We start from the raw sequence: 72,089 nt of genomic DNA on the forward strand, positions 1-72,089 counted from the left end.
TACCTTAATAGGTTCGCACCTCACCTTTCAGAAATCAATGCACCACTGCGTCAGTTGCTCAAACAAACAAGTGAATTCATACGGGACACACAGCACAACATCACTTTTCAGAACATGAAATAATCACACAGGAACCAGGACCCGTGCTGGATTACTTTGACCCCGGTAAAGACCTGAACCTAAAAGTTGATTCATCAAAGAGTGGACTTGGTGCAGTGGTGTTGCAGAAGGGTAAGCCAGTAGCATATGGCTCAAAATCCCTAATAAGCCACTGAAAAAAACTTTGCACAAATAGAGAAAAAACTCTATCTGGATTGATGCAAACTTTTTCACCAGTACATCTACGGTAGACACACCACTGTGGGATCAGACCACAAACCTTTAGAATCCATAAGGAGGAAACCGCTGGCAACTGCACTACCCAGGCTACAGAGAATCATCCTCCAGTTACAGAAATATGACATCACCATCATACATTGGCCCAGGAAAGATATACCAGTAGCAGACACACTGTCAGGAAAGCCCATCGCTTACAATGACAACAGCCTATGGACATCCAGGTTCACATGGTCTTACACAACTTGCCAGTTAGCGATCATAACATGTCTGAGATCCAAGAAGCAACGTAGGCTGATGCCCAAATCAATGCACTAAAGAAAGCCATGAATGAAGGGTGGCCCTCTAGATGGAAAGAATGCCCACCTATCTTTGAAAACAGTTAGCCAAGATTCACACCGGACACATGGGCATGGAGAAATGCAAGCACAGAGCTCGGGACATCCTCTTTTGGCTTGGCATGTGCAAGGAAATTTAACAACTCATTGGGAAATGTCCAATCTACGACAGATGTCAAACACCAGAGAGACAATGACATCACACCAGATACCAACTAGACCATGGCAAACTGTGGCAACTGACTTGTTATTTAGAAATAATGAAGACTACAGTCTGATAGTTGATCCTGATCAAATGGCAGTGTAACCGCAACGAAACTGATCCAGATCGATGCATTTGATGATAAGGGAGCCTACCCAGAGGCATACCGCTAGGGGGCCTCGGCAACACAACTCCAGACAGGAGCCACAGAGGCCCCTTGGGGCCACACCTGGGTCGCCCAGGCTGCAGCTGTGGGCTGTAGTGCGGGCACAAGCCGGGAGAGGAGCACCTCTCACAGGCGAGATCTCTTACAACAGACCTTTTTTTTTTTACTGCCGTTGCTAGCGCTCCTGCTGTGGAGGAAAAAGCCCTGTGGACAAAAAAACAACACGGCAAGCAGTCGAATAATATATGGCACTATATTAACACGTATATTATTTTTAAATGCTCTATTTGTGAACCGAAACTAAAACCGAAAGCGTAGCCGGAGCTCCAGTGTGTGGACATACAGGATCGAAATTAGGGAAACGGTGGTGAATAACACTAATAGTGAAGCCAGCCAGCTGAAATACGCAGTTTTTAAGGTCTAAAGCAACACACAGACACAGAATGCTCACGTTCTCCGGTCCAGCAAAATGGCAAATTAGGACGAACCTGCACAGATGTCATGTTTTATAGAACATGAAGTGGGAAGGGACCTGTTTTGAGTGACGTGCATAGGGTCCAATGGCACCTTTGATAGAGTGACGTTTTCGATCGGGTTCCCACACAAGTGCGCAGAAACCCCTCCCCCTTGGGCAGTACTTCTGACTTGAAAGATAACTAAATTATTTTTTATAATAACTGTGAGATTATTATGTTTTAGAAAAATATATCTTATTATAAAAAGCCAATGTTTTAATGAGACATGTTTTATTCTCCTTTAATGTTTTGCTTTATTTTCCTTATCCTGGATATGAGGATTTCTATGTTCAATGCCTGTTCAATTGCAAAGTATCATATGACTCTAAAGGCATATTTAATTCTGAAAATCTCTGTAAATTAGAAATAGGCTAGATTTTACCACATATATTTTATTTCACATTATAAAGTCAGCCATTTATAGTATGTTCTTAGGCTGGTATAGTCTCTGTTACTGCAATAGAAAAGAATAATGTTAGCAATCTGGCAGCTTAAATCCATCTAATATTTTTTTTAATAACAAAGCACTTAAAAGAGCCCCCATTGAGTTTCTAAGGTATGAAGCTAGTCTTTTGTTTTAAGACCACAGTGAGACCAAATTGCACAATTTTCCAGCTTCTATTCATAGAAATGTCATGGCCTTAAAATTGTCCTCTTGTACCTATTTATCATTTGTTGCAATTTCACCATGAACTACAGTAGCGCCATGTGCATGCAATTTACAATCATGACATTTCTGCACCCCTGTTTACACCTGAATTTATTTTTATACTAGAGTGAGAATGTGCCCTTTCAAATGAAAATGACCTTATTAGTAATAACATATTGAAGGGTTTATTCATAGTATTAGCTGTTTGCCTCTGTACCTACTGTGGGAGAAGGTGTTTAATATGTCCTGTCAAAATTAGGCAGTGCATTCACACAATGTCACAATGTGCTTAAATCAGTGTATGCTAACATTTTGAAACATATATTTGATGGAGCTGTCACAAAGGGTATCTAGATCTATGTAACACACTTTTAGAAACAGGTTTGTGTGGCTGAAGTTCCCCATTACACAAGACACTTTAACTCACTGTAATGAAGAGCTATGAAATATTAATTCCTATATTATCACTGCCTAACAGCAAGAGAACACCCAATAATCAAAATTTTCCTTGCATAAATAATGGGAAAATAAATTATTTAAAAAAAAAGCGTCATCACATGCATTTCCATCTTTTAATCCAGAAAGACTGATTATCTTTTGACCGGTTCTTGCTCTATATTGTGCTAAAGGTGTGAATGTTGACTCCTTTATGAAAGGAGAGTGTTTAATGAGGTTGTTGGATCAAAAGACACTACTAGTAATATGAGTCTATTTTATGTAAGCTTATCATACCAATGAAGATGAGTCTGGTGCTTCTAACCTCCTAAAACTGCATTCCTCAAGGATATGTATTTGCCAGATGTGCTGTTTTCACAGTATTTTGTAGCTTGACTGAATTGTTATCATTTAAAACCATAATCATCTCACAACAGTTATTGTAGTACATCTCTCTGTTATAAGTTGTACAGGTTTAAAAAGGACTTGCAATAAGGGAATGTACTGAAGCAAAGGTTGAATTATTGAATGACTATTTTACTGACCCCACACAGTGTGATGACCATGATTAAAGCATGTAATAAAACAAAACCCCGTTGTGGTCTAAAGATTATGCTGGGGAAACAAAGTCTCAGAGGCCCACTCAATTTAAGGACTCAGATGTTACAAATTAATATCCATTTTCCTCATGAAGCCAGATCTTTGAAGAAGGAGAAAAAAATAATGACACATTAATCTAACCATTATATATAATGTAATATATACTGAGATTATTTTTTTTTACCTATTTCCAAACAGAAGACATTAGCATGTTTTTTTACCCCTTTTGTGTTGTACCATACAAGTATTCAAAATAATGTTTTCTTTCAGAGCATAAATTCTGTAATTTCAGTAAAATGTAATGAATTGCTATGTGCAAAATCCATGAAATACTAACAGTTTTCAGGGTCACATTTAGTTAAGAACAGGCAGTTGCGTGCATGGTCTGCTGTTTTATAAATTACATACCTGTTTATATACAGAAGAATAGACATTTTATTCATGGATGATTATTATTTTGTCTAAATGTTGCTTCTAGGTTCTGCAAGATTGTGAAAGCTGTAACATGGAGACAAAGAAATTTGTATTCAAACATATGCATAATTTAATTACATTTAACTCTTTATTGAAATAAAGATGTAGGATTTGACTGTCTGACACTTCAATTATAACCAAAATGAGTTTTCATGAGATTATTTATGTATTTATTTAACTTTGACAGTGCCATCAAATCCCTAGGTATGAAATTTACAAAACAAAATAAAATAAATATCCCAAAACTCTGCTTCTTTTAAGACACAAAATCAGAACATGGGTAAAAAAATACCATAAAGGCACCCAGACTTGGACTGCAGTAAGACCCTTGTTATCTATTAAGAGACCAAGGAATCTATATAGGAATATATATATATATATATATATATTGTTTTTGTAAGTGAAAGTTCTTGGACAGATTTAGAAGACTGGATTAGGTCAGAATAGAGAGTAAACATTCACTTCTGCAGGTACATGGCAAGCAAAGTTCGTTATCCCTATTATAGACGGTCCAATGAATTGGGGATTGTGAGACTACTATTAATCCTGAGACTCCAAAGCTGCTCAGTTGTTCAGCACATTGAAGTCTCCATAAAACATTTGTTTGTGATCTAAGCAGTGAACCAGCAGAGGTGTCCACATATAAAATGCTAAGGATTCCATTAAACGATTGTACTGCCTCACAATCATAATAATGTTAACAAATTGCATTATTTCTGATTCCCTGGAGTAGGGACCAAGCCTTCACTAATTTCATATGCAGAAGTGGTAACTGAGATATACTTTTTTTTAATTATTATCAAACTTTCAATATGTTAAGTGTTACTTTAGTCTGAAATCAAATTATAAATGAATACTTAGAATGAATAGAAAATGTAATTATCCAAATTATTAGTTTTTTATATTTTACCAACAGAAGTGATAATGCCCAAAACAGGAGTATATATATATATATATATATATTTTTTTTTTTTTCACACACAGCTCTGGAGAAAATTAAGAGACCACTCCAACTTCAGAAATCAATGTTAAGTGGTCTCTTAATTTTCTCCAGAGCTGTGTGTGTGTATATATATATAATATGTATACACACACACACACACCCCTCCTGTTTTGGGCATTATTGGGCACAAATTCTACTGCACTGTTGTATGAGAGAGTCTTCAGAACAAGTCTGAGCTATATAAAATAATTAATGTGAAAATATTTTATATATATGTTGCAGCAAAATACAATCAGTATGGTGTGTGCTGACTCCATACTTTCAGAAAAGCAGTCTAAACCAGTGGCTCTTGGTCCTGGTGCTGGGGATTCTTGTTTCTTCTCGTTTTAACTCCACTCAAAACTCCTAATTGAATTATATTCTTAACTTTTTGCTTTCAGTCCTTTGTTTAATTAATATTATACTGTAACTGTGTTGTAGCCAAGACACTAAACCAACAGAGTCTGCCCTCAACTAATAAAATGTTTCTTAAACCTGTCTAAATCTTAATTACAGGTTATTAGTTCATGATTCACAGGCACAGGTGCTAATGATACTGTACCAAACACGCAAACATTTTTAATTATTTATGGACTCAATCGGTTAAATTCCACATACCTGGTAATTTAAAAGACTGAACTAAATGAGAGGAGTTCCCAAGCCTTACTAAGAGCTGAAATTAGTTTTTATAAAGGTCTTAATAAAGAAAGTAGATAAATGAAAGGCTTTGATTAACGTAAGAGACCAAAAGCTCAGATGTAATGAAAACCATGGTTATCCATTATAAAAAAAAAAACACAGATGGGGTACAGTTATACTGAGAAGAGGAGGCTTCAATTTTTATATATATATATATATATATATATATATAGTGACGCAGTGAGAGATATCCCTGAACTGCCCTTCACCTCCCTGAACTCAAGGGGAGGAAAATGACTGGGGAGAACAGCTGACCGCTATTCGCTTTAGGCTCTAGGGTTAGGGTTTTGTTTTGGTTTTGATGTTCTTTTTTGATTGGAGCACCGTGCACTGTACGAAAATATATCATCACTTTGCAATATCCGCCTTACTGTTGTATCCTGAACCCCGCCTTTCAGAGTCCCAGCACTGGGTATAACCCCCCCCCCCCCATGGTGTCACTAATATATATATATAGATAGATGTTGATTGTTTTACTGTTTGTCTTTTTTGAATAACATCCAAAAAATTCAAATGATTCTATATGTACTATGAAACATCTTCTGTTACTCTCTGGTACAGCTGACATGGATTAATTCACCATGAAGAACAAACTCTTTGCAAACCTTAGACCACACTCCTTCTCACACTCTGTGAACAGCCCTCTCTTGAGAAACACCATCTTGATGGTGTGCTATGCACTGGTGCAAACCTAAGTTCACAAATGAAAATGGCATCTGGAACATGCATTGCATATTTCTACAAAAACAGCAACATGGAAATACAAAAAAATGTATTGCAGTGTTAAATGTACAGCTTTGGTGTTATCTGCTGGCAACTGTTGATAGATTCACATGTTCACATGAATCTATCAAAGGCTTAACATTTCACAATGGTGAGGACAGAACTCTACTGTCTACTCGACTGACAGCTTAAAGGAAATAAAAAATCTCATTCAAGGTCAGTAAATGTACTTAACTTTAGTAATACTGGACATATACATGTTGGCGACATTTCTAGAATGATTGTTTTTTGTTTTGTTTTTCAGTTGAAGCTTGTTGGATCTAGGCAATTTGATAGCATGTAGTACATGCCCTGCATACAGGTTCTGTGAACTGGACTACTTAGCATCATAAAAAATACAGAGGCAAGGCTATTATAATCAAGAAGTCTTTTCAGTGTCGGTATGGAAACAGGGGTCCACCACAAAAAACGTATAAAAGAAAGTAAAAAGCACTGAAGTAACTTCTGTCTGTTGAGTGCCCTAGCTCTTTGAGAGCAGGAAAAGACCATGAAAAAAGACTGGCAACAGCCCCTTTCCTAATGTAGACCCCACTCCCACGCGTAATATCCATGGTATTGTAGTGGGAGCCAGTAATGTCTCTGGCCTCTCTATGCTATTTCAGATAGTTCATGCTCTTCATCAGACCACAGAAGCCACAGATGTGACTGAGGTGACTTTGTTGTCATCGGCCCAAGGCTGGAGGTTCTGCAGGGCATACAGGGAGGAGTTGTGCAGACAGAGAGGGTCCTGCTGCAAGGGCTGACTCAGGGTCTTCTGGAAAGCCTCCTGCTGGAGCTGCAGCATCAGCCGATTTGCCTGCTGCCTTTCGGCTTCGCGCTCCTCTGCGGTCTGCCTCCTGGTATACAAAGAGACATGGAATGAATGTCCTGTACATCTAAGGCTCTTAAAAAAGGTCATACATAAAAATTTTCTTTTTTTTCTTTCTGGTATAAACAAAATATCCTAAGCTATATAAAATGTCCATATTACATATAAATATATCTGTTTGAATTGAAAGAAAATAACTAATCTAAAACACAATACTAACTGATATAATAGCACAGTAATATGTTTTTCAGTGGGCTGTAGGTCCACATTTGGAACATGGCAAAGGCATATATGGTTTTGCTCATACTCATATTATGACTTGTTATTACTATTTTCTTGTAGAAACGTTTACAGCTGGTCAGCACTAGTAGGAGCCTACACAGGGATCATATATAGATACTGGCATGGCAATTCCAGTCTTTTTAAAAACCTACCTGTTTGTTCACATGTTTTAGTACCCTATAAAATCTTTTCTTGGTAATAAATATTCAGGTTTCATATAAAACTTTTGATTTAATTATATTCATCATAAAAAGAGCTGAACCATTTTTACAGGACGATATATACTAATTACAATAATATACTACATCGATTGCTGGAACTCAATGCAAGCATGTCACCTAATTGTGTCAAGACCCAGACCACCTGGTAAGCCAGAAATTGGTTGTTGCATGCACACTAAATATGCCTTCACTGTTTGGAATCAAACACACCCTCACTTCTGACATTTCAAGCATATTGAAATATTAAGAAGCTTCAGTTTCAGAGCAAATATATATTGCATGCACTCAAATCTTTTTGTTTATTGCAGAAAAACTACTGTTGCACTAGTTGCCAAAAAACATTACACGGTGATAGAATTTGAATTGAGTTGTTTGCAAGAACATATAATATAATAAAAAATAATAATTTACTTGACATTATAAACATTTATTTGTTTTAAATATACTGTATTATGGATTTTTACTCATACGAAGTTACCTCTCTCTATGGCTTATTGGATAAGAATCACCAGTTTCCCATTGTGCATATGGCATCTCTAGCAACTATTTCAAATGTCCATTCAAATGTCAACTAGAACTGAAAATAAAACTGCTCAAAATCAATTAAACATGTTTCTTCTTGTGTTCAATCACACACAATCCTGTCTACATACAGAGTCAAGAGTTGAGAAATCATACCTTGCTTGAAATGTAGACCATTGACTATTACAATAGAAAGATCAAACTTAAGATATAGCCACTTATCAGTACATGACTTCATACATTAATACAAAATTAAGTTTTGCTGAATTGATTAGTAAATTAAATAAGATAGAGTATGAGATGAAGCTAAATTTAACTGTAATATGAAGGTTTAATTTTTCATTAATGAAAAAATATATAAGCAAACTGATAATGTATTGATGTTTAAATCTGAGAATAAAATAACGAAACAGTAGACTTTAAATAATTTGTCATTTTCCACAGTAATGAACTCTAAAATAAATATGTGTGTGTGTGGTGTGTGTGTGTGTGCGTGAGTGAGTGTGTGTGTGTGTGTGTGTGTGTGTGTGTGTGCGTGAGTGTGTGTGTGTGTGTGTGTGTGTGAAAATGAGCCATTTATCTATAAGAAAGTCAAATTGAAAATAAACAAACACAAATATTGAATGAAGCCTTACAACAGATAGCAAACATTTACTTCCTGGTTCCCTAAAGAAAATGTCTGGTATTTACAACAACAGCAACAATACTATAAAGGAAAAACAAGGGATAACTACACATTTTACATTCCCGGTTTTGTTTCGTCCTTTATATTAAAGATATATATTACACACTCGTTCACTGTCCCATTCTGCATCACCTGTTGTCAAACATTTCAAATAATGCTGGCTGGAAATCTGTTTTTGGAAGAAAAATCATCAGATCTTTCTGATTTATCTAGACCCATCTTTCATATATGCCATTCATCATCCATTAGCCACACGTTATAGCTAACTGCATTACTGTAATCCAATTTCTCAACATTCATTTGATCACAGCCTCATTAAACATACTGCCAGTACACACATACATCATTCAAATATAGCTTATATATATCTGTAATCAAAATTAAAAACAGAAAACATGTATATGTTGTTTTTCAATCTCATGTAAAATACAAATGCTAAATTATATTAATTAAAATGTTGCTTTACACAGTCAGTTGGAAATATTTGTTATGCATCTCAGTATTCAGCACTGTACATGTTTTTAATGATTTTATTATGCTTTCAATGTGTATTGAGATCTTTCATACGTGACACCTACTCTATTGCGGGAACACATCTGTGTCTATACCCTGTCCCTACTACACTCTCCATCTTATTCATATCTTTGTACATCACATCAGATTCCAGCTGCATTCTCACTAGAGAGATCACGTTACTCTAAGCAATTTTCTTTTGGGCAGTGTGAAATCAAACCCAGTAATATAACTTGGATTTAAATATGTACAAGAAACAACCCAGAAATAACTAATATGTTTTACTAAGCCAGAATATCATATATAGTTTAGTCATTAAGACTACTTTTGTTCTTTTTAAAGTATATATCCTGGACATAGACCCTAAAATTCAGCAGTGTAATATATTCTTTCCCTGGTGAACTATATGTTCCATAATTCAGAACACTAGGCAAATATTTGTTTGGAAAGAAATTCCCAGGCAGTCTTTTAATAGCCCGTGGATTTTTGCTTTGTCGAGTAAAATGGTTTCCTTAAAAAAAAAAGAGAAAACGAAAAAATGAGCATAGCTAAGCAAAAACGTAATATTGTTTTTATTATCAAGAGGGCCTAGGTGATTTCGCAGGGGTGATAATATAATCTCCTTTGTGCTGTGAGCAATGTTTGGGAATTCTCCGTACTTAACTGTTTTCCAGACATTTCCTTGTCCTGGGACTGCAAATATTTCAGAATAAAATCAGATTCTTTACTGAGTGTGTGTGGAATTGATAATTGATGTTATTCTAACTATAAAACAAAACAATAGAAACTTAGCCCACAATTAAGAATTTCTTAAATCAACTTTTATTAAGTGATTAGTAATGAACCCATCCAAATAAATAACGTGGATGATTACAAGAAACATATTGATTCTATATCATGGATACAGTTCACGGGGAAAGGTTCATTCATGGCTTGATGATATGGAATAAGATACATTCTAACTAATCATTGACAATCATGTCCTTGTATGTTTTAAGTATTAGTTTAACATAGACTACGCAATTTAACAAAAAGTAGGTGGAGTAGCAAACACTAACAGCATGAAAGGAAATTAAAATGGATATAGACTGTTGTCCGCACACACATGGAAAATTCAATTAAGTCTTAATAAATGTAAGGTATTGCAGGCAACATGAATGTACATTGTAAATATTAACATGAAGAGGCAACCAATTAATAAATGTAAAGTGTTTATATTGACTCTTCAATGTCCACTTCTAGACTGCTTAAGGCAGTGATAACGATAGCCAAAAAAAGCTGTAAAATGTGTTGAATTCAAATGAGGACAGGCAACCATGTAAAATACTTCTATGACTATAATACTGCATTCAGTTTTGTTTACTATACAAAAATGCTGCTGTATAAAGAGTTCAAACAAAAACAACCAGAATTATTTCCAGATTATTTGTCACACAAAGATAACAGAACTTCATCTCTTTAGCCTGGAACACAGAAGACTTTGAGAGGAAATGATTCCGGGATGCATAATCCTGAAAAGAATTGACAAAGTTAACCCAAACAGCTACTTAGAGCTCAAAAAGGAAATGTGGATAAGAGGACACGTGGAAAAGGATGACAGATGAATATGTAGCTTTCAATTTATGTATCCTATGTGTTATTACGGGCTATGTCTTTTTTTTCTTCAAAATATTGTGCTCTAGATGGAAAGTTTGAAGGCTTTATACACACACAAAGCCAACATGACATCAGAAGGAAACCTGAGTGAGTGCTGTTCTGGCTAATCTGAATGGGCTTTCACTAAATGACAGTCCAAAGCAGTAGGGATAGTATGCATTATACTGACAACTCTCAATAAAGACACACTTCATTATAGTTCTCACCACAGACAGACAATACTGTGAACAAGTTTCTACTCACCAGTGTTTTTATATCAAATTATAGGATTCTTATGTATATTTATTAAAAATAATTTAGCATTTTAATAAGATACGGTAGTATTTGTCAAGAAGAGAAACAGAGTTTTAGAATGACTACAATAGCCATAACAAAGTCCACATATGAACCCCACTGGAACTATTCAGGATTGTCAGAAAGCTGAGAAAATCAAGAGCTCTAGTGCAGACCAATTACTGAGTGTACAAAAAGTAGTCTTGTAAAATATGTCAAAATAAATAATCCAGACACACACAGATAGCGTGATCAAAAGAGTACAATCTTTGTGATGCACCAAAGATGGATATGCAGAATAGTGTGTGTTTGGGGGAACTGTAGTATTACATCAGCTGTTATTTTGTTTTGCATTAGTTATTTGTTTAATTTGACTAATTCATAATGTATCCTACTTTGTTTATGCCCGAAAAATGCTAAATGCAATACATGCTTATAGTACTGCACATGGATATATATCATAAATCCTAAAAATTTGGCTTAAGGCAGGTATGTTACAGTTACATGGAAACTGAAGTAGTAGTGTTACTTTTTTTTTTCACTCTGTACCCATCTGGCCTCTGAATCTGGGACTCCTTTATACTAAAAGTTTTGAAGACCTAGACTACTGGCTTCCAAATCAAAAAGATGGGCAGAATGGCTTCCAGTTATTTGTAATTTATGGTACTGTGGTATTTATGTTCTAATGAGACAAACTGATAACTTTATGTGTGTGTGGGTGTTAAATAATAATAATAATAATAATAATAATAATAATAATAATGTATTTCCTAATTATGATTGTCCGAAAATGTCACACATTAATAGAAAGCAAAATTCACAGAATTTAAAAGTTCTTGCTCTTATATAATTATGTATCTAACTGGACAGGTCACCCAGTTCTTTATTTGTAGAAAAACTTTCACATAGACCATAGAACCTTTGCAGACAACTTAAAATAAGTTCCTTGGAGTGTTTTACATATGACTAAGAAAGTGAAGGCAGGACTACAGCAACAAGAAGCATTTTTATCCCAGACATATAATAAATACTCCATGTTAAATTAAACCTACCGCCATTTAGTCCTCCTGTTCTGGAACCAGGTCTTGACTTGTGCATCAGTCATCTTCAGTGCTTTGGCCAGAGTGGCCCGTTCCGCAGATGCCAGGTACTTCTGCCGGTGGAAGCGCTTCTCGAGTTCACAGATCTGCACCCGGCTGAAAGATGTCCTGGGCTTTTTCCTCTTAGGGGGCGTCCGATTTTGATAGGGATGACCAATCCTCCGAGTCACTGAGAACGGTGATAGGGCAGCTGCCAGGGAGAGGAATGAATACAAAACCTTTATAGTTCAAATCTGACAGAGTAGCCCTTATCACGGAGGCTGTAAAGATGAAGACTTGATTTTCTTGATCTGGTACATAGACATAGGTGCCCCAAAATATAGAGAGAGTGCCAATTTGTCCCCCTCAATCATAGGCATCTGCCCCACTTTAGGAAAGGCGTGATCATTCATTGACATCGCTTACGAGGTGTACGGGTGTACCCAACCAACCCCCCCACCCCTGCACTGGACAACTCTATAGTACCCCCCCGCTCAACAGCTTGTCAGCACCCCACCTCCACTGTTAGACTCATCATGAATGTCCCCCCCTTCTGAAATCAAAGTTACACCACTGATCTATTATGATTTTGATTAAAAAAAGAAAAGAAAAAAAAAGTACACAATTATAATTATATGCTTGGATGAAACAGTAATTTTATTGAAATGAAACTAATTAAATTGATCAGGAATGAGTACACTGAAGTGGGAATAACTAGGTTTATGCAGATCTACTTGGCTTGGGTCTCAGCATTTAAAAGAGCTTGCATCACATCACAGTTGTGAAAAAAATATCCCTGTCACCTGAAAATTACATCAGAGAGAAAGCAGCCTTAAAGAAACATCCTTACACAACTGCAAGCTACATGTATTGATAGTGGCTGGGATGCTGGACAGTAGTTTACATATCTAGGGTTATTTCTCAAGCAGCTGTGAGACCGACTGCAGATTAAAGGCCAAACACCTGCTGTGATGATTGTGGAGGAATTAAAACCCTCACATTTAATAACTTGTGAGGATGTGAGCAAAGGAAATAAAAAATGGCAAACACCTGAACTGAACAGTTGTATTAACATGTGAAAACGTACAATTGTATAGATGTTATTATTAATTGAATTTATTTATTCATGAGAAGGTGTAGTTAATCTTCAAAACAAACATTTTTGTATTTGCTGTAACAATGTTATATAGCAAAATATATCTGATCTATCATACAAATTACATTTTCTCTTTAAAAATTTGAGTTAGTCTGCAAGTTACTAAACTGTTAATACTATAAGTTAATATGTTGTGTTAAGGGTATCTCTTACTGTATAATTTAGGCAAGAGGACCATGAAACAAAGCTGAGCAAAGCAAAACTGAGCTGACACTTTTCACACAACCTATTAACTTATAGTATTAATTTGGCATGGTAAGACTTACAATTTAAAGATAACTTGTATTTTTTATAATAAATATGTTTTTAACTTATAAACTTATAAATCATACCTGTAAGTGAAATAAATATTTATCTGTGTTAAATTTAACAATGAACCCCCTTTCTCACCATCTATAACTCTAATTGACCTATAGTAGCAAAACTGTGTTGTGTTTTCATGCTAGTTAAATGTAGCAAAACTATTAAAAACAAGTGTATATCCTGAGAAACATGCAAAACTAGCATTTAAGTGTCTCAAAACATCATTGGTAACTACAGAATTTCAAAAAACAGATAATTCTGTGAAGGAAATGACATTTACACAAGGTAAGGCTCTATGATTGTCTGGTTTCTCATATGTGATTTACATATATTTTTAACACAGCTATTATAATATTTTAAGAATTAAGTTAAAAAAAAAGATAAACAAAAATTGAAATCTAAAGCACAGTGCTAGACAGAAAAATATTTGAGAACATATGACATTCAATCATAGTAACATACAGAAATAATTACAATGTAAAAAATATGACCACCATCTTCACCAGCTTATAGTGTAATGTGAAATGCTCTTTGTTTATTTGGTTTGCCAACTCAGCCTTTATTCCAGAGAAGCCATCAGAATGTGCCCCCCTCCCCCTCTTTTGTTTTGTTTCGTACAAATATTCTTCCAGACTATCGTCTCTGGGAGGCAAGGCACTGGCCAACTCACCCAGGGAAACTTTAAACTCACCTGGGCAGCCACCCTTGAGAAATGGGAAGTCCAAAAGTGGACTGTCTCCAAAAGCAAGATCTGGGTAATAGTGTTTGGCTAAAGCTTCCACAGAACCCCAGGTGGATGCTCTGCAGATCTCCCCTTCTGGAACAGAGTGAAGGCTAGCCAGGGATGTAGCCACTGTTCTCGCAGAGTGGCCTCCGACTTGTCCTTCCACAGTCTGATCCGCTGAAGCATAAAAGAGTGAGATACAGTCAGCCACCCACCAGGAGCTCTGTGGTTTGGATCATGGCTCCAACAGACCCGACTGATTGCATGGCATGAGGTGGACTGATCTGTGAATGCTCAGTGTCATGCTAAAAATTGACTATAGGGTAGACCAAATAAAGAACTGTATCAGAAATTACAAACCTGCAATTTAATTTATCGCCGGACCCTACTTTCTTCAACGTATCAATAAAAAATACAATAGGGAATGAGTTTGTAATTTCCAGCTCGAGGGTTGGGCGAAGTTTTGGTTTGGTCTACACCTCTTTAATATGTATCATACAGCCTGTATGTAAACACAGCTGTGTTGCTTAAGAGAATATATATGAACAGGTGTAGCTGAAAGTATTCACACCCTTCATTTCAGTGATTCAATGTGCTTTATCAATACTGTTTATTATACCTACTTATTTATCAATGCTATCTTTTTAGATTTTTTGGAGCACAGCTGGGCCTGGAGAAATCTGTAAAGATTCTAGTTGACTGAATACATGGGTTGTATACACTTTGGACTGCCCCTCCACTGATTTCTACAGAGTAACAGTCAAACACGGACATACTCCATGTTTATCTTTACATGTATACTTTAATTGTGTGGATATTCACATGCTTGTTCAATGTTCTTTGTTGGGAATTTATAAAACCAATGAAACCAATAAAACTTGTATTGCATAGCAGTTGGATCCATTTTGGGCTTTAAGAGCTGCAGGCTCTTATATAAGCCACGTGCTTTATATTTGAAGCTTGTTACCTAATCTAAAGTAAATTGGCTGAGACAGATGCATGATTCATTGGCACAGTTAGTTCAAGAGCCTGCAGGAGTATTATCTGCTTCTTAGTAACATATGGAACACAATGTTGTACATTTTCAAAACTAAGTAATGCATCTGAAAAGATGAAAGATTAAGCTCTGGAAAAGCATTGCTTTATATGAGATGGATATTACTGATATTTATCACTTCTAAGAGCTACTACTCTTACATCTACCAATACAACAATAAATAATTGCTCTAATATAGAGAATACGTATCTCTCAGTTTCTTATTTTCTTTTTTCCTGACACTGCTTCCTTATATTTAGTAACACTGTTTCTCTTGATTCATTGTCATTGGAAGATCATCACGAATTGTCTGCAGTTACAATTACCTTGTATAACAATTATCATTGTGTTACAATTACCTTCATGTGAAAATTAGAATCCTAATAGGTTGTGCTGAATTCTGCTGATGATGATATGAAGCCACAAGGAGCAATGGGAGACAAGTGTATGATAAGAGGAACGATGTATTTGCTGTTTAAGTAGAGCACTAGGAGCTACAAGGCATGGAAGAACATCTGTGATTGTGCCCCTAAGGAACATCTGCATTGTAATGACAAATTGATGCTTTGTTAGTCTGAATGCAGTTCTATCACATTCAATGAAAGTAATACAAGTTTATCTCTGCTAAAGATGCTTTAGGGGTTGATACAAAATAAGAAACTCTTTTGGCACTTAAATCAACATTATTAAATGTATACTGTGACACCAGATGCTGTGCAATATTCTCCTGAGCCTAGAACTAAAAGTATTTGTTGACCCCAGCTTTTAAAGAATATAAGCATGAGACATGCCATTGACCAAAAGTTAAAACAAATTAAAGACAGTCCACATCCTGGTCACATGTCATTATTAACTTTTCTGATGTGTAAAATATGGAGATCAAGGAGTTCAAGAAATGAAAGAAGTCCTAAAACATTTTAGTAAAAGAAAGGGAAAATTCAACATTATTCCTGAACATCATTAAAATAGTGAAACCAAATCTCTGATAAGGGGAAGCAGCAGCATTTCCTAGCAGAAAAGTAAAACAGTGAAACATGAAACAAATGTTAACATATAAATATGTAAAAACAAACATCTGCTTATCAGACTAAAACAACTGATGAATCACCAGTACAATTTTAGAAACAAGCAGGATCTGCCATCCATTTGGATTTTCACCTTCTCACACGAATCTTCTATTTAAGGTTATATGGGTAAATATGGATAGAGTTTCAATGACAGCTTGGCCAAAACAGGCACGTTCATGTAACTTAAGTTATACACAGCAATATATAACTGAAATCAAAACTTTGATCCACCCACAAACTGCTTACGAAATTGTACCCTGTTGTGTTTTGATTTATAAAGAGTGGAAACAATAAATAAAACCATGACAGCAAATCTAGTAAAGGGAGTTTAGTGATAAAACATCACTAAACATTGGGATAAAACCCAATAAGCACAAGCATGATTACAGTTACTTCTTCTCAGAGAATTTAAATATATCTACTCATTTATATTTTGTCTATTTTATGAATTATTACAATTAAGATTTGTTCCTTTTTAATCCCATGTACCAAATATCAATATGTGATAAATATAATGTATCCTTGAAAACAAATGTGAGTGCACATACCTGTAGACAACAGGTGGAAAACAAGATTGAAATGGATCTTACCAAAAAGAAAAAGGAGTAACAAAAAATCACTTAAGTAAATTATTAACACAAAATAATAATAATGATATATTAAAATAAGTAAGTGGCCATAATGTTTTACAAATATAGAAAGAAATCTGAAGTAAAAATAATGAATTACAATTATGAAGATGATGATTATTTTATTAACAACAACAACAAACACAAAAACAACGATACTTTGAATCTTCTTTTGATTAAAGAATGCAATTTTAGGAATATTAATTTATGATGGACAAACAAGTTTGTTAGCTGCTGAGAAGTGCCTCTTATAACTTATATAAAAAATGAAGGGAACACTTAACATTGATTTCTGAACATGGAGTGTTCCCTTAATTTTATTGAACAGTGTACATTGAAAATAAACATAAACAAATAAATACTAGTGGGAAACCTGAATTATAATAAAATTCTTAGCTAATGAAAGAACATCAAAAGACAAAGCTGAACCCAACTTATCCTTACATAACATATTATTTCACCAAGAATCTGCTGTACTCTGAAATGTCTTTGATATCTGAGTACTCTTGCTCACAAGGGGAGGAAATGCACACTTAGAAATGAATCACTTATTAGTACGCCATTATCACACGCCCAAACGAGCATTAACACCACAGTATTGTGTTTAACAGGAAATAAAGCCCCTCTCTCCAAATCACTTTGGGACTTCACAAAGAGAATACTAAACGATCCTTATAAGTAATAAAATTTAGTATCAGCATATCAAAAAATAAATGCCGCCTCAGAGAAATTTCAGCCTATAACAAAATCATTTATACTTAATAACACTTTTCTGCGACAGGATTTTCTTCCCCCACTGCGAATATTACCTTTGGTGCAATCTAATAAATATATCTGTAAAAGATTCAAAAGGGGATATTGAATAATACCAGCAACATCTATTGCTATTTATTATACAGTCAGATGGATCCCAGCTTTATGAAACTGCCACTCTGTTATCAATCTGAAATGAATGTGGAAGGAAACTGCCAAAGAGCTCCATGAAAATGAAGTGATTTCGAACAATCTGAAGGGGTTCAAATTTTATAAAGCACATACTTCTGCATATTTATATGATTTAAGGTCATAGAAAGGTTGTATTTTGCAGGAATATGGACATATACATAAAATTCACAGCATTTAATTTAATATACATTGAATCATGCCATAGTGCAGTCTCATGGACAATGAGCTTCACACCAGGAGCAATCTCCATGACCCTCTCCAGACCCAAGAAAGGCAATGTGGTTTCAGTTAATGGACATACCAGAGCAAAGGCAATGTACAGCGACCCTGACTCAACAATTGTTATAAAGTTGCCCTATCTGCAAAGTTCAGATAGGCATAACATACACCTCAGTCAATCAATATCACAGATACTATATGATATTCTGTGTATCCAGTTTAACCTCAAATGCTCTATTTCCCACATCCTGAGAACAAATAGGAAAATCACCAAAATAATTGAGTTAATCTGTAGTCCTCCAGTTATTGATAGGCACATTGCATTCAGCCATATCATACCCCAACAATTAACATAACTTGATAAGATTCTCGACACATAGGCCTATATGCTCTCACCAGGAAACTTACATAGTGTCCTTTTTTGTGTCCTGCGTTTATGGGATCACTTTATATTAATCAAATTTTTGATGCAGTAAAAGAATATTTGTGTTTATCAAGATGCAGGCATTTTCATTTGAAGTACTTGCCTATCCAGACCTGACTCACCTTTGTGAATACTAAAGTAATGTGTCTCCTTAGATCACAGGACCACTGCTTTCTGAGATGATAAACCCCCAAGCTGTGTTAGTGGAGAAGACAAGCTTGTTTGTACATTACTCAACTCTGAAAACTGCTGAAGAGTCAATTAAAACAAAGTATACGATTTCAGCATTTTAATTCCTATTCAGATATGTCAGTGCTGTGGTTAAGAGGGCCAATTCTAGCTTTCTCTGTGTGCATGCTGTGACACTTGTGGTAAATGTCAGAAATGGAACTTAATATGAACCCCCCAAAAAATCATTTAAACAGTTTAGACCTTTTTTAGTGTTTATCAAAATGCTTTTCAGATTACTGTATATGTATCTATTTGTCTGTCTATCTATGTAGTCACCCATCAAGGCATCTTATACATCTGTCTGCTTTTTTCTTATAAATAGCGGAGACATACCTATTTCAGGAATTAACTAAAGATAGAACCTATTTTACAAATGCCCCTCAGTGACTATGAATATTGTTGATAAGCATATTTATATTTAAACATATTTTCAGTGTGTATCACTTGATACAGCAATCCCTACACTGAATAATTTATGAGAAAAACCCAGCATTGTGAATTTTTAATGACGAAAGATCTGTATTATTCTTCATTTCTGTAAATATATATGATATCAACGTTAACTCACATTTCGCAAACTAAATTAGATACGTTCTAGTTGTTGAAAAACAAAAAGGAATAAGTAATATCTCAGTCCCATACCAAATTAAAACTTTCACCTTACAATTCTAGTAGCCTACTTGATGGTGTTTTTTTGCTTGGCGGAGGATCTCTCGTTCTACCTAAAGAATACCTGCCATCAGAAATTGTCACTTTCAATTTGTGAATGATACACAACCTGTGTCACTGGCAACATGGACCAAAGGTTGTCATTAGGCCTATTAGACATGGAGAAAAGAGAAGACATTATAGTTTGAAACAAACAAACACACAAACTAAATATTGTATAAGAAACAATCTGATTGATAAGATCCACAAAAATTCAGAACAAAAAAGTTTATGTGATGTTGAAAATGTGTTTTACTGATGCTAAACATAGTATAAAGTGTATTTTTTAAGATAGACTATTAGGTATTCTGAATTAATTTTAGTCTGTGGTATCCACTGAAGAGACAGTAAGATTTAAAACAGCAGAAACAGTTAAATTAGTTTCAAGGTATTTTTGGGGGGTTAGTTGATTGTTTTCGAACTAACTTATACACAGCTAAATATGACTATGTACAGCTGTTATATAAGGCACTAGTGCTGAATAAAGTGGCCCTCTTGTGGCTAAAGCTTTTTCTTTTCTTCTTGTTTTTTTTTCTCATTCATTTCTTTGTTACCTGAAATTCTTTGTAATACTGCGATAACTCAAACTTTGTACAGTGAAGCCTGCATTAAAATGCTTTAAACTACCAAATTGTACAGATTCTCATAACTCATAAAAAGCATATGCTAACAGATTAGGCTAATTGCACTAGCCATTCAGAGTACATTCAAAGAGTATAGGTTTTGCCCTTTGGGGGGCACCACATAATCTTTGTGATATCAGTTCCAAAATATTTTCGCATGTGTATACATTTATATAGAACTGTTAAATGTGTCCCTTTGCCTGTAGATGGAAATATATACGCCAACTGGGGATTTTTATAAAATGTATAATCAGTTGCGCTTACATACAGTATGCGGTATAGATTGGAAGTTATAAGCATTAGACTACATACAGTAACTTTAATTACTTCCAAATTTCCATATGAAAGTATGAGCTTAGACCTCCCAGGGATCATGTCACAGATGACTCTAAGTGAGGTTCCTCACTGGGTAGCATTCAATTGGTTGAGCTTTGTCAGGGTTGGGTGGGCTTGAGCCAAGTGCCTTACCAGGTGCCTGTGGGCCTTCAGCATTATCAGAGGGACCTGCATTAATACGCTCAATAACAATCTTGTAGTGTGAAAATAAGCAAATGGCTTTGGCTGTCCAAGCTGCCTTCACCCCAGTGTTAATTTCGTCAACAAAAACTATGACTACAAATATTCGTCAGCGACCTATTTTGTGACTAAATGAAAATTAAATGCATGACTAATGGACATAAATTACAGTATTTTGCAAAGCGGACGGTTAGGGAGCTGTTTTATGGTCCAATCATAATCATGCATGCCTTGACTTGCGTTTGTTTAGTGCAACAATTCGCAGTTCTGCTCCACCAATGGGATCGGTGGGATTCTGCATATCTGCAGAGAACTGTGGAAATCTGCCCAACAGAACGCGACCTGATTGTACCCAAGCGTGTGTTTCGCTAAACATTGAACACGCTTGATGTGGTTTAATGTATTTAGCTTAACGTGAAATTGATACAGATTGTGTGAAGTTAAACGCCTGTTCTTTTGTACACTGCTCAAAAAAATTAAGGGAACACTTAAATACACATTGGATCTCGATGAACGAAATATATTAAAGATCAAAATCTTTACTGTACATTGTGTAATTTGTTGAGAACAAAATGACGTAACAACGGTCAGTGGAAACCAAAATCACCAACCGATTGAGGGCTGGATTCAAACTCACACCGAATATCAAAGTAAACAATTGAAATCACAGGCTGTTCCAAATTGCGTGAATTTCATCATAATGTGACTCAGTAGTGTGTATGGCCCCCACGTGCCTGTATGCACTCCCAACAATGTCTGGGCATGCTCCTGATGAGACGGCGGATGGTGTCCTGAGGGATCTCCTCCCAGACCTGGATCAGGGCATCAGTTGAGCTCCTGGACAGTCTGTGGTGCTACTTGGCAGCGTCGGATGCACCGATACATAACGTCCCAAAGGTTCTCAATTGGATTCAGGTCTGGGGAACATGAGGGCCAGTCAATGGCATCAATGCCTTTTTCATCCAGGAACAGCCTACACACTCTGGCCACATGAGGCCAGGCATTGTCCTGCACCAGGAGGAACCCAGGGCCCACTGCACCAGTGTAAGGTCTGACGATGGGTCTGAGGATTTCATCCCGGTACCTAACAGCGGTCTGGGTCCCGTTGGTTAGCACGTGGAGGTCTGTGCGACCATCCAAGGATATGCCTCCCCAGACTATCACTCACCCACCACCAAACTGGTCATGCTGGATGATGTTGCAGGCAGCATAACGTTCACCACGAAGTCTCCAGACTCTTTCACGTCTGTCACATGTGCTCAGTGTGAACCTGCTCTCATCTGTGAAGAGAACGGGGCGCCAATGGCGGACCTGCCAATTCTGGTGTTCTCTGGCAAATGCCAATCGCGCTGCATGCTGCAGGGCTGTGAGCACAGGTCCCACTAGAGGACGTCGGGCCCTCATGCCACCCTCATGGAGTCTGTTTCTGACAGTTTGGACATGCACACCAATAGCCCGTTGGAGGTCATTTTGTAGGGCTCTGGCAGTGCTCCTCCTGTTCCTCCTCGCACACAAAGGAACAGATACCGGTCCTTCTGCTGGGTTGATGCCCTTCTACGGCCCTGTCCAGCTCTCCTTGTGTAACGGCCTGTCTCTTGTTATCTCCTCCATGCTCTTGAGACTGTACTGGGAGACACAGCAATCCTTCTTGCGATGGCACATATAGATGTGCCATCCTGGAGGAGCTGGACTACCCGTGCAACCTGAATGGGCTGCAGGTACCACCTCATGCTACCAGTAGTGACAAGGACACTAGCAAAATGCAAAACTAGAGAAGAATCAGTCAGGAAGTATAAGGAGAGAGCAATTGTCTGTGGCCACCACCTGCAAAACCATTCCCTTTTTGGGCGTTGTCTTGCTGTTGCCTATCCAGTGCACCTGTTGTCACTTTCATTTGCACCAAAACACAATCGCTTAGGCTTCCTAATTGGACAGATTTGATATCCCTGAAGTTTAATTGACTTTGTGTTATACTGTGATGATTACGTGTTCCCTTAATTTTGTAATATCTGAATAGGAGCAGTGTATATAGGACTTGTAAGTGCGGGTCTTGTAATTAGTAAAGTTTGGATCCAAGTACAGTAAGCCAAGTTTAGCACTTACAGCATTAAGTGCAATTCACTCTTGGCTACAGTAGGGCTTAACAATATGCTTATGCTTTTAATTGCTTATGTTTTAATCACTTTAAACATGCAATATTTTGTATATCAGCGGGGGAAGTCTTTGAAAATGAAATGTTAATGCAAAAGCCATTTGAAATGTTAAAATTGTCAGCGAATGTGCATACTGGAATATAAAAATACAAATGTCATGATTATATTTGCATTTTGACCTAAATAACGCGTGCATAAATGGAAACGGAAAATGCAATTGTGGGATTACATTTGCATTTGAATAAAGTCCACTATATTCTTTCATACTGTTATTGTAACTCTAACTCTATTTCAAGAGTGACTTCAAACTTAAAGAAAAAAAAAAGGAATTACAGAAATTGGTGACCATGAAGTTTACAATAGCGGTTTGTAACTACATTTCATGTTTTGCATCCATCCACTAATTGATGTAAACATCTGGCATCAGACATAATGCATAATGGTGATAATGAAGTAAAAAAATACATGGACTAAAATGTGACTAAAACTAGACTATAATGACAGGAGTTTTCGTTGACTAGTATTAACTAAAACAAAAGATTAAATGACTAAAATGTGACTAAAACTGATTCGTATTTTAGTCAAAATAGTAAGACTAAAACTAAATGTTAAAAAAGCTGCCAAAATTAACACTGCTTCACCCCCCTCATGTTGAGCGCAGGAGTTGTGGTGGTGAAGCAAGCAATTCCAATTTCTCTAACTTGCATAAAGCCTGGGAAAAGGGGTATAGAGAGGGGGGGAAATGTGTCTGATTTCAAATTCAGAGTTGCTATTTTTCAACTTTTCAATATCAGGCAGAAATTGTCCTTGAGAATCTTATCATATAAGGTACATGTTACGGTTTGCAGACACGTAGCTTTGACCATCATGTTTCCCAAATCCCACCCCAGCCAATGTCAGAAAGACTGCCTGTCATGTTCTGCTGTGGTTTGCAGAAGGTTCAATGAAAAGTCCATTCCTGGATGGCACCACAATCCATACTACTTTGTTGCCTGAGAACTGAGGGCGAAATATGTAAGCATTCTAAAAGGCAGACGTGCATGACAACATCAGTGTTGATAACAGCTGATGACTGACATTGCCTGTGGTAAGGTGGGGTTTTGCAACTCTGTGCTATGAATGTAGGTTTCAACACAAAAAGAAAATACCACAAAGTGTTTTTCTTATTATTTTCCATTGTTGGTTTTGGGCATCTAAAAACACACAACGGGGTTTCCCCCAGAAATTTGCATAGGCATGGTGGTCGGTTTCAGACTTGTTGACATGGGGGTGGTGGGTGCTAGCGGATTGTCGACCTGGGGGGTGCCCTATAGCGTTTTAACAACGTATCCTAACAGTGAAGTCGTCTTGTAAATATATTGCTTTTCAACATGGCGATTTGTCGAGTGCAATCTGTAGTTTAATTATTATTATTATTTATGTTATAGACGTCTTGTCATCATAATTTTAGAGTTATGTTTGAAATGAAAATAAGCTATATTGACTGGGATATTTTACACACACACATGTCATAAATAGCTCAATTATAATAATTATGGTCATGATGATAAAAATGGTTTTGTAATGTTGAATGCTACTGGGGGGTGCCTGCGGATTGTCGATGTGGAGTGGGGGGGCTAGCGAATTGTCGACCAGGGGGTGACGGTGGGGGAAATCTCTTTCAAAAGAGTTGGCCTAAATATAGCTGTGGAAGACCCTGCACATTGAAGTTTGATTTTCGAACTGGAAGAGAACCCTGTTAAAAACCATCACCAGAATTTTTCCGTGCCTTGGAGGATGACTTCTGAAATACATCAGAATCCCATTGGCCCTTTTCAAGGTCTGTCAGCTCTTATGAAATGCCTATTCTTGGGATAGCATTCTGTAGACTTCTGTAGGCCCAGATTAAATCACAATTACAACACAAATACCAATCACAAACTATAAATCTGTAACATCACAGCAGGTTTCCACTGTGTAGAAACAAGAATTCTATCTTTAAGGTTTGTAATTTGCAGTTCGTGGGCAGGTCGATGTTTTCATTTCACCCAGGCCTTAGGCTGTCTCTGGCTTATCTCTAGTTTTTACATCTAGCAGTCAGGTGTTTATTGTGACACTGGAATAACTCATGATAAGCACATTGTATCTTGTGGTATGTCTTTTAACTCATGTCGTGTAAAATTTTTTTGAACAAAACTAAAGTCTCCTAATATGCAACCATTCCATGTACTAAAATAGATTATACAAATATAAAAATAATAATTATTATGATCGTAAAAACCCCAAAACTGAATATTGTTAAATTGCATTTTGCAATTAAAAAAATATAATAATCATAATATTCATTAATCCTAAATAAATGCCTATACTTATCAGAGAATTGAATAGACTTTATCCAATAATTTGCTAGACAGAACAATATTATTTTTATTTTACATAATTGTGTACTGATAAAAAAAAAAAAAAAATCAGTGGTTGTTATTCACAAACTTTGGCTAGGTAGCTGTAACAGGTGTGTGTTTACTTAAATATTCCCCTCTTGGTTTTACAGTCACTTCATTATTATCAGAATCACAATGCTAGTATTAGCTGCTTCAAGGTGCTCAGTTACCCATGATAGTATCTATTTGAGCCAAGCCATCTTTTAAAGGTCAAAGGGCTGGCACACTAATATTATTTTTGGCACAGAAATATACACAATCTGGGCAGGTTTGCTGAATCAGGTTTCTTGAATGCATCCAACTGCCTGAATTTGTGTTGATTGCTCCAACAGAGAAAAATGTAGGAATGAAGGAGTAACATCACGGGTGCACAGGTTTTAACCATTAATTATAATGGAAAAACAAACAAAAACTGCCCTTTGTTGCTATAAAAGTAATCAAATGAGTGGCAGTGAAAGGTTTAACTCAAGTGTAGTTTTCTGTAGGCCGAATCAGTGTTCAACAAACTCTGAAAAGCTATCATTGATAAATATGTCAACTTTAAGGAACACTATCTTTTAAACTTAAGAAAGCAGCAAATCATTCCAATACAATTGTTAAAACACTTGTATGTATGTTTATTTTTTCAGTCTAATGAATACTCTATTTTCTTTTCATTATTTTTTATATTATTATTATACAATTAATATTAATCTCATGTGTTACTACAGGTACCATCATGTGTTTCATCCCCACTGGTATGCAATCTTACACTGTAGCCAAGCCATGAACACCATGGTAGGAACCTAGTACATACTTGATCACAATCCCTGATTTAAATAGTTTAAAAATATTTAATTGTGTCGTCATATGTCAGGTTGTACACAAACACAGCTGAATAATGATTACACATGCATTGGTTCAGAAGTAACCTTTAAGTATTGCTCAACATGTTTGATGTTAGCCATATTTGAAACAGGTGCACAATTCCCTCTCTCTCCTTATACATAAGCTCGGCTGTACTAAGTCTACCACCAAAGCAATCTTCACAAATTGCAGCAGATGGTATATTAACCTCAGGCAGACCAGCACTGAAATAATAAAATAAATTACCTGACACTAGTTATTGCTAATCACTCCAAGATATTATGCTCATTTTAATCACGACTATGAGAAAGAGGTCCAATTGTATTCATGTATAATAAATGCAACAACTATTTGACTATCAGTGGAAATGAAATGGATAGCCTATGTATATTTGTATTGTGTGTGTGTGTGCGTGTTTGTGTAGTAGATACTTTTATATAAAAGCTAGGAAATGTGTTTCCAATACGCATTCATCTAAGGTTGTTCAGTTCCGCCCTAAAAAATATTCCAAGTACCCTATGCAATTCGAAATATCCACCATTCGCACAACAGAGAAAAACATAACACGTTTATTCTTGTTAGCAAGAGATAGCACGCATGCTACAATATATTATTCACTAATCAGAAACTTCAGTTTCTCTATAAAAACACAAACACACTTAATATTATCAACGAATGTATCCCTATAGCGTTTTAACAATCTATCCTAACAGTGAAGTCGTCTTGTAAATATATTGCTTTTCAACATGGCGCTTTGTCGAGTGTAATCTGTAGTTTAATTATTATTATTGTTATTATTTATGTTATAGATGTCTTGACATCATAACATTTTATCTATAAGCTATATTGACTGGAATATTTTACACTCACACACGTCATAAATAGCTCAATTATAATAATTATGGTCATGATGGTAAAAATGGTTTTGTAATGTTGAATGCTACATAATTAAAATAAAGGAGGAAAGTCGAATCTTGAAATGACCTAGAAGACCAAACACAACATGTTATCTATGCATCTGGGAATCGCATATTACCAATCCAATGTTTGATGGCGGGATTTTGGTTGATACGGGATTCTTCTTCCTAATACAAACCCATCATTAAACACAGTAATTAAGTTCTGATTTCGTCTGGACAATTGTAAGATAACACTGTAATAAATGGATCACATATTAAGGGGATAATAAGTATTATAAGACGGCGAAGGTTATTATTATAATCACTATGTATTTGCAAAGCCCCATTTTTTGCACTATTATTCAGTAATTGTAATACTGGCTATGTTTCCAAGTTTTAAAAAATGTGAATGTCCGTAAAACGCAATTTTTCCTTTATAACGTTCTAAATCTACAAACATTTACCTCCAATGTTTTGAAATTGTACACAAAATACATTACTGATACTGACATATTATGCATATATTTTTTTCACGATCTGTATTCAATACATACTATTTATAATTTTAGATGCTTTATAATATGAAAATGATCTAGTCCAGGACCAAGTCAACCCAACCTTAAATTAAACACAACAGTTTACTTCATGGCAATTTTGCATTATGCGGGAGGAAGATTCTGGAGAGAAAAAAAGTTTTCGAATTCTAATTTGTAATTGGTAGTTGAAAGTTTTACATTTAATACTGGGGTAAAATAATAAATAATAAATACCTAGGCCTACTACAATTAGATAAATTACATTAATGTGTGTATAGATAGATAGATAGATAGATAGATAGAGATATACATGTATTACTACTACTACTACTACTAATAATAATAATAATAATAATAATAATAATAATAATAATAATAATAATAATAATAATTAAATAACCTTAGCTAAAACTCGGACCAAATCAAACTTGGATTAAACCAACAAAATAAAATAATTATTATGAAACTTAAATGAAATACAAATCTTGATAAAGGTTTATTTTTCTTACTGAAACAAACCCGCGTTCTTATAATTTGCCATTCACTGGTGTGAAGTTTTGATTTGGTGGGAGCCCCAGAGACAGATTTAAAAAACGATTTGAGTTTTCATACAAAACTATATAAAGTGGCCAATATTTGCGTAACACTTTACATAACAGTTGCTGTTCCAATAACTTACTTATTTGTAAACTTTGGAATTATCTCATAATAAAGTACAACAGGCAAATTATAATAGCCTACGAATGCATCTCAAAGAGCTAAAAAAAAAAGTAAATGAGTTAGATGCCTATGGTAGGCCTGTTGTTATTATTCATTAGTAGTAGTAGTAATACTATTAATAGATCATGCTTCACACCGACGTGTTATCATCAGACTTATCACTTTCATTAACAAAATTAATGTTTTACAAACTGTCAGCTAGTGCTTTTATGTATTCTGTGTTCTCAATGATGGATGTGTGTGTATGTCAAACTAGAGCTAACACATGTTTTGTTAATATTACTACTAATACTAATTAAATATGATATCGTACAGCCTATGTAAATTACTGAAATCTAAAATATTGGTGTCCTGACCTCCTCTCGTTTGTAAACGTTCATATGTTTCTTCTTCTTCTTTTTATTATTAATTATTATTATTATTATTATTATTATTATTATTATTACTATTGTTGTTGTTAGTAGTATTGTTGTTGTTATTATTACTCTAGGATTTTATATATACTTAATATCAAGTTCAACAATTAAGCAATATTTTCTAATCGTGGACAAAAACATGTTTGTGCGTATGTATATTATTAATAATCAAAATAATAATAATAATAATAATAATAATAATAAAATAACTAGTATATAATGTATATAATAGGCAATATACAGATATATCGTTATAGGCTTAATTGTGTCCCTTATCAACACTGTTGTTTATTTTATTCTCATTTTCATTACATTAAACGGCAAGCTTACTAGAATGAGACTTCTCTCTCCCTCTATTTTTATCGGTGTTTAAGAGTAAACAAGTTAAACAAAACAAAAAAATACCATTTCACTTAGGTTTGATGTCGGTCACAGCATATTCGGTCGATAAATGTTTGTAAAAGTAACAGAATTAAAAGCAGCCTTCACAATAACATCCGGTAAAGCACAAATCTACCAAATAGCCTATTCAGCAACTATAAGTGCAATGAGATTTTTTTTTTTTTTTTTGTAAGTAAGCTATTGAAAACACAGCTATAAGTAAAATAGGACAATACAATTATTTACAATAAAATCAATAATAATTATGTTTTTAAAATAAATAATTAAATACACGTCGTTTGTGTGTGATATATAACACATCACAACTTTATATAGCCTACTCAAATTGGCCAACGTCTGGGTTAGTATCGAAGATGCCACGTAATCAGTGTTTCCAATGTTACAGAATATTCCTAGACAAATCTTTTTATTAATTAATCTTCTTCACCTTGGAACAGACATTGATATCAGGTTACTGAATCTCTTTAATGACCTTAATCACTTTTGTTTATTCAATAGTCAACATAACTAGGTTTCACATATTATGTAGATGAATGCTTTTAATTAATCGATTTTTTTCTTTTTTTCTTAACAGTGATACTTAAAAAAATGTAGTATATTAGTCTTGAACAGGCCTGCAAATATCACCAATATCAGGACTTATATATATATTGATCGGTCACAAAATACGACTTGCAAAGCCTACCAATTAACACTTCCCTACACAACATTTCTGATATTCAGACAAAAAGCAAAATCAGAAGTTGATAAGAGATGAAACCAGGCATACACAGAACAAGTATTATGTATGCTGTATTTCGCAAATAAATAAATACATTTTCGAAAACAACTCACCTGTCAGTCTGTCTTTTGCAAACCTCCTACTGCTCTCCATCCAAGGGAAGGTAAAGTTAGCCACGTTACCCATGCTGGGTACTGTTGGTACTGTAGGCATACCGGCTGAGATGCCAGGCGGATGAGTAGGGGGAGCTGGATGGGACGTCGGTGGCATGGGTCTGTGGGCTGGCACCCGAATTACACCTCCAGCACTCCCGGGATTTACGTTAACGTTCATATTCATGCTTACATTCATGTTCATGTTGACATTGTAAGAGCCTGCCAGTCCTGCCGCCATGGAACAGGCCGGGTTGTAGACGCTGTTGTAGCCATTGGCATACACGTTGGAGGCCAGCTGGTAATCCGGTTCGCTGGTTCGGTTTGGCAGCATGCAGCTGCTCGGTTGGTCCGTGTTGTTCAGGATCTGATCAATTCCAAAACTGATAGGTTCGTGCTGCTGATGGTTTTGATTCACTTCTTCAATCCCAGTGTGTTCCATTGTTATTCTTAGTCTGTGTATTTCAAATTACTTCAGAAATCATACACGTTTTTCTCTTGACTCAAAGTTCTCGTTAAGAGAAGTTAGACGATGTTTTTCCTTTTATGGGAGTCGTATACCACCAATGATTTCTGTTTTACGGCCATAAGGAGCACTGCAAAAATACAATGAAGCAAAACTCACTGCACATAATCCATCCTGATAAATTATATTGTCGTGTCCATTACTGAACACCAATATCCATTCTCGGCATGTATGGTCTTCAGAGTCAGCATTTTCAAGAAAACAAAATGCCTATAGAAACAGATCATTAAAGTTCTCGGAATAAAACACGCCTGAAAAAAGAAAATAAAAATCCGTAAAAGAAGACTGCCAAGTTGAGAGGTTAAAATCTCTTCTGTACTGCAGTGTTTGCATGAATGCAACAATCACTTGATCTCTACTGTAAACGTAGAAGATAATTACTGGTTGTGTGGAACTCCATAATATGAAATGAAGATGCAAAATAACCAGCTTTTTTTTTCTTTCTATTAATATTAATTGGGGAAAGCGGCAATTGCTCTCCTTTAGAGCTTCTCAAACATATTTTGAGCAGGTGAGATGCCCTTTCTGCCAAAACCCCGGGATTCGCTCATTCATTGGCCACCGCATTTCAAGATAGGCGTGGTTTCCCTGCCCCCTCCCTTTCCTTAAAGCAGCAGCACCACATTTTTCCTAGGTAGGCTTTTGTTTGAAATATTGAAAACAAAAAATCCCACAGACGAATGTAAGAATGCTGTCATCAATGATAGGGCCTGCGTGCTATACCTTCGATGAATTTCACCTCATTTTTGTTTCTGCTTGGCTTTAACGTGTGTTGCTCTACAACGAAATGATAATAACGAAAGTAAGAGTGCTTCTTTTTTATTATATTAGCCGGATGCAATCCTTGCTGATGCTGAGATTTCATTGATTACTAGAACAGATACACAATTATCACTTAGCTCGAAATAGGTTGATTTTGTCTGATATTTCAGTAAAACGTTGTTGGAGGGTTTCATTAATTGCGTGTTTGCCTACACACGTATGCATTTATCTATAAAGGCAAATTATTAATATATTTTAAATTTACAAAAACAGTAACCATTAAGCATGTGTTGATGGAGCGGTTTTTGTTTAAGTTCTTTCTTCTATTCATTAATTCATTTTAAGTGGGTAGGAAAAATGTCATAAGTAAATGCTACGACTAAGTAAATGCTACTGTTCATTGCACATCCAACTGTAATATAAATGATGAGTGATCCTTAAACCCATAAACTCTTTATTAGGGTTCTTTGACATAGTACCAGTAACCTGTAAACATTTTTAAATCAACTATATTGGATTATTTGTATTTATTTATTTGTGTGTTTGTTTGTTTTGATAATTTATATTTAAAAATGAACAAAATATGCTGTCATTTTAAAATAAAAGTTACTGTTGCATAATCCATCTAATTCCAGGAAGCCTGTGCCCATTGATTGGAATTAAGATGATACACAAAGTACACGTTCACCTGCAGCACTGAGCAATCGGCCTTCGTTTTGAAAAGAGGAGAAATGGTGCTAAGCCAGTTGGTTATTTACAATTTTTCCTTAATGGCGTATGACTTAATTATAACTTTATTGTAAACAAGTTTGTATAGCCAACAACTATCACGTTCTGTTATAATCATTTTATTTTCACGATATCCTTTCTCCTTCTTGCATTCTTTTTGTTAAAGATGGTAAATGATTAAATCAATCCTTCCATTAAATCTTATAACTGACCTAGAAAGTCTGTACTGAAAAGTTATTTTCTCATTTGGCTTGAAGCTTTATATAAAATTAAGAAGAAGAAAAAAAATCCCCTTTCATTCCATTTAAGTGATTGGCCAACAGCTGCGCTGATTGGCACAAGTAATTTAACCTTTCTCCGCCTAAAGCAGGACGAAAGAGAGCTCAGTTTCAATTCAATAAAAATGAAAAATGGCTTATAATAAATCTGCAACACAGGGAAAACGAATTTAATATATCATCGTTTTATTACGCACTTATTTCGTATTTTGCGCGAAGGAAAATATTTCTCGGGCGCTTGGGGTGGCTAGGGGGATGTATAAAAATCAATTGTGTGTATTCGAATCTATATTAATAATGAAAGTTGATTCATATTTCAATTGTGATGGGAATGAGAACAGGGTATAACATTTCCAAAATACGTGTCTACATTACTTAAGTGTGATCGAATATATAGCATATTCATATTAGGGCCATAAAAGCATGGAGTACACCTCGGTACAGACTTTCGGCAAGTGATTTTAGCAGAAACATGAAACATGGTGCTTCTTCTAAAGCGTTTCAAAGTGTATAACACACTGAACTACGAAGAAAAACCTTTGTAATTACGGTATTATTCTCTAATTGTGACAGCTATGTGTTTGACAGTTAAATATGATTAAAGGGGGAGCTTGCTTGTTCAGTTAAGGCCCCAAGACTCTGGAACAGTCTTCCAGATGAGATTAAGGTTGCTAAATCGGTGTCCTCTTTTTAAACCCTTTTGAAATCGTACTACTTTAAAGCAGCATTTTTTTTTAACTTCATAATTTTACTGCCTTCTGACGGTCTTAAATGTAGTTGTATTTGTGTTATGTCGTATTCTTAAGTCTAATTCTTATGTATTCTCTGTCTGTTTTATCCTGTTAAGCACTCTGAACTTTTTGTATTAAGGGTGCTATATAAATAATATAAATAATTATGATAATAATACTTTGTAAATTTAAAGTTCTAAGTTTACAGTTTGTTGTTCTTTGGGTATATTATTATTATTATTATTATTATTATTATTATTATTATTATTATTATTATTATTATATACCCAAATAACAAAGCATTGTAAACACAAAAATATTGCAATGTGTACAAAATAATAATAATTACTTACAGTAATTTAACTTAAGTCCACATATGCTCCCCCTCTCTGGAAGATAAAATAAATTTCTTATTTGAAATGTGACTTTGAACAATACATATTTCACACCCTAAAAGGAACAGTAACGTGTAGTAATGAAAAACGGATAGAAATATCATCTTAATTACAGGATTCGTCATTGAAATAAGGTAAGGTTTGTTTTCTGTAACAAGTATCCATTCTGAAATAATTCCGCCAGCATCGTTTTATTTTCCTTACCTTCATTTCATTTATTATGGTCTTTCTCTGACAGTAATTTTAGACTTATTTTTTATTAAGGTAATTCATTTTTTTCTTTACTTTACTCTGATTATATAATGAAATAATTGCTTTTCTGATAAATGATCTGTCTAATTCTTTGTGCGGAATCTGGATCATTTAAAGCCATTCTTAATTGTATTCTTCTCAGGCAGCGCAGTGTTATTGGGTTTTATTGAATTAAGTTTCAAAAGAGCAAAACGATCCTTCACGGTGCTTTCTGACGTTTCAGTTTCTAACGAGTTATTTTCGTCAACAGCAAATGCTAAATACTAATCAGATTGAACAATGAGGCAAAATGTTATATCCTAATTAGTTTATATTTTAATTATTTTGAGTACTAAAAAGCAATATTGTAATAGTACCTGGCAGCTAGCGCCTACCTAACCCGTGTTTCATTTAATTAGATGCATTTAACCGTCCCTGCTAAAATTAAACTAATTAATATAAAGTCAAAGTATGGTTATAAACTATTTTTAATACAGCATCTTCAGCAATGGTTTGCTCAAGGGAATGTTGTGGGTTTATTAATAAAAATCATTTTAATATTTTTTTATTCATGCAACAGTGAGCCGAGATTGTATGCACACAATAGGAGGCCTATAGTAAAGGCAACACACACATTCAAAATAACAACACGAAGTAAATCTCTATACCGTGTAATTAATTCCTGTTGCGTTTAGATGCATACAATAGTTTACCTTAATATTATATTAATAATGGCACAATGATCAAACCGCCATAGAGCTTGTTTTAATAAATATGAGCGCGCATTAGGGTATGTGGAGCGACGTGCTGAGAGCAATGTTTAACATGTGTATTAAATGTGAATTCTTACGTGGGTGTTTTATTTATTTATTTATTGGTTCCCTATATGTTTGCTATTTTCAGTTATTGACAAGACTTTCGTATATTAACAAATACTTTTTAAATCTTAATATAAAACCCTTTAGCTGGTTGCCCAAGGGGTCTGTCTAAGGTAGGTTCCAGCGTGTTTCTAATGCTGTGATGAATTGGTACCCCAAGGCAGTGTTAGTCTGGTGGGTAATAAAGTACCAACAAAGCAGAGACAACGCGAATTTGTCACAGTTTTCTCCTTCTTTTTCCACGGGTTATTTGCGACCTGCTGCCCCTTAGTATGTACAATGTTTTTACAGCGATTTAAGAAGGATTGGAAACGACCACCATATGTTTTCACAAAAGAGCAAGGAAGGTGCATTGTAAAGAAAATCGCATTCCCCATCAAATCTCATTCTTATTATTTTTCTTTTGCGGAGGGTGAGTTCTACTGATCAGAATGATTAACAGAACATCAGGTTTGAAAACGTTATCTCATTTCTCTACTGTGCTTAATCATAAGTGATGGCTCACAATGACTCCACACTTTGGCCTGGATAAGATTAAAACTTCGACCGATCAACTGCATTCAGTATGACACACTTGTACCCGTTCATGCTTGTTTATTTATGTATTATGTATAGTAGAAAGTGGCTTCACATTAAAACAAACAGGGTGCAAGTTTGCAATTTGTGATTGGCAAGTAGGTCAAAGTATACATTAGGTTCAGGCCATAGACATTTATATAGATATAGTTAGATATAGATATAGCATTTTATAACGATGTTGAAGGTGTATTAGAATTGTTGGACCTTTAGGGAATCTTTTAAAATTAATGTTCAATTCACAATACGTAATTTATTAATCTGACCACTTAAGTACACACATGTATCTATATATCCATTCAGTTAACCAGCTAGTTATCTATATATGTAGCTAGATATATCTGTTATTTAACGGGTTATGATGTTGTCAATGTAATAGATTTTTATTCGCAGACACAAACTATATATTCTAGGATAAAATCAATAAGTAATGGATTGGAAGATCATTCTGAAAATAATAATAAAAAAAATAAAAAAACACCCGCCAGAATTTAAATTAAATATAGGTTGCAGTTAATGCTAAGGAAAAAATAAAGTTCTGCTTGGCTGCAGGGCTGATTTTAACTTTCATAACAGTATATTTTCTGATACATAACAATTTTGGACCAGGTTATAATATACACATCCGAAAAATAATGAATATTCTATATTTATTATCTTTGGAATTTTATATCAATGACTAACCACTTCATTATAAATTAATGTAGTAAAGACAAAGTGGCTCTTTTGAGGTTTTAAACTTTGCACAAAATGGTATCAGTTGCCTCAGGGAAATGTAATAAATGTAAGCATACAACAGTTTGAATTCAAGTTTACTTAAGAAATGTAAACGTTTCGAAACGTTCAACTAGGTGAATTTAATTAGCCTAAGCTGCGAAATATTAGACAGAGAGAGAGAGAGAGAGAGAGAGAGAGAGAGAGAGAGAGAGAGAGAGAGAGAGAGAGAGAGAGATTGACAGAAGTCACTTTGATTCTCGCCTTCTGTAGGGCTGATTTTAAGACTCCCACTCTAGAATTCCATTATTAGGCTGATGAGTCCGTGTTAGTCCTGACAATATTCATTCACAAGACTTTGCCTGTTGTTGGTCCTGCTGTAATTAGGTTGAATTCAGCCCGGATAGAATTACATTATTCTGCATTTCAAGCTACAGTCCTTGACTTTCCAATTCCCGCGGGATAACCTGGCGCCTCCTGCCTGGATCAGACGGTTTAAACTGGACAAACTACTCGGAAAACGCTGAGCAGACTCGCCAAACGAAAGGAGTGGGCACATAAAACACAATCAAAAACGCAGTATGGCGACTTAAAGCAGAAACGACATCACTGCCAGAACTCAGACAGACAAATTATTCTTTACACTTTATCTCGAGTTCTACAGATGCACATATACATTATTCAAAGAATAATCTTTATCGTATCATCAACCACTATAACTACTACTACTACTACTAAAAGCAATACTATTATTATTAATAATACTAATAATATGAAGAAGAAAAAATCAATTATCATTATTTGTTACTAGGTTTCAGATTTGACCACAGCGAGTTGCATCATTTATATACCATTATATTTTTTCTTAAGATTGTTAAACAAGTAATGTGCCAGAACTAGAGTTTTATTTTAAAAAGCTTGTTTTACTGAGGGTAATGATTTGTTAAGAATACTGTTCTTCATACAAGTCCTGTTTATGCAACAATTAAAAGGTATAAGGTTATTAGAAATCAATAGAATAAATAGCTTCAAAGAGTGTGAATACTTAAACTATTATGGATAGACATATAGTTGAAGTATTTTGTATTTAATGTATATATCCAGGTTTGGATGAAGGCCTGTCCAACACCTTGGGAAAGCTATCGTAAGTCACCAAGCAGGCCAGGTGGCTTTAAGCAACTGAGCCACCCAATCCTTGGATACTATAATAAAACAATTGATTACAGTTAATATCTGTATCTAAAGCAATTACATTATTGACAGATTATAGTGAAAGATTTTTTTAAATAACATTATAATTTGTGTTGATTGTAGGGATGAGCTGAAAAAATAAATTAACTGTCCACCTAGGAAACAAATAGAAAAAAAAATCTATTCAATATTCAATAAATTACTTCCTTAGTTTTTTGGAAAGTAAAACCACTTGAACACCAGCACAATTGAAAAGCAAATTTTCTAATTCTTTACTTTTTAAATGGCTGAAAAACTTCATACATCTTCATCCATCGCAAGCTATTCAATAAATAATTAAATGTGGATACTTTACTTTCTAAATGTAAACATTATTATATATAGGACTAGACAAAAAGAAAAATGTATCACATATTTATTTGGAAGTAGTAAAAATAGGTTTCTGACAACATAGTCATCCATGATAGGGTACACATTTGTAATCTGCAATTTGCATGTAGGGCACAATTTTGATTTGATCTAGGGCTTAGTGTCACAACAAATCAACACGGGAGCAATGCAAATACTCTGGATTATTTTGTGGATCTGTCCAACAAGAGCAATGAGGTTGCACAATTAGATAGCACTTTTAATTTATTTTCAAAATGTCTACCTATGAGTCTGTTACCTTTGATACAGAGTGTGGTAACAGACTCAAGGTCTTCCAATGATCTGCTATAGGGATGCTGTATCATTTTAGAATTTATGCTGTTATAATATCACAAATGTGTGTCACACCTGGTGTGAATTGAGTCACAGTATAACACTTGTCTTGTCATATGAAAAAATGTATCATGTCTGTAGTGAGTTGGCTATTATTATAGCACAATATTATGGTCCCTGAGGGCGATTTAGCAACTGGCAGGTGATTATATTGGACGATGCCAGAGGCGATGGACAGCCTTGTTTCATGAATGCCACAAATCCACCCCAGAGGACAATACTGTAGTTGTTTGGTTTAAGTGAAGCAGATACATTTACATATTTTATTAAATTCATATTTGGTTCCCTTATTTGCCCAGTAAGGTTCATTTGTTTACAGACAAATTAGTTAGAAAGCTGCATTGTTCTTGTCCAGCAAACCGTGACAAAATGACCTACCTAAATAAGTTCAGCTATTTCTCTTTGTGTTAAACATATTGATTTGTATTGTTTGCAAGGAAAACCAACAGTAAACATTTGAAGGTTCTCAACCTAGATAAAAAATGTTTTGCAATACTAATGTATTTGAACTTTATATACAAACATTGTTTTCCCCCCATTTAGCTGTGTTTATTGGAGTCTGCAAGGTGGCTTACATGTTACAAAACACATTTCGTTTCTCTTTCTTATGTAATATTACTCAAACAAAATAAAACTCTTTTTACGATGTATTTAGTGATTTTATTATATATTTATTGATGTTTAAGGGGGCGTGGGGTGTGCTAACTTAATTTAGGGCCGTTTTGAATTTTACATGAAACACCATATTAAAATAATGTATATTAAACAGGCTTTGAGACAAGAGTTTTAAATGAATATGACAGAATAGAAATATGAATTGTAAAATAGTTTTATATAGTGAGAATGCACATTTAATTAATTTAATTGCTATTGAAAATGAGAATTTAAAATATAACCTCAATAAACCATTTAATAATGAGGGTGCAGTTATGGATTATTGTTATTAGCATAATCATTTCTTAACTGTATATGACAGAAATATAATATATATATATATATGTTTGTACATCAGAGAAAGTAAACAAAATCCAACACTTAATCATTAACAACTAACAATTAATATACTACTAAAAATGACAGTATTAAACTGATAACAGCATCTCCTGTAATCCCCTGTTATTTCTAACAGCCTAAGTTATACATATATTTATGCATAATTTTATGATTTCAGAATTGGCTATATATATATATATATATATATATATATATATATATATATATATATAATATGTGTGTGTGTGTGTGTGTATATATATATATATAACTTGAAAGCATCCGTGCACTACAGCGTCTTCACCCCCATGAGACACTGTCCCAAATAATTTTGTAGCCACACTCTCACTTATTCGGAATTTAGATCCTCTAAATACTGAATAAGTGAGAGTGCGGCTACAAAATTAATGTGTGTATATATATATATACACACACACACACACACACACACACACACAGACATAATGAATACTCAATATTTCTGTACAAATGACAAAAACATTTGTGATATATATTATCCTTGCACACCGTTTCACAAGACTATATTATTATAGAGGTATTTAAAATAAACCACATACCCTTTTGCTTGGCTTTAAAGTGCCTCAGAGAAAAACACATTTCACTGCTTGGCCCTGACAAATCCTTACTATTAAAGCATATTGTATGGCAATATGTTGCACAACACTACACAACCACATGAGCTTACATCCTCACATTGCTTACATTGCTTCAGCTGGCATGCTGTCACAGGAAACTACATCTGTAAGTTTTCCTCTTGACAGTCTGCTGTTCTGCAGAAACTGTGGAAGGTGTGTCATGAAGGTAAAACCATGGCGGAGTACACTTGAATATTTTGCTAAGCACACAGCATTTCCAAAAATAACCCCCTTCTCCACTAAATAAATCAATACACTAATGGTTAAATGGTTTTCTTATTTATTTAATCATTTTGATGTTACTTGAATAAATTGGTCCAGCTTGCTCTGAAACATGGCAATAAGGAGATTGCTATTATGGAGTCAAGATTATCTGACAAGCTACCTTTTCCCAAATGGATGCTGGCATTTCTCCTTTTGTCATTTCAGCAGGTGGAGTAAGAAAAAATAGAAGAATGATAGAAGACATCATCGAGAGCTCAACATGAATCTAGATGCTTTTAATCTTTATTTGGTTTTTCATTACGCAAAATGAAAAAAAAAAGAATATTGTTTGACCAACCTACCCAATGTTTTTGCAGTGCTATAACATGTAATTGGTATCTGAAGGAATAAAATGACCTTAAATGATGTGTTTGTTGACTACTTAATGCTTTACACTTTGTGTTTTATCTAACAGTGTACTGAGAAGCACATTTTCATTGTTCTGTGATGCACAGTATTAGGTAGAAATCTTAATAATGCTCTGTATTGAGTATTTAGTTCACTCCATTATTTCATTATGGCTTTGTCACTCTTTTGTTTGCTAAGCCTGTTCTTTTTTTTAAATCCTCTATAGTTGTAGATGCCCCTTCATTGAAATTCTAATCTCTAATTAACCGTATCATTGGCTTTGTGCTGTTTACACACTGAACACTGAGAGCAGTAATTAAATTTCCTCCTCTGCACTGCCACCAGCCTGCTGTCAACCCGCCACCATGTGTGGAGTCTCGGCAGCTAGGCCTGAGGGCATCTTCAGAGTGGGACCTTCTGCCAGCAATTTCATATTACTAAACAGGCAGGTAGGAGATAATCTGCATCCAAATGATATGAAGGGAAAGTGCATCACAAATGTTATAATCAGAAAAGCTGGGAGCTGTGTTGTTTAGAGATCGGGCAATCCTTTGGGATGGGACAAAGCAATGTGACTCATGCTGTAATGTAGATTTCGTTTTATTCTACTACAGAGAAGAGTCCAAAAAATGGCCTCTAAATTTGAATTTATCATATTTTTGTATTTCTTTATGGGCCAATCAGTATGCCACACATTTTCACATTTTAAAACAGAAAGCAACAAAAAGGTAGATTATGTAGAGGTTTGTATTGCTATGATGCAGTTTTATTTGTCAATATAATAGTCAGTCTTCTAAATAATCAATTATAGTTGATTATTATAAAATAATCCCATCCAAACAATTTCCCACTTTTTTGTTGTCGCTCTCTTCAATAAATATAAATACCTGTTACTAAGTATTATGGATACCCGAATGCATTGTTATAGTTAAACTGATTTACAAGGTTTTCATTTCCATATTGAGGAGTAAGTTTATGAGTCAGTTTTCTACTTCTTAAATAAGTATGTAAAATGTACTGTCCCTGTATCAAAAATCAAAAATCCCCATCAAAATTCGTGATAAATAATTTGCCATTTTAGCACAATCTATCCACTCAACAAATAAACCTTGTCCACATCTCAGGATGTCTGTATAAACTTTTCATGGTAAAAGAAACATGTTTCTGTAATACATATTTCTGCTTGCTGTTACAAATAATGGCAGTAACGACATTTGTGACAATGGCAAAGGGCTAAATTGTAGTGAAAGCTCTACGTTTGCTTTGCTATAGATAGATTGGTTTTGTAAGCACATACAGCATTTTTCTTTTTGCTGCATGTTACCATAACAATGGATTGAACAGACTTACAATCTGGCTTCAATTTCTGTTCATCTAATTAAAACAAAATTGTAACTTAATAATACCCTTAATGCATACGAGTTAATACTGGTATTTATGTGTTGTGAAAAATTATTCCTGTATACTCTAGATCGATGGGGAAGACTGAAATTGTCAATCCTTTTACTAGCATATTCTTCAATATTCCCAAACAGTTGGATTATGTTACAGTCAACTGTATTCCATTTAGAAGAAGTGATTGCCTTTAAACCTGTATTTAAACACCTAGCTATGTTGTATTTAATATGTGTATGTACAGTTTGTATGCATTTAAGTTATTGATGGTTAAAACAATTATAATTAAGAGAAGGGCCCTGACTCTGACTGTTTTTGGATCACTCTCCCACAAGCCTTGAAGAACCAGGATTGATTATCTCACCAAGTTTGGACTGTAACAGATCAAAGAATAGTGCTGTGATCTAGTTAGCAATGTTAATTAATTTCCTTATACCATTTTATTAGTTCCTATTGATTTCTTCAGGGTGGTTATGATGTTAGATATTACTTTTCCATTTAGAACCTTCTGAGCTAATTGAGGAGGAGAGATGCACTCATGAACCTAAGTGAAGGTAGCACATTTCTTAAGTTTCCCCTATTCTTCATTTATTCAAAGATTTATTATTTCTTTCAATCTCAATCTATCTCTTTCTATTTCTCTCTCTCTCTCTCTCTCTCACATTACCTGGACAGTACGTTTGTTTGGTTTAATAGCTATTTTTAGAGGTGTGAAGAATCTGAAACCTGAGCCAGAGATAATATTTCTTTTGGTATTGAACGCTCATAAATTGTTTCATTAAAAACAAAATGTCAAACTGAAACTGAAATGGCTAGAGCATTGCAAGTTAACTGTTTGAGAAGGGAACTTTACCATCAATCATCACCAGCAGAGTTATTATTATTATTTTCTTTAAAGGATACCCTGTTTACAGTTAATTAACTTATATGTATTTATCAGCAATATCTTTAAAGGGATTGCTTAACACTAAATCAGCCTGGAGGTAACTAAAGATTGCAGGTGATTGAAGTGAGCTTAGAAGAGAATGTGTGTACCTTTTATTGATTACTATGATTACCTATATGTATGCATTTCATCTGCTTAAAAAAGGCCACTAATGTATCTGTTTAATACTTAAATTACCAACAAAATTGTTTCCTTCAGCTGTAATTCAAACAATTGGCTATATGTATATATATATATATATATATATATATATATATATATATATATATATATATATATATATATATATATATATAAACAAGGCAATCTGTAACCCCTTTCAGTTAGCTGATCCCCACAGTATTGGTATGACTACAATAAGAGTGTGGAGATGATATGGTTTCTGAAGTCCACGGAAGGGAATATTGTATGAGACTAGAAGAAAATGGACCATGCCACAGTTAAAATCATGCCAGACAGGGCAACACTAGTGGTGGATCAGACAGAGCAAACAGTGAAATCTGTGTTGAAAACAAACAAGATGTCTGACCTGAAAACATATTAGTCATCAGATGAGTTTACTTTACTCAGGAGTATAGTGCATGGGAAGCACATTGTGTGCAACGTGGATACCTGCTCATGATTAGAATGTGTGTCTGTAGACTGTAGAGTGCAATGCCCACACTGTCTTGTGTGGAAGTAGCGATGTGATAGTTTTGGAGTAATTATCATTGTCAGCTGGCTTTTCAGGATGATTAACATGATGTATTTTGAATGCAAGGGCACTGACAGCACTGATGGGATTTTATGGTGTTGGCCCATACATTTACCAGCACAGTAGCATACACTGGCACAAAGCTGGGAGTATAAAAACCTCGCCCTAAGAATCACATTGAAATATCTCATAGTTTTAACATAAGTCCTGTAGAATATATAAAATGAACGTGAATGTTAACTCAGGAAGGGACAGCAGGAACTTGGCACAATATTCCTGTATGTGTAGTATTCCTTAAGGCCTACAAAATCACAAACATTACAATCTTTTACTTTTTTCCATTGTTATATATAAATATGAAGAGATTAGAGGAAAACTATCACAGTCCCTAAAATTACGGGTTTATTTATATTTATGCATGGGTTAGTAGGTAGGAGTGTACACATTAGGTATAGCTCCATGCTGCATTTTGTTTTTAGGTCATATTAACTAGGACAAACATTGAATATTGCTGTATATTGTATTTTGCATTCACTGTACTTTACCATATTATGTAAATCAGAAGTGTATTTTGTGACAGCTGTAATTCACCCTGGGAAACACAGAAGAGCTCTCCTTTGGGTATTTACAACAGCCATAACTGATGAAGGTTACACTTTTTAAAAAGTTTTTTTACAAGTTTTTAAAAGTTACTAAAACTGTAGAATGGAACAGGAAAAATAACAGTTATTATACTGATACAGTGCTACTAACACAATAATACATATAAACCATTCATTTTATGGACTGTGATAGTTACCCTTTAAATCTGGAATTTTGATTTGATCATAGCTTACAGTTTATTTAAATCCAGTTGGTCTTCATCACCCCAGTTTGAGAAGCTTCCAGATATTTGTTGTGGTTTGCCAAAATGCTGGTTACAGTGAGGGAAAAAAGTATTTGATCCCCTGCTGATTTTGTACGTTTGCCCACTGACAAAGAAATGATCAGTCTATATTTTTAATGGTAGGTGTATTTTAAGAGTGAGAGACAGAATAACAAGAAAAAAATCCAGAAAAACGCATTTAAAAAAAGTTATAAATTGATTTGCATGTTAATGAGGGAAATAAGTATTTGATCCCCTATCAATCAGCAAGATTTCTGTCTCCCAGGTGTCTTTTATACAGGTAACGAGCTGAGATTAGGAGCACTCTCTTAAAGGGAGTGCTCCTAATCTCAGCTCGTTACCTGTATAAAAGACACCTGTCCACAGAAGCAATCAATCAATCAGATTCCAAACTCTCCACCATGGCCAAGACCAAAGAGCTGTCCAAGGATGTCAGGGACAAGATTGTAGACCTACACAAGGCTGGAATGGGCTACAAGACCATCGCCAAGCAGCTTGGTGAGAAGGTGACAACAGTTGGTGCGATTATTCGCAATTGGAAGAAACACAAAATAACTGTCAGTCTCCCTCGGTCTGGGGCTCCATGCAAGATCTCACCTCGTGGAGTTTCAATGATCATGAGAACGGTGAGGAATCGGCCCAGAACTACACGGGAGGATCTTGTTAATAATCTCAAGGCAGCTGGGACCATAGTCACCAAGAAAACAATTGGTAACACACTACGCCATGAAGGACTGAAATCCTGCAGCGCCCGCAAGGTCCCCCTGCTCAAGAAAGCACATGTACAGGCCCGTCTGAAGTTTGCTAATGAACATCTGAATGATTCAGAGGAAAACTGGGTGAAAGTGTTGTGGTCAGATGAGACCAAAATCGAGCTCTTTGGCATCAACTCAACTCGCCATGTTTGGAGGAGGAGGAATGACCCCAAGAACACCATCCCCATGATCATTTCTTTGTAAGTGGGCAAACGTACAAAATCAGCAGGGGATCAAATACTTTTTTCCCTCACTGTATTTGGACAAACCATTTTAGTTAATCTTTTCTCTTCTTATTTTTGGAGGGGTGGTAAACTAAATCTTATTTTGCTTGGGGAAATCTTTTGTTTTGATTTGGTGTATAGGTAAAAGTGTAGGTATAGGCAGTTTGTGAAAAACAATGTCCAAAAGTCCATAAATATAAAAATCAAATTAATTATAGCATTGAATGTAGGGTGAAAATGTTGTATAGATACATGGTATTTATGTGATAAATAAATAATCATTCACCTAGTAAAATGTAAGTCACACAATTGCATGTTAAGAGACTAAATAAAATACAACAACCATTAATAAACCAAGTTTCTAAAATAAAAAAAATGAAATAAACATGAGAGAACTATAAATGTTGTGGAGAAACTAGGGTGAGACTACATGGTTTGCTTGTGGACACACAAGTATGGAAACGAAAGGAAGCTCAGGAGTTAAACAATTAGTGAAGATGAAAAGCATTGAGTAAGCAAAGCTCCCATTAGCAAAGATATATTAGAATAGGTAATGGCAGTTAAGGAAATAATTAAAGAATTATATATAGGTATAAGGTAGTATGTCATTATTTGAAATTAACTGTCTGTGCAATAAAGTTAGCAAAAATACAGTCCCCTTTCTGATGGTAAGACTTCCGTAAATTTGGATTGTTTATGTGTGTGTGTGTGTGTAGTCAGCTGAGGGAGCTGGAGGAATAGTGGGTGGAATATGGCATGGTGACGGACAGCTCCACTGCCTCAGGGCCCATCATTATTACAGAAACCAGCTCCCATCTCTTTTACTGTCTCTGTTCTGCACAATCTCACATCAGACAGGGCGTCATTGTGGGGATTACGGAGTAAAAAAAGAAAAGAGCACCAATTTAATAATTGATAGGCTTTCTAAAGCATCCTTGGCTTCTTTGAGTGAGAAAACAACAGAAGAGATTGATGGGAGAGTAATTTGGAAATTACCCCACATGACAGTCTTGGGTCCAGGCTGCTGCACATTTACACACAGATACAAAAAAAAGTATTATTTTTATTACTGTTGTCTGCAGGTTGAAAAATAATTGCATTCCATGATTAATCAACCATGCAGACTTAAGAGCAGAGGCCGTTGTGTCAAAATATGTTATGCCTCTCTTTAAAACAGGGTTCTACAACAGACTAAGCCAAGTTTCAATCAAGAGACCAGGGCAAGAATAATATAAAGGCTCCAATTCATAGACAAAGTATAAGTTTATTTTTGTAGCATTTCTGCCTTCACACTCAATCATCATTTAAAATGGAAGCTTCCCCACAAAAATAAACAATCAAGTAACCTCCTATGGAGCTCTTCGGAATTTTGTTCTCATTGTGCTTCTTTTTTTGAATACATTCCATTATTTTTGCATATTTCTCTACTTGGACTAAATAAATTAGATTGTACCCCTGGTAGGTACAGTGAGGGAAAAAAGTATTTGATCCCCTGCTGATTTTGTAGTTTTGCCCACTGACAAAGAAATGATCAGTCTATAATTTTAATGGTAGGTGTATTTTTACAGTAAGAGACAGAATAACAACAAAAAAATCCAGAAAAACGCATTTAAAAAAAGTTATAAATTGATTTGCATGTTAATGAGGGAAATAAGTATTTGATCCCCTATCAATCAGCAAGATTTCTGGCTCCCAGGTGTCTTTTATACAGGTAACGAGCTGAGATTAGGAGCACTCTCTTAAAGGGAGTGCTCCTAATCTCAGCTCGTTACCTGTATAAAAGACACCTGTCCACAGAAGCAATCAATCAATCAGATTCCAAACTCTCCACCATGGCCAAGACCAAAGAGCTGTCCAAGGATGTCAGGGACAAGATTTCAGACCTACACAAGGCTGGAATGGGCTACAAGACCATCGCCAAGCAGCTTGGTGAGAAGGTGACAACAGTTGGTGCGATTATTCGCAAATGGAAGAAACACAAAATAACTGTCAGTCTCCCTCTGTCTGGGGCTCCATGCAAGATCTCACCTCGTGGAGTTTCAATGATCATGAGAACGGTGAGGAATCAGCCCAGAACTACACGGGAGGATCTTGTTAATGATCTCAAGGCAGCTGGGACCATAGTCACCAAGAAAACAATTGGTAACACACTACGCCGTGAAGGACTGAAATCCTGCAGTGCCCGCAAGGTCCCCCTGCTCAAGAAAGCACATGTACAGGCCTGTCTGAAGTTTGCCAATGAACATCTGAATGATTCAGAGGAGAACTGGGTGAAAGTGTTGTGGTCAGATGAGACCAAAATTGAGCTCTTTGGCATCAACTCAACTCGCCGTGTTTTGAGGAGGAGGAATGACCCCAAGAACACCATCCCCACCGTCAAACATGGAGGTGGAAACATTATGCTTTGGGGGTGTTTTTCTGCTAAGGGGACAGGACAACTGCACCGCATCAAAGGGACGATGGACGGGGCCATGTACCGTCAAATCTTGGGTGAGAACCTCCTTCCCTCAGCCAGGGCATTGAAAATGGGTCGTGGATGGGTATTCCAGCATGACAATGACCCAAAACACAGAGCCAAGGCAACAAAGGAGTGGCTCAAGAAGAAGCACATTAAGGTCCTGGAGTGTCCTAGCCAGTCTCCAGACCTTACTCCCATAGAAAATCTGTGGAAGGAGCTGAAGGTTCGAGTTGCCAAACGTCAGCCTCAAAACCTTAATGACTTGGAGAGGATCTGCAAAGAGGAGTGGGACAAAATCCCTCCTGAGATGTGTGCAAACCTGGTGGCCAACTACAAGAAACGTCTGACCTCTGTGATTGCCAACAACGGTTTTGCCACCAAGTACTAAGTCGAAGGGGTCAAATACTTATTTCACTCATTAACATGCAAATCAATTTATAACTTTTTTGAAATGCGTTTTTCTGGATTTTTTTGTTGTCATTCTGTCTCTCACTGTTAAAATACACCTACCATAAAAATGATAGACTGATCATTTCTTTGTCAGTGGGCAAATGTACAAAATCAGCAGGGGATCAAATACTTTTTTCCCTCACTGTATGAATACCACACTGGGGTCAGGATAAGAGAAAGAATGTGTCACTTGCACAATTACAATTTATTTTATAAAAATGACAAGAGTTACCCAGAAAGAATTGAGGACATTTTTCAGGTTAAGCTGATAAGTGCTCCCCAATATATCATATGATCATATGGTCAAAATAGCACAGTTAATATACTATTGAAATAGAGTACAACATAGCATACCATTCAGCATAATTATACAATCAGTGTAAAAAATATAATTATGTACTAATTTCAGATGTAGCGCTGAAAATTACTTACATTGCTTATTTGGTAACACTTTTATGATACAATGCTATTATCAGTGCTTCACACATATTTAATTGAAATTCAATTACATAAAAACATTGTATAATAAAGGAATACTAGAACAGTTAGTAAAATGCCGTGATATAGGTAAGGAGTATTTAGGTACCAGCATGATGCATCTCAATATTTCTCTTCCAATAGGTTTCCACTTGGCACTCTGCAAATAAGCTTTATGTGAAAACGGACCATTATAGATTCAAAACCATTTCAAAATATATTTTACTTTTTTTACCAAAGATATATTGTCTGAATGGAGCTATATTTTTTTATTAAAGAGAACCACTGACTGTTCCTTAAATGCATGTCACCATGTTGTGTTTTAAAGAGCATGGAAAAATATGAATTAAAGAGATGAATAGCTGAAGGCGAGCAGGCTAGTGTGATATTATTGCTATAATAACATTTGTGATTAGTAATATCTATCTCAAAGGTGCACTACACAGCAAAATGATAGATGAAAATGCATTTAAGCTTATGGCTTCTGTGAGTAAAACATATAAAAAGGTTTCTGATATCCGGCATCATTCTTAAAAGTGAAAGGACATCTGTTGTCTTATAATATTAATCAAGTCAATAGCCCTTTTAATAAAACTTTAGGGCAGGAGAAATAGGAAATAAACACAATTTCATGTCAGGAAGCAGAATGCATTACCGGTTTATTCACTTCATATCGTGAACTAGTTTTGCTCAGTCACATTCTATCTGTTTTGTGTTTAATTTCAATGTATAACCAAGCCATTGTTTCCCAGAATATCAAGGCAGGTAATTATATTGTCCTTATTGCAGAATGATATACCCAATATTTATCTTAATGAGAGGAAGTTATATGCAATTACACATACTTTTTTTCAACATAATTTTTCTATATACAATTTGTGTACAAAATCATGTTTTGTACTCATTTTTTTAAGATTTGAAATTTAATTTGTTCAATAACTGTTTACCCCTTAAGAAGTATCATTATAGCAAGCTGTCATTTATAATCCTTATCAACCTTGCATTGAAAAATGGGCAATGTGCAGGAAATCTGAGAAATAAGTGCATCAATGTAGTTTTATGTTTTTCTATTAGAAATACACAATTTTCAATGTGTGGAAATCAAGAACAACAACAAACACAATTATTATTAATATGTACTGCTTGTCTGCACTATGATATTCCTTCATATCAAGCCTTGTGTTAAAATGAAAAATAAACATCTGCATACCTGATCAACTTGCTAACTGGTGTGTAGGAGATAAATTTAAATAAAAAACAGCAGATAATCCCACACTGTACTTTGCAAATTGCAATTTGTCCTTATTATCATAGATCACAGATAGCTTACGTGTCTTAGAAATACTGTAATGCTGCTGCTGTCACTGTAAATAGTTTTGAGAAAAAGCATTACAATGTAATATTAGTGTTTTGTCAGTATCATTTCACTATTCATCTTGAACCCCTAGCCTTCAGATATTCTAATTTACATCTTGCAAAAAACAGAATACCTAATAATCCCTTATTTCAGAGTACTAAAATACTAGCATGTCAGTCCAAACCTAATCATATGTATACTGTATATTAAATTAGTCATATAGAACACAGAGTTATAGAGAGATTTCTAGTGATGTCATCAAACCGGATGTCGGCCATTTTGGAGACACCTGATGATGAATTCCTTTGTTATTATTCAGATTGTTTCGAGGAACAAATGCCAAAGGTCAAAGACAACTATTGTATTGTGGATTTGCTTCAAGCAAGAGAAGCTCCATTCCACACTGCCACACTGTTTTCTGGTGTTGTATGCTGGCAGTGACTGCAGAATGAAACACCTCTTTGAAATGCAGTTCTTGACTGAATTTGTGAACTGTAGTAGTTTATATCTACAGCCTTTTTCTGAAGGACATCGTAGAGAATGTTGGTGGTGTTGAAGATGTTATAGTAGGTGAAGGCCAAGAACAGTAACTGCAAGTCATTGAGTTTCTCAAGGTATCCAGAGACTTGTAGTCCTAACCTCTGTCACCGTTCATCTCCTGAAACACTTAGCACAGTTGTTCTCTCTTGGAGACAATGGCATGTAGAACTCTGTTGTTAGATGTCCACCTTACTAAACACAGGGAAGGAATCCTTCTGCCCACAATTTGGTCCATCAGTAAAGTGCATTTGCTGGAGCATGTGAAACAAGTGGAGAAGCCCTACAATGTTGCAAAAAAGCAATGTGATTCTTTAATGTATTGCTCCCCTTGATGGAAAACAAGATTTAATCTTTGGGCAAAAAACAGTGCACAAACAGAGCCTGGGGAATGTATTTGTTAATGAGGGCTTGAATACCTACCACCTCACCAGCATTCACTGCAGTGCCATCATAAGACTGAAAGACGAGTTTTGTTTTGTAGTGGTATTCACTCATCTCTGAATCCACAATCTGCTTCAGAGCAACTGCAGTTTTATCCATGGGGACGTCTTTGAACCCATGAACCTCTCCTGTGTGTGCCCCTATTCATCCACGTAGCATAACACCGTTGAAAGCTGACTTGACTGAGAATTGTCAGATGTTTAATCTAACTCACTTGCAAAAAAACTGCACTCTTCGATCTCGTAGTCAATGTATGAAGTTATTTATTCAGCCACACAATCTATCAATTCATTTTGTATCGTCTTAGGCAGGCCAAAAAAAAATGATGCATTTTTTGGCCAATTGGCTTTTAACTCAGTCGTGTTGAAAAAAGTAATCTTATAGCTCCATTAAATTACCCTAGTTGTTGGAATCCTCTGTTTCACGATGGTCATAGAATGCAAGCACTTGATAAGACAGGACAGCTGAGATATTGACAAGCCTCTTCAAAATCTGCAATTTCTTCCACATGTTTTCGTTGTGCTCAACAACAGCATGGTGCCTTTGCCAGCTGAGCAGCACATCTATAGAAGTGCATTCCCACTCTAAGCATTTCAGGGAAACCTCATTACTTACGTGCTCCTGTGATGAGCTGTGCAGTGTGGCATTTCATGACAGATTTTTCCCATCATCATTACCATCAAGCATGCCTTGTCCAAACTGATCATTTGGTTTACAGAAGCAAACATGCAGTATAATTTGGTACTCACGTTGCTGCCACTCAGCCAAACCCCAAACCAGGACAATTGAAACTGCCTTGTTATTTTCCCATATTTCTTTAAAACATCCAGCACAGGTTTTATTCTGCTCTCTTACACAATCACACATCTCGGTTCATCTGACCTAACTGAAAACCTGCACTGTTTTAGCTCACTCACAATGTCTTTCTGTACAGCATTCATTTAAAAAATGTAAACAGCAAAACCAATTATATTCTTAACCACAAAACTGTCATGTTCAAGTTCAACTCCGCTGCTGCTTCTACTGTACAGAGATTTAGAATATAAGAAGAAGAACATAAGAAAGTTTACTAATGAGAGGACTTACTACTTCCCTTGTTTTAAATTCTACACTTTTGACAATATAACCTAACATTCTGTTTGCCTTTTATAATGCTTTCCCACATTGTTTGGATGAGGAAATTGAGGAGTCCACATACAGTGAGGGAAAAAAGTATTTGATCCCCTGCTGATTTTGTATGTTTGCCCACTGACAAAGAAATGATCAGTCTATAATTTTAATGGTAGGTGTATTTTAACAGTGAGAGACAGAATAACAACAAAAAAGTCCAGAAAAACGCATTTCAAAAAAGTTATAAATTGACTTGCATGTTAATGAGGGAAATAAGTATTTGACCCCTTCGACTTAGTACTTGGTGGCAAAACCCTTGTTGGCAATCACAGAGGTCAGACGTTTCTTGTAGTTGACCACCAGGTTTGCACACATCTCAGGAGGGATTTTGTCCCACTCCTCTTTGCAGATCCTCTCCAAGTCATTAAGGTTTTGAGGCTGAAGTTTGGCAACTCGAACCTTCAGCTCCATCCACAGATTTTCTATGGGATTAAGGTCTGGAGACTGGCTAGGCCACTCCAGGACCTTAATGTGCTTCTTCTTGAGCCACTCCTTTGTTGCCTTGGCTGTGTGTTTTGGGTCTTTGTCATGCTGGAATACCTATCCATGACCCATTTTCAATGCCCTGGCTGAGTGAAGGAGGTTCTCACCCAAGATTTGACGGTGGCCCCATCCATTGTCCCTTTGATGCGGTGCAGTTGTCCTGTCCACTTAGCAGAAAAACACCCCCAAAGCCTAATGTTTCCACCTCCATGTTTGACGGTGGGGATGGTGTTCTTGGGGTCATTCCTCCTCCTCCAAACACGGCGAGTTGAGTTGATGCAAAAGAGCTTGATTTTGGTCTCATCTGACCACAACACTTTCACCCAGTTCTCCTCTGAATCATTCAGATGTTGGCGAACTTCAGACGGACCTGTACATGTGCTTTCTTGAGCAGAGGGACCTTGTGGGCACTGCAGGATTTCAGTCCTTCACGGCGTAGTGTGTTACCAATTGTTTTCTTGGTGACTATGGTCCCAGCTGCCTTGAGATCATTAACAAGATCCTCCCGTGTAGTTCTGGGCTGATTCCTCACCGTTCTCATGATCACTGAAACTCCACGAGGTGAGATCTTGCATGGAGCCCCAGACCGAGGGAAACTGACAGTTATTTTGTGTTTCTTCCATTTGCGAATAATCACACCAACTGTTGTCACCTTCTCACCAAGCTGCTTGGTGATGGTCTTGTAGCCCATTCCAGCCTTGTGTAGGTCTACAATCTTGTCCCTGACATCCTTGGACAGCTCTTTGGTCTTGGCCATGGTGGAGAGTTTGGAATCTGATTGATTGATTGCTTCTGTGGACAGGTGTCTTTTATACAGGTAACGAGCTGAGATTAGGAGCACTCCCTTTAAGAGAGTGCTCCTAATCTCAGCTCATTACCTGTATAAAAGACACCTGGGAGCCAGAAATCTTGCTGATTGATAGGGGATCAAATACTTCTTTCACTCATTAACATGCAAATCAATTTATAACTTTTTTGGAATGCGTTTTTCTGGATTTTTTTGTTGTTATTCTGTCTCTCACTGTTAAAATACACCTACCATTAAAATTATAGACTGATCATTTCTTTGTCAGTGGGCAAACGTACAAAATCAGCAGGGGATCAAATACTTTTTTCCCTCACTGTAGACTCCTAGGTCTTTCTCATGTGATACTTCATCTGTTCTATTCCTCCCATAGTGGATTATAATTATAATAATTATAATTATAATTATCCACTAATTATAGTGGACATTTTTGTTACCTGCATGTAATACCTTGCACTTTGAATTTCATCTGCCAGGTGTCGGCCCACAACTGAATATTATCAAAGTCCCTTTGGATAACCTGTGCTTCCGAGATTGTTGAGCCACATATTTTAGTATCATCTGCAAATGTGACAAGTTTGCTAACTATCCCAGAGTCCAGATCATTAATATAGATTAGAAGAAGCGAAGGCCCTAGTACTGATCCCTGTGGAACTCCACTAACAACCTCACTCCAGTTAGAAGCAACTCCTATAATCAACACCCTCTACATCCTATACATCAACCTGTTCATAATTCATCTATTTACATTACCCTGAATACATATATCTTCTAATTTTAGGATCAGTCGTTGGTGTGGAACCTCATCAAAAGCTTTCTGAAAATGTAAGTATATCATATTATATGCTTTCATGTGATCTACAGCTGCAGTTGTATGTTCAAAGAACTCTAATAAATTAGTAAGACATGATCTGCCTCGTCTAAACCCATGTTGACTATCTCCAAGAATATGGTTTTCATTAAGATGCTCCTCTATTTTTTGTCTAATCATTTTTTCCAACATTTTACAAGTAATGCAGGTGAAACTGATTGGTCTGTAATTTCCTGGCTCAGTTTTGACCCCTTTCTTGTGGATTGGCATGACATTTGCTGTCTTCCAGTTAGTTGGCACATCCCCTGTTCTAGGTGTCATTTGGAATATTTGAGTTAGCGGCCTATAAATAATTTCCCTCATTTCTTTAAGTACTGTTGGAAATATACCATCTGGCCCAGGTGATTTGTTTGTTTTTAATTCTGCTAGTCCCTGTAGTACCTCCTCCTCATTTATCCTGATCTCTCTTATGGTTTGACTGGACTGATTGTTAACCTGTGGCATGTTATTAGTTTTTTCTTTTGCAAAAACCTCTGTGAAATACTAATTTAGAACATTTGCCACATATTGTTTGTTTTCCAAGATACTTCCATTTTGCCCTTTATCTGTTTCTCTTCCTCCTTTATTGACCTCTTGCTGTTGTAGTATTGAAAAAAGCTCTTTGCATTAGTTATAGCTCCAAGAGCTATGTTTCTTTCTATTTTCCTCTTTGTTTTCCTGATCCCTTTCTTAACATCTCTTTGGAGTTCAATATATTCTTTGTAATTTGTTTAATCTCTATCCTTCTGTATGCGCTATACAACCATTTTTTCCTCTTGATATTTTTTGCATACTTCTATTAAACCATTTGGGCCGATGTTTTTTGGTCCTGAATTTGCAAAGTTCTTGTACAAATTTCTTCCGTGCCTCATGTAATATATTCTTAAAATTTAACCATCCATTTTCGACTGAATCTGTATCCAGTATGCTCCAGTCTAACTCTTCTAAGTGCCACCTCATACCTTCAAGGTTTGCTTTTCAAAAATTGTAGACCATTGTTTTAGACTTCGTCCTTGATTTTTTAAAGTATGCCTCATAGCTAACTATATTGTGCCATTGGTTCTCTAACTAGTGTCCCTCTGACTTGATCAAATCAATGCATGCAAGCTCTCTGATTGGTTCCCTGACAAATTGAGTTAGAAAGCAGTCATTTACCATTTTAACCATTTCTGTTTCTGCTTCTGTAGTCCCAACTGGGCTTTCCCAGTCTATGTTTGGGAAATTGAAATCCCCCATTATAACAGCCACATCCTTACTACATGCTGTTCTGGTTACATTGTACAATGCAACATCTTTCTGAATATCTGAATTGGATGGTCTGTAACACATTCCTACCACTAATCCTCTAGAACTTTTATTCAAAAGTTTAACCCACAAAGATTCTGTTTCGTTAATAGGATCTAATTTGAGTACTTCTGCCTCAAATTATATTTCGCTTATATATTGTATGTCGCCCTGGACAAGGGCGTCTGCTAATAAATAAATAATAATAATTATTATTATGTCATTTCTGACATATAATGCTACCCCACCACCTCTTTCATTATGCCGGTATCTCCTAAAGTGTGTGTATCCTTGTACTTGTTTTCATTGCCATCATTTTCTGTAAGCCATGTTTCTGTCACTCATAGTCACATGCCAGCACTGTGGCTTCTACGTCTAACATCTTGTTCCTTATACTCCTGGCATTGAGGTACAAATATTTCAGGACTTTCCTACTAGCAGTCTCCCTTTGTTTTCTTTCCTTAGTAGAATATCTCCCATTGTCAGAGCTCCTTGTCCCCCTGAGTTATAGGATACAGAGGGTGCAGCAGACCAGACTGTGTGGTGCCTCATCAAGTCACACACCGTTACTGTGGCAATGTCTGCACACAGGACTGCTGAGCATGTCCCGATATCATGGTAACTCCACCGCTTGATAAGGCCAAGTGCCTCACATATGTTTTTTGGCCTCACGGAAAATCAAGTTCTATTCTGATCTTTGGTGTTGTGCTTCCAGTTTCGAAGAGCCTTTAAATAGGGATGGTCTCTTTAACCCACAACCATCCTGCAGAAATTGAATCACCCCACCCCACCCCACCCCACCAATGCACCCATGTTCACACACCAGTCCCTAATACCAGCACTGAGCTGCATCACAACTATTGTTGTACACTAGAGCTTTTATGGGTAGACAATTATATGGCAATTAAATGGCAATTAATAAGTTATTGTTGCGCACCATGTGTTCTCCTAAAACAGAGGTTCTCAACCCTAGTCCTGGAGGACTCCCTACACTGCTGGTTTCTGTTCCAACCGAGCACTCAATTACTTCAGTGAACCCTTAATAAAGGATGAAGTGAACCTTCTCTTAATCAATGTCTTTTAATTATTTTAAACTGTATGAGTTTTAAGTTAAGTATAGAATTGTATAAAGAATGTATTGAAGAACCAACCATTTTTTTACACAATTTAAAAAGTCAAATCTAAGCAGATTGTTACTTCAATTAAGGTTCAATTCAAGGGTGTAGGTTTGGTTTGAACATTTGAGGGGAAACAACATTTTGGGGGGGGTGGAATCATGGTTGGTAGGGGGGTCAGGGGGCATGCCCCCCTGGGAAGATTTTGTCTTTTGAACACCCTTTAAATGTTAGTTTCTTGTGACATTTCAGAGCGGGATTTAAGCATTTCTAAGCCAGTCATGCTATGAGTATTCTACTTGTCATGCAAGAAAATTAAAAAAATCACTACTTAACATACATGAAGTAAATATTAAATGGCACACACCATTTCATAGATTATTTTGTTTCTAAACTCTGACTGTTAGATTACTGTATTTTTGTCATAAGGACTCAGACTCAAAATTCTACTTTTCTGTCCTTTATATTGTTGGTCCAATTAAAGTCCAATTAAAACAACAAGAATAACTAGAAACTTTCTTGTTTTTATGGGGAAAACTTCAAAGGGCTGCTGAAAGCAGCTGAAAAGTTTAATTATCTGACAACCTTTAAATGATTTAGAGAAATCTTGAAATGATTTACAGATATATTTAAATCATGTAGAAATATCTACAAATCATTTAGAGATATCTGCAAATGACTTCCTGTTCATTTAGAAATATCTCCAAGTCATTTCGTGATATCTTCAAATCACTTCCTGTATGTAGCCCAAGATGATCATTTCCTGTTAACTTGTTAATTAATTTCTATGTAACTGAATGAGGAAACAAGAAGTGATAATTTCAGCCAAAATACAGGAAGTCATTTGAAGATATCTTGAAATAATTTTGAGATATCTCGAAATATTTGAAGATATCTTGAAATGCATTCAAATATTAAGGATGCTATGAACAGCAGCGAATTAATAAATTTTAAACAATTTTCATGAAGTCCATGTGAAAATCATAATTACCATCACAATTGTAAACGTGTATTTGAATAAATATAAAAAGTTAAAATTAATGTAATAAAGAGTGACACTGTTATAAGTGATAAGGAAACTTAATATATATATATATATATATATATATATATACACTCACCTAAAGGATTATTAGGAACACCTGTTCAATTTCTCATTAATGCAATTATCTAACCAACCAATCACATGGCAGTTGCTTCAATGCATTTAGGGGTGTGGTCCTGGTCTAGACAATCTCCTGAACTCCAAACTGAATGTCTGAATGGGAAAGAAAGGTGATTTAAGCAATTTTGAGCGTGGCATGGTTGTTGGTGCCAGACGGGCCGGTCTGAGTATTTCACAATCTGCTCAGTTACTGGGATTTTCACGCACAACCATTTCTAGGGTTTACAAAGAATGGTGTGAAAAGGGAAAAACATCCAGTATGCGGCAGTCCTGTGGGCGAAAATGCCTTGTTGATGCTAGAGGTCAGAGGAGAATGGGCCGACTGATTCAAGCTGATAGAAGAGCAACTTTGACTGAAATAACCATTCGTTACAACCGAGGTATGCAGCAAAGCATTTGTGAAGCCACAACACGTACAACCTTGAGGCGGATGGGCTACAACAGCAGAAGACCCCACCGGGTACCACTCATCTCCACTACAAATAGGAAAAAGAGGCTACAATTTGCACAAGCTCACCAAAATTGGACAGTTGAAGACTGGAAACATGTTGCCTGGTCTGATGAGTCTCGATTTCTGTTGAGACATTCAGATGGTAGAGTCAGAATTTGGAGTAAACAGAATGAGAACATGGATCCATCATGCCTTGTTACCACTGTGCAGGCTGGTGGTGGTGGTGTAATGGTGTGGGGGATGTTTTCTTGGCACACTTTAGGCCCCTTAGTGCCAATTGGGCATCGTTTAAATGCCACGGCCTACCTGAGCATTGTTTCTGACCATGTCCATCCCTTTATGACCACCATGTACCCATCCTCTGATGGCTACTTCCAGCAGGATAATGCACCATGTCACAAAGGTCGAATCATTTCAAATTGGTTTCTTGAACATGACAATGAGTTCACTGTACTAAACTGGCCCCCACAGTCACCAGATCTCAACCCAATAAAGCATCTTTGGGATGTGGTGGAACGGGAGCTTCGTGCCCTGGATGTGCATCCCACAAATCTCCATCAACTGCAAGATGCTATCCTATCAATATGGGCCAACATTTCTAAAGAATGCTTTCAGCACCTTGTTGAATCAATGCCACGTAGAATTAAATCAGTTCTGAAGGCGAAAGGGGGTCAAACACAGTATTAGTATGGTGTTCCTAATAATCCTTTAGGTGAGTGTATATATATATATATATACAGTGCATCCAGAAAGTATTCACAGCGCTTCACTTTTTCCCCATTTTGTTATGTTACAGCCTTATTCCAAAATGGATTAAATTAATTATTTTCCTTAATTCTACAAACATTACCCCATAATGACAACATGAAAGAAGTTTGTTTGAAATCTTTGCAAATAAAAAACAAAAAAAGCACATGTACATAAGTATTCACAGCCTTTGCCATGACACTCAAAATTGAGCTCAGGTGCATCCTGTTTCCACTGATCATCCTTGAGATGATTCTACTACTTGATTGGAGTCCACCTGTGGTAAATTCAGTTGATTGGACATGATTTGGAAAGGCACACACCTGTCTATACAAGGTCCCACAGTTAACAGTGCATGTCAGAGCACAAACCAAGCCATGAAGTCCAAGGAATTGTCTGTAGACCTCCGAGACAGGATTGTATCGAGGCACAGATCTGGGGAAGGGTACAGAAAAAATTCTGCAGCATTGAAGGTCCCAATGAGCACAGTGGCCTCCATCATCCATAAATGGAAGAAGTTTGAAATCACCAGGACTCTTCCTAGAGCTGGCTACCCGGCCAAACTGAGCGATCGGGGGAGAAGGGCCTTAGTCAGGGAGGTGACCAAGAACCCGATGGTCACTCTGACAGAGCTCCAGTGTGTCTCTGTGGAGAGAGGAGAACCTTCCAGAAGAACAACCATCTCTGCAGCACTCTACCAATCAGGCCTGTATGGTAGAGTGGCCAGACGGAAGCCACTCCTCAGTAAAAGGCACATGACAGCCCGCCTGGAGTTTGCCAAAAGGCACCTGAAGGACTCTCTGGTCTGATGAAACAGATTGAACTCTTTGCTGTGAGTACTTTCTGGATGCACTCCGCAATCTCTCTCTCTCTCTTTCAATATATATATATATATACAGTGAGGGAAAAAAGTATTTGATTTTGTATGTTTGCCCACTGACAAAGAAATGATCAGTCTATAATTTTAATGGTAGGTGTATTTTAACAGTGAGAGACAGAATAACAACAAAAAAATCCAGAAAAACGCATTTCAAAAAAGTTATAAAATGATTTGCATGTTAATGAGGGAAATAAGTATTTGATCCCCTATCAATCAGCAAGATTTCTGGCTCCCAGGTGTCTTTTATACAGGTAACGAGCTGAGATTAGGAGAACTCTCTTAAAGGGAATGCTCCTAATCTCAGCTCGTTACCTGTATAAAAGACACCTGTCCACAGAAGCAATCAATCAATCAGATTCAAAACTCTCCACCATGGCCAAGACCAAAGAGCTGTCCAAGGATGTCAGGGACAAGATTGTAGACCTACACAAGGCTGGAATGGGCTACTAGACCATCACCAAGCAGCTTGGTGAGAAGGTGACAGCAGTTGGTGCGATTATTCGCAATTGGAAGAAACACAAAATAACTGTCAGTCTCCCTCGGTCTGGGGCTCCATGCAAGATCTCACCTCGTGGAGTTTCAATGATCATGAGAACGGTGAGGAATCAGCCCAGAACTACACGGGAGGATCTTGTTAATGATCTCAAGGCAGCTGGGATCACAGTCACCAAGAAAACAATTGGTAACACACTACGCCGTGAAGGACTGAAATCCTGCAGCGCCCGCAAGGTCCCCCTGCTCAAGAAAGCACATGTACAGGCCCGTCTGAAGTTTGCCAGTGAACATCTGAATGATTCAGAGGAGAACTGAGTGAAAGTGTTGTGGTCAGATGAGACAACACAACAACAAAATTGAGCTCTTTTGCATCAACTCAACTCGCCGTGTTTGGAGGAGGAGGAATGACCCCAAGAACACTATCCCCACCGTCAAACATGGAGGTGGAAACATTATGCTTTGGGGGTGTTTTTCCGCTAAGGGGACAGGACAACTGCACTGCATCAAAGGGATGATGGACGGGGCCATGTACCGTCAAATCTTGGGTGACAACCTCCTTCCCTCAGCCAGGGCATTGAAAATGGGTCGTGGATGGGTATTCCAGCATGACAATGACCCAAAACACACAGCCAAGGCAACAAAGGAGTGGCTCAAGAAGAAGCACATTAAGGTCCTGGACTGGCCTAGCCAGTCTCCAGACCGTAATCCCATAGAAAATCTGTGGAGGGAGCTGAAGGTTCGAGTTGCTAAACGTCAGCCTCGAAACCTTAATGACTTGGATAGGATCTGCAAAGAGGAGTGGGACAAAATCACTCCTGAGATGTGTGCAAACCTGGTGGCCAACTATAAGAAACGTCTGACCTCTGTGATTGCCAACAAGGGTTTTGCCACCAAGTACTAAGTCGAAGGGGTCAAATACTTATTTCCCTCATTAACATGCAAATCAATTTATAACTTTTTTGAAATGCGTTTTTCTGGATTTTTTTGTTGTCATTCTGTCTCTCACTGTTAAAATACACCTACCATAAAAATGATAGACTGATCATTTCTTTGTCAGTGGGCAAATGTACAAAATCAGCAGGGGATCAAATACTTTTTTCCCTCACTGTATATATATAGTAACATTCCGTGACCCGAAGATTTAAAATATATACAAATTTAAAATATATACAAATATATATATAGTAATATTAAACATGACACTTTTTATATTTGTTTTCAAATATTTTTTTGTTTTTCATAATTGATAGCCATTTACATTATTTTAAAAGTTAATATAGTTACATTTTCCTATATGTATTTTGTTTGTTACCTTGACATTTATCTGGTGTTTTTTTTGCATGGATATATAAAGTACTTTATAAGCATGAATAAGTTAATTATCCAAACAGTTTTCAGAATAATGATTGTTGTGGTAATGACACAACTTTTATACTTTGTACATGTTATTTTGTATTATTTTCACACCATAATGTTAATGGGTATTTGTGGTGGGAGTTACAAACAAATAATAACAAATACCTTGAATTACCTTTAACCATACAAATATCTGTTATTATTTCTCCACAATAAACTAAGTTCACAATAGTTACACTGATTCGTTGTTTTATTGTTATTACCAGCATGCTGGTGTAATTACCAACACAGTCTAATGGTAAACACATTATTAATCAAATATTTATTTGAAAAAACAATGGTAAATACATATAATACTGACTGTAAAACCAAAAAAACATGTATTTCTGTATTCTGTATTCTGAGTCTGACGAAGGATTTTTTTGTCATTGTACTAATTAAAATGAAATGAGAAGTGTCCATCTGCAAAGGGCTCAGGCAGGCCCTAAGTAAGGCCCTATAATAAAGGAATTGGGAAATGTTCTCTTGGCTGCACTGATGCTAGAGATGTTTGTCTGCCGCCTGTCTTCAAAACAAACTGTGTAATTGTGCCGCAGTGCATGCTGGGACTTGCTGGAACTTGCTGGAAGGCTGCTGTAACAGTGCAATTTCCCCTTGGGGATTATTCAAATTTTATCGTATCGTATTGTATTTGATCAGAATCAGAAATGGCAGTGTAAACACACCTATTGTTAAATGAATCAGTACCAGATATTTCTCTCCATTGTCACTTACACTGGCAATGTCAATAGATCCCGTACTGTGGTAAGCCAAATAATTTTGTAAGGCACTCAGTCCATGAACTTTACATGCCAATTTACATGGCACACAATGTGACATATTTGTATAGGGAATGAAATGGAAGGTACAATACTTTTTATTTCTCCAGAATTATTTGTAAAATATGGAAAATGTGTTTTTGAGAGATAATAAATGGGAATCTATTAACTCACACTCAGTCACTATTATAAGATATATGTTATTACAGAGTCTAATACCATTAAGTTAGAATGGTTATATAAACCATTTAAAAGCATTTATTTTCCAAATTACATTACAATGCCTACCACAATCATGGCGCAATACGAAACAGTTTAGTGCTTTTATTCTGTTGACTACACTGCAATTACTGTAGAGGCTTAGACATATGAAACAAAATCAACCACTTGAGATTCAGGATCATTAGAGGATAAAAATAATCCAGTTTAAAAATCTCTTTGCCTCTCAGTTACATTTCAGAAACATGGAAAATTCAAATTTTATTGTAACTTTGAATGACATAAAAAAAAAAAAAATCTCAGAAGTACATCTTAATATACTATATACAGCATTTTGTTTATAACCAGAACAACCCTACTGATTTAGAGAAAATAAAGAATTTACTCATTAATGACATTGTAATTTTTTGTTTATTTCGGACTAGTAACAAACAGGATGCCACAACAGGAAACATATAACTGCAGAAATCCTCCCCCTGTATGAAGAAAGTGTTTCCTGAAAAGCGCAGTAGATGGCAGCAGTAAGGTTTGTACAGTTCATACAAGAACACAGGAAACCGTAATAACCTTCTGTAAAGTCTACTGTAAATATTTACACAGAAAGAAAAAATATCAAGGGGTATGCACACCAGAATGAGTGACGTGAGCGTGCAAATGAAAAATAACTTTACCTGGAGATGTAAATTGAGTAATGCAAACCACAAGCGAAGTGAGCAGCACAAATGAAGCAAACTATTTGAATTGTTCTATTTCTATTTGTGCTATGCGTCAAAATGGACCAATCCCAAACAATGGCACAGCTCATAACTGGGACATAATCATACACAAATATATGGTATGTAAAAGTATATAGTATTATGATCCCAGTGTATATAATTTGAATGATTAAAATAAATACTCAATTTGGTAAGAAATAGAAGAACAACTTGGAATTGGTGTTCTGTCTGTCTGTTTTATCTTAATCAATATTCAGGTGTGATGCAGTGCCGGGCAAATCTAAGCAGATTTGAGGCTCTGTCACTCCCTGAATCCAGGTGGTTGTGATTTTCTGGCTCCCCTCCTCGATTAAAGAGCGCCTTGATTCCGGATATGGAGAGACAGGAGGAGAGCCTGGGAGAGGAGTAGAGTATTGTTTTATGAGTAAGAGAGAGAGAGGAGAGTGAACCTGACTACAATTGGGATAACAGTACTTTGTTTATGAACTTTACTATGGATTATGGGTTGGAGTGGTTGCTGTCGTGTTTGTGCTTTTGATTCGTTGTACACTCACCTAAAGGATTATTAGGAACACCATACTAATACTGTGTTTGACCCCCTTTCGCCTTCAGAACTGCCTTAATTCTACGTGGCATTGATTCAACAAGGTGCTGAAAGCATTCTTTAGAAATGTTGGCCCATATTGATAGGATAGCATCTTGCAGTTGATGGAGATTTGTGGGATGCACATCCAGGGCACGAAGCTCCCGTTCCACCACATCCCAAAGATGCTCTATTGGGTTGAGATCTGGTGACTGTGGGGGCCAGTTTAGTACAGTGAACTCATTGTCATGTTCAAGAAACCAATTTGAAATGATTCGACCTTTGTGACATGGTGCATTATCCTGCTGGAAGTAGCCATCTGAGGATGGGTACATGGTGGTCATAAAGGGATGGACATGGTCAGAAACAATGCTCAGGTAGGCCGTGGCATTTAAACGATGCCCAATTGGCACTAAGGGGCCTAAAGTGTGCCAAGAAAACATCCCCCACACCATTACACCACCACCACCAGCCTGCACAGTGGTAACAAGGCATGATGGATCCATGTTCTCATTCTGTTTACGCCAAATTCTGACTCTACCATCTGAATGTCTCAACAGAAATCGAGACTCATCAGACCAGGCAACATTTTTCCAGTCTTCAACTGTCCAATTTTGGTGAGCTTGTGCAAATTGTAGCCTCTTTTTCCTATTTGTAGTGGAGATGAGTGGTACCCGGTGGGGTCTTCTGCTGTTGTAGCCCATCCGCCTCAAGGTTGTACGTGTTGTGGCTTCACAAATGCTTTGCTGCATACCTCGGTTGTAACGAGTGGTTATTTAGAACAGGGCTCTGTGGGGGCCATACCATCACTTTCAGGAATCCTTGTTCTTCTTTATGCTGAAGATAGTTCTTAATGACTTTTGCTTTATGTATGTACTTCTCAGCATTGAGGAGACCATTCATTCTGACCAAATCCCCAACTCCATTTGCAGAAATGCAGCCCCAAACTTGCAAGGAACCTCCACCATGCTTCACTGTTACCTGCAGACATTCATTCGTGTACCACTCTCCAGCCCTACGGCGAACAAACTGCCTTCTGCTATAGCCAAATATTTCAAATTTTGACTCATCAGTCCAGAGCACCTGCTGCTATTTTTCTGCACCCTCATTCCCGTGTTTTCATGTATAGTTGAGTCGCTTGGCCTTGTTTCTATGTCAGAGGTATGTCTTTTTGACCGCAAGTCTTCCATGAAGGCCACTTCTGACCAGACTTCTCCGGACAGTAGATGGGTGTACCAGGGTTCCACTGTTTTTTACCAATTTTGAGCTGACGGCACTGCTGGATATCTTCCGATTGCGAAGGGAAGTAAGCATGAGGTGTCTTTCATCTGCTGCAGTAAGTTTCCTTGACTGACCACTGCATCTACGTTGCCCGTTTCATTGTGCTTCTACAAAAGAGCTTGGACAGCACATCTGGAAACCCCTGTCTGCCTTGAAATTTCTACCTGGTAGAGACCTTGCTGATGCAGTATAACTACCTTGTGTCTTGCTGCTGTGCTCAGTCTTGCCATGGTGTATGACTTTTGACAGTAAATTGTCTTCAGCAACCTCACCTTGTTAGCTGAGTTTGACTGTTCCTCACTCAGTTTTATTCCTCCTACACAGCTGTTTCTGTTTCAGTTAATGATTGTGTTTCAACCTACATATTGAATTGATGATCATTAGCACCTGTTTGGTATAATTGTTCAATCATACACCTGACTATATGCCTAAAAAATTCCTGACTGTGTGCAAGTGTACCTAGAAGAATTGATGCTGTTTTGAAGGCAAAGGGTGGTCACACCAAATATGGATTTGATTTAGATTTTTCTGCTGTTCACTCACTTTGCATTTAGCTAATTGATAAATATATTGTTTTAACATGTCTATTTTTGAAAGCATTCTTACTTTACAGCATTTTTTCACACCTGCCTAAAGCTTTTGCATAGTACTGTACACTCACCTAAAGGATTATTAGGAACACCTGTTCAATTTCTCATTAATGCAATTATCTAACCAACCAATCACATGGCAGTTGCTTCAATGCATTAAGGGGTGTGGTCCTGGTCAAGACAATCTCCTGAACTCCAAACTGAATGTCTGAATGGGAAAGAAAGGTGATTTAAGCAATTTTGAGCGTGGCATGGTTGTTGGTGCCAGACGGGCCGGTCTGAGTATTTCACAATCTGCTCAGTTACTGGGATTTTCACGCACAACCATTTCTAGGGTTTACAAAGAATGGTGTGAAAAGGGAAAAACATCCAGTATGCGGCAGTCCTGTGGGCGAAAATGCCTTGTTGATGCTAGAGGTCAGAGGAGAATGATTCAAGCTGATAGAAGAGCAACTTTGACTGAAATAACCACTCGTTACAACCGAGGTATGCAGCAAAGCATTTGTGAAGCCACAACACGTACAACCTTGAGGCGGATGGGCTACAACAGCAGAAGACCCCACCGGGTACCACTCATCTCCACTACAAATAGGAAAAAGAGGCTACAATTTGCACAAGCTCACCAAAATTGGACAGTTGAAGACTGGAAAAATGTTGCCTGGTCTGATGAGTCTCGATTTCTGTTGAGACATTCAGATGCTAGAGTCAGAATTTGGCGTAAACAGAATGAGAACATGGATCCATCATGCCTTGTTACCACTGTGCAGGCTGATGGTGGTGGTGTAATGGTGTGGGGGATGTTTTCTTGGCACACTTTAGGCCCCTTAGTGCCAATTGGGCATCGTTTAAATGCCACGGCCTACCTGAGCATTGTTTCTGACCATGTCCATCCCTTTATGACCACCATGTACCCATCCTCTGATGGCTACTTCCAGCAGGATAATGCACCATGTCACAAAGGTCGAATCATTTCAAATTGGTTTCTTGAACATGACAATGAGTTCACTGTACTAAACTGGCCCCCACAGTCACCAGATCTCAACCCAATAGAGCATCTTTGGGATGTGGTGGAACGGGAGCTTCGTGCCCTGGATGTGCATCCCACAAATCTCCATCAACTGCAAGATGCTATCCTATCAATATGGGCCAACATTTCTAAAGAATGCTTTCAGCACCTTGTTGAATCAATGCCACGTAGAATTAAGGCAGTTCTGAAGGCGAAAGGGGGTCAAACACAGTATTAGTATGGTGTTCCTAATAATCCTTTAGGTGAGTGTATATATATATATATATATATATATATATATATATACACACACATATGATGCAATGCCAGGCGGTACAGTGAGAAACCACTCTGAACTCCCAGGGGAGGAAAATTACCAGGGGAACACCTGACTCACAGATGCCTCTGATGAGGAGAGCCTGGGAGACGGAGTGAGTGAACAGTGAGAAGGAGCAAGAGCATAGAAAACAGTGGTATCTAACTTGGACTTGACTTTGGATAGTGGCTTTGCAATATGGACCTGATTAATGTGTTAGTTTTATGTGTGAAGAGGGACCTCTTTTTGTGTTTTTGGGTAGGCTCAAAGAGGAGCTACGGTTTGGTTTCTGTATATCTGTTTTGAAATATATACACATACATATACAATAACCATCACCTACATATTCCAGCACACTCAAATTTAATGTAGAAATGCATATGAAGTCTTATATCATGCAATAATCAATAATCATGTTCATTATGGATCATTTTTTTACCATGGGATGGCTGTCGTTGGTATTGTGGTTTTGGTATCCACACAACATTTACTAGATGTACCATATGATTATGCAATGAGCACTTGGAATAAATATATGGATACATAAGTCATTTTCTATAAGGGGACAGACAGACCAACAAAAATACTAATACATACATAGTAAATTTGAATTTTACAGACCTTTGATTGCTCCTGGCAAAAACACAGTATATATGCACCGTGACTGAAGTGGTAATCTGTTAAATCTGTTATTTACAGATATATTTTCTAGTGTAACCAGTTTGGAAATTAAACCTTTTTTTTTGTACTCACATAGCACTGGTGAACCATTTGTGTATCTGGACTAACATTGGCAGTTGTGAGAAGGAACTATACAATAACATAGTAGACCATGCTCTTTAACTTGAACTTAGAGTAAAAGGTTGAGAAAATAAATCTTTAAGTATTGAGGTCTTGTGTTTTCAGATCTTGATGTTTAAGGTGAAGGCAATACATAATCTTTACCGCACTGTTTTTATGCAAAGATACCTTTGTTGTGTATCAATGGGAAAAAACATCTCAAGAGATTAAAACTAAACCAATTCCATTAACGTTAAACGTAATCTGATGGTTTACTTCTGAAAAACGAGATAGCAAACAATAAACATTAACACAAAACCGAAAACCTTACACTGAACATTTCTTTGTCTTCTCCCCTTTCTGAATTCAGTTGATTGCATGTAACTTTTGACCAACCATTTTGAGTGAGAAGATAAGCTACAGTGAGGGAAAAAAGTATTTGATCCCCTGCTGATTTTGTAATTTTGCCCATTGACAAAGAAATGATCAGTCTATAATTTTAATGGTAGGTGTATTTTAACAGTGAGAGACAGAATAACAACAAAAAAATCCAAAAAAACACATTTCAAAAAACGTATAAATTGATTTGCATGTTAATGAGGGAAATAAGTATTTGACCCCTTCGACTTAGTACTTGGTGGCAAAACCTTTGTTGGCAATCACAGAGGTCAGACGTTTCTTGTAGTTGGCCACCAGGTTTGCACACATCTCAGGAGGGATTTTGTCCCACTCCTCTTTGCAGATCCTCTCCAAGTCATTAAGGTTTCGAGGCTGACGTTTGGCAAGTTGAACCTTCAGCTCCCTCCACAGATTTTCTATGGGATTAAGGTCTGGAGACTGGCTAGGCCACTCCAGGACCTTAATTTGCTTCTTCTTGAGCCACTCCTTTGTTGCCTTGGCTGTGTGTTTTGGGTCATTGTCATGCTGGAATACCCATCCACGACCCATTTTCAATGACCTGGCTGAGGGGAGGAGGTTCTCACCCAAGATTTGACGGTACATGGCCCCGTCCATCGTCCCTTTGATGCGGTGCAGTTGTCCTGTCCCCTTAGCAGAACAACACCCCCAAAGCATAATGTTTCCACCTCCATGTTTGACGGTGGGGATGGTGTTCTTGGGGTCATTCCTCCTCCTCCAAACACGGCGAGTTGAGTTGATGCCAAAGAGCTCGAATTTGGTCTCATCTGATCACAACACTTTCACCCAGTTCTCCTCTGAATCATTCAGATGTTCATTGGCAAACTTCAGACGGGCCTGTACATGTGCTTTCTTGAGCAGGGGGACCTTGCGGGCGCTGCAGGATTTCAGTCCTTCACGGCGTAGTGTGTTACCAATTGTTTTCTTGGTGACTATGGTCCCAGCTGCCTTGAGATCATTAACAAGATCCTCCCGTGTAGTTCTGGGCTGATTCCTCACCGTTCTCATGATCATTGAAACTCCACGAGGTGAGATCTTGCATGGAGCCCCAGACCGAGGGAGACTGACAGTTATTTTGTGTTTCTTCCAATTGCGAATAATCGCACCAACTGTTGTCACCTTCTCACTAAGCTGCTTGGCGATGGTCTTGTAGCCCATTCCAGCCTTGTGTAGGTCTACAATCTTGTCCCTGACATCCTTGGACAGCTCTTTGGTCTTGGCCATGGTGGAGAGTTTTGAATCTGATTGATTGATTGCTTCTGTGGACAGGTGTCTTTTATACAGGTAATGAGCTGAGATTAGGAGCACTCCCTTTAAGAGAGTGCTCCTAATCTCAGCTCATTACCTGTATAAAAGACACCTGGGAGCCAGAAATCTTGCTGATTGATAGGGGATCAAATACTTATTTCACTCATTAACATGCAAATCAATTTATAACTTTCTTGAAATGTGTTTTTCTGGATTTTGTGTTGTTGTTATTCTGTCTCTCACTGTTAAAATACACCTACCATTAAAATTATAGACTGATCATTTCTTTGTCAGTGGGCAAACGTACAAAATCAGCAGGGGATCAAATACTTTTTTCCCTCACTGTATAAGATTGTTACAGTAACTCGTAATAAGCATAAGTACTTCCCTCACTCATTAGTATTTCCCTTACCTTAATCAGGCCCTTAATGTATAAGGGTCCAAAAAATCATACATAACTTCAACCTCTTTAATGTCCATTATACTACAATATTTTTACTCTATGTAGAAAGTGTACATTTCTAAATGCATGGCACACAATATGAATGGCATTGTACTTACAGGACAGCACTATTATTTTCACAGTTTTAACTTGTCCTGTCTGCACCTCTACATCTTTGTTGGGACTGATGTTCATACATTGGGTCTTTCCAACTCTTAAATCCACGACTCATGTCAAAACAAAGCGGACCTATATTCAAATGGTTTGTGCACCGCGCAGAGGGGTATGCATGTATAGCACAAATAGCTATCAACACATAAATGTGCGTTGTTTGCCATATTCAAAACCTTGTTGTCCATGGTGTAATCCATTCTGTGCCATACACAAATTAATGATATGCATTGTGCAATATGGGGGGAGTAGCTGAAATGATGCATGATCCTGCTATATTCTAAAGTATTCACCATGCAAAAAAGGGATAGTGTTAAAACTCATTCTAGCACAGTCAACAATGGAAAGTGTGGAACTGTCTCTGTATTTGTTTGTGGTTATATGTGTGCTGCACCAGAACAAATTAATAACACTGATTTTGTGACATAATGGAAATAAATCAATAAATACATGGGAAACATGGTTAGTACCATGCAGTGTGTCCGTCGAAATTTGGACAGTAATGATGAGTAACTGTACACCCAGCAACAGCAACCCTGACATAGGCAAAGTTCTTCTGAATGGGTGTACTGATCTCAGCACACATATGAGGCACTCAGCAATGAGCAAATTGTGTAATCAAGACATGCTGAATTATCTATGTCACATGCTGCATAATGACCTGGCCAGAACAATCCTGAATAGTGCTGCATTATTTGACAAGCTGATAGTGTTTGTCTGTATGTGTGTCCGGGCCACCAGGACCTTCCAGACAGTAGCAGGTGAAACAGATTTGTGAGGCACAGGAAAAAGTGCTATATTCCAGTGTCGCACAAATACTTGCGCCATGTTTGAATCTCTCTCTTTTTTTGCCAAATTGTAGTAGTAGGTACGCATTTTGCGAGGAAATGGCAAGACTTTTGAATATCTGGCCCAAGATCTTCTCTCAAGTTTGTCCCCATAAGATTAAATACAATAGAATTACCTGTGCTACATATTCCTCAGTTTGTAAAATACATGCATGCTTCCTTTAATCAACCTATCATTGTAGCACAACTTTCTCAAATGATAATATTAATTGAAGCTGAATGAATACCAAACAAACAAACCTCAATTGTCATTTTATGTAATTCATATTCATAGAAGCTTCACAGATATAGACATAGTTGTTTATTAAGCCAGGAGGGAACATTCTTATGACATGTTCTGATTCTGATTCTGTAAACCTTCAATCAACTACCACAGAAATTGATCAGTAAAACTACCCTCTCTTCATTCATGACTCTAATGTTAGTTTTCTTTTTTTACTTCTTTTCAGTGTTTCGTCATTAGTCTTCTTTTATGATACATTTTTGCAGAAGACAGAACAAAATTAATTTCCTCCATCCATCCACCTTTCTCAAATTATTTACCTCAGCATTTGGGCTAAAGCAGGCTAGCTGCCTTTGGCTTGTGATGATTAACAACTAAAGGCGATAACATACAGACACAGCGTATCAATGACATCACCAGACATCCTCGTGTGGGTCATTTTAACTTTTAATTAATTATGCTTTTTGTATTTTTTTCTGTATTATCTTTAATAAAATAATATATAAACTGAAAACATGAAAACATGTTATTACAGATTTATTTGGATTTATGAGAAGATACTTAAATGTGATCAGTAAACATACTGAAGATTATGCACAATACACATATGACTATTTATTATTATTATTATTATTATTATTATTATTAGTATTATTATTAGTATTATTATTATTGCAATATTTCTTATTTATTTCAATAAAAACATATAGTTGATATTGGTACATAACTTAACCATGTCTGTGATATCCCAAATGCTTTCATGTTTTAGTAATATTTTTTTATAAATCACGATATTCTGTTTGATTCTTCTGTGTTTCAGTTTCCCTTCTTCAGAGTTACTCAAACCAAGCAATTTAAATGTCCCAATCGTGTGAAACACAGAAATTTATGAAATGAGGGTATAACCAT

The 72,089-nt window shown here is 36.4% G+C and overlaps 1 protein-coding gene and 1 long non-coding RNA gene across 3 annotated transcripts; one reads left to right on the plus strand and one right to left on the minus strand.

Annotated features, from left to right (window-relative positions):
• Positions 1 to 5,828: 5,828 nt before the first annotated feature.
• tlx2 (T cell leukemia homeobox 2) lies at positions 5,829 to 31,070 on the minus strand. Of its 2 annotated transcripts, XM_066719695.1 has the most exons (4): positions 30,026 to 31,070; positions 14,369 to 14,578; positions 12,192 to 12,429; positions 5,829 to 7,015 (listed from the first exon to the last, which is right to left on the minus strand). In XM_066719695.1, exons 1-4 carry the CDS (start codon positions 30,504 to 30,506, stop codon positions 6,799 to 6,801), a joined length of 1,146 nt encoding a protein of 381 aa, XP_066575792.1. In that variant the 5' UTR covers positions 30,507 to 31,070; the 3' UTR covers positions 5,829 to 6,798. The 2 variants fall into 2 exon arrangements, with proteins under 2 accessions (XP_066575792.1, XP_066575793.1); XM_066719696.1 differs by lacking the exon at positions 14,369 to 14,578.
• Positions 31,071 to 31,252: 182 nt separating this feature from the next.
• LOC136767003 (uncharacterized) lies at positions 31,253 to 40,116 on the plus strand. Its single transcript, XR_010821797.1, has 2 exons — positions 31,253 to 31,392; positions 39,916 to 40,116. It is a non-coding gene; the product is annotated as an uncharacterized LOC136767003 (long non-coding RNA).
• The last annotated feature ends 31,973 nt before the right edge of the window (positions 40,117 to 72,089 follow it).

Source organism: Amia ocellicauda, chromosome 13 (assembly GCF_036373705.1).
Source record: "Amia ocellicauda isolate fAmiCal2 chromosome 13, fAmiCal2.hap1, whole genome shotgun sequence".
NCBI classification, from domain to species: domain Eukaryota; kingdom Metazoa; phylum Chordata; class Actinopteri; order Amiiformes; family Amiidae; genus Amia; species Amia ocellicauda.

Bases quoted from the DNA above. Each gene is read 5' to 3' on its own strand.
- tlx2 (XM_066719695.1), bottom strand. From the start codon at position 30,506: ATGGAACACACTGGGATTGAAGAAGTGAATCAAAACCATCAGCAGCAC. The intron at 12,430-14,368 runs GTGAGTTTAAAG...TCTCCCTGGCAG, and splicing joins TCTCAAGGGTGGCTGCCCAG to CTGCCCTATCACCGTTCTCA. The intron at 7,016-12,191 runs GTAGGTTTAATT...TTTGTATACCAG, and splicing joins AACAGGAGGACTAAATGGCG to GAGGCAGACCGCAGAGGAGC.